Source organism: Schistocerca gregaria, chromosome 2, assembly GCF_023897955.1.
Source record: "Schistocerca gregaria isolate iqSchGreg1 chromosome 2, iqSchGreg1.2, whole genome shotgun sequence".
In the NCBI taxonomy this organism is placed as follows: Eukaryota; Metazoa; Arthropoda; class Insecta; order Orthoptera; family Acrididae; genus Schistocerca; species Schistocerca gregaria.
In genome coordinates this window covers 72,493,957-72,566,045 of record NC_064921.1, presented here as the reverse complement: position 1 = coordinate 72,566,045, position 72,089 = coordinate 72,493,957, and the positions used below count along the sequence as shown (strand labels likewise).

At 42.7% G+C, this 72,089-nt stretch overlaps 1 long non-coding RNA gene across 1 annotated transcript; it reads left to right on the top strand.

The window, feature by feature from the left end:
* Positions 1 to 33,644: 33,644 nt before the first annotated feature.
* Positions 33,645 to 63,270, top strand: LOC126336342 (uncharacterized). The gene is made up of 2 exons (XR_007564949.1): positions 33,645 to 33,841; positions 56,850 to 63,270. It is a non-coding gene; the product is annotated as an uncharacterized LOC126336342 (long non-coding RNA).
* The last annotated feature ends 8,819 nt before the right edge of the window (positions 63,271 to 72,089 follow it).

Here is a 72,089-nt window from a genome sequence, read left to right as displayed (position 1 = left end):
CTGTACCTAAACGACAAGGACAGTGGGATGGTGAGAGGCGAATTTATCAATGTCTCGCAATTCCTTCTCTCCTTTGTTGAGTTCCATGCTCATTTTTTTTTCTGTCGGGTTGGGGGAAATTACCATGACATGAAACAAGTCAACCAGACAAGTGATGGGTGTGTTTCAAAGCCGAAGCTTTGTTCTGGTATGTGAGATGAAGTTGCATATTGTGGCTTGCAGCTAATTCAGTTACTTAACTGGCACATAATTCCTTATTTGCAGGCGCTCAGTCAAAAAAAATTATTCAAATGGCTCTGAGCACTATGGGACTTAATATCTGAGGTCATCAGTCACCCAGAAAGTAGAACTACTTAAACCTAACTAACCTAAGGACATCACACACACCCATGCCCGAGGCAGGATTCGAACCTGCGACCGAAGCACTCGCGCGATTTCGGACTGAAGCGCCTAGAACAGCTCGGCCACCGCGGCCGGCGACGCTCAGTCGTCTTTTTTAAAAGATTGGAATAAAGTTCACGTTCTATAATACGTGATACTACTCGGGCGATGCAAGGGTCCCTGCACCCCCTGCACGAAATACACAGATAGGTTGTGCTTTTAGCAGAATACATTTCGAAACTTCTATTTCATCTTCAGAACTCAGCAAAGATCAGATGTATTTCAGTTGAAACAGGTCCCGGATGTGCAGTCGGTTTAGGAAACCTCCAACTATAACCATGCACTTACTAACCATCCACCAATCCAGTATGTTCTTCTTGGAACAGAAACAGAGTTTCATTAATCTACATCTGTTACTAGAGCTAGATCTACCCTAAGCAAGCAGTAGCGTATGGAAGATGACACTTCGGTGAACCACTACTGATTTTCCCCCTTCCGTATTTTGTTCGCAATTTAAGTTCGGTGAGAAAGACCATAGGTAAGTCCGCAAATGAATTAGAATTGCTCTGATTTTACCACGGGACGTTAAAACTTAGTCTTCCTTTCTGATTTTGCATCGTGGCCATTTCAGGAGGTATATGTGAGAGAATGTAGTATGCAGTCTGTCTTTCTTGGATGGAACGCTCAGGGAATTTTAACAGCAACGTTCTCGGTGGCACAAATGGCTTTCCCACAGTATCTCCCAATGGAGTTCAATGACCATCTGCGTGAGCCTCTCGCGCTTGCTAAACGAAATCGAGACGATACGTTCTTTAGCCTTCATGCATCTCTTCTCATAATCCTGTTAGGTAAGGATTCCAAACTGGCGAACAGTGCTCAACAATCGGTCGGACGATGGTTTAGTAGGCAACCTTGCAAGACCCCCCCCCCCCCCCACCCCCGACTCGACTTAGTGAGGCGCCGTGTATGAATTAATCCTACCTGTTATTTGGAGATGCTCTCGCAGCTTTATGTCTCGTTGCAGAGCCGTAGCAGCGCCGATGGATTCTGGAAGTGCAATACGTAATGTTTTACGTAATGGAGTGGGGAGAAGTATTTTTGTGCAAATATGATGCCATTATGGTGCGTTTATTTAAGAAAAACCGTAAACTGAACTTAGTGTAAGCTAGCTAATACCGGTACGAGAGCACCGTCTACTGCAAGGCTAGATCGAAAGCTGTCCTATCGACGACTGCCGACTATGACGCAAAGTCTGTTACTCGAGCATACAGTCGATATAGTTCATATAAGACCGTTCATCTTCGCTTATGCCAAAGTAATTCATTTATTTATTAGTATCAACGTTTCCTGGCAGTGTAAATCTACTGAAAGGTAGTATTTGTGACCTATAGACGTCTCCTAATGTTTGAGTGGCAAGAGGCAACTTTTGTTTTCAAATATTTCTTAATAACAATTACTCAATACACGCCAAAACAAATTTACTTTCCCTACATATATGTTCGCTGACGTCACGAGCAATTTCTGCATTGTCACTGGATCCCATTGGCTCTGAAAGCGCCAGATGGCCAACTGCCTCTGCTAGCCGGCATGGGAAACTACCGCTTGCTCCTTACTCCATATGTATTGCAGTGCTGACACAACCTCTTCACGTATGTGAAACAGCAAAACTGGAGATATAGTAAAATGCGCTCTTATCTGAAAATATGAGGTACCTTACAACCTCTTTCATAGATGAATTTCATTTCCTTTGTATTCTTGCTACAAATCACTGTAGGACGTATACTTTTCTCATGAAACTGTACGAACTGTGGTAGACAAAAACTTTCTCTCGTGACGTCACCATCACAATAAAACAACGAATAAACAAAACAGCCGGGGTGGCCGAGCGGTTCTAGGCGCTACAGTCTGGAACCGCGCGACCGCTACAGTCGCAGGTTCGAATCCTGCCTCGCGTATGGATGTGTGTGATCAGAATGAGATTTTCACTCTGCAGCAGAGTGTGCGCTGACATGAAACTTCCTGGCAGATGAAAACTGTGTGCCGGACCGAGACTCAAATCGGGAACTTTGCCTTTCGCAGGCAAGTGCTCTACCATCTGAGCTACCCAAGCACGACTCACGCCCCCTCCTCACAGCTTTACTTCTGCCAGGACCTTGTCTCCTACCTTCCAAACTTTACAGAAGCTCTCCTGCGAACCTTGCAGAACTAGCACTCCTGAAAGAAAGGATATTGCGGAGACTTGGCTTAGCCACAGCCTGGAGGATGTTTCCAGAATGAGATTTTCACTCTGCAGCGGAGTGTGCGCTGATATGAAACTTCCTGGCAGATTAAAACTGTGTGCCATACCGAGACTCGAGTTCGGGACCTATGCCTTCCGCGGGCAAGTGCTCTACCATATGAGCTACCCAAGCACGACTCACGCCCTCTCCCAAAGCTCCCGAGTTCGAGTCTCAGTCCGGCACACAGTTTTAATCTGCCAGGAAGTTTGATGTGTGTGATGTCCTTAGGTTAGTTAGGTTTAATAAGTTCTAAGTTCTAGGGGACTGATGACCTTAGAAGTTAAGTCCCATGCTGCTCAGAGCCATTTGAACCATTTTAATCAAAACAGAACACGCGCTGTCTCGCAGTCGTTACTCGAATTTGGAGTAGCCTAATAAAACTTCGGTTTGTGCGGTTTCTAATGAGGTGTCGTGTGGAGTGTATTTGTACAACATACAGTAGCCCTGTAGTAAAAATGTGAAATGTGGCGTCTGTTTTTGAGACACTGTGGACATAAAGAATCAAAGTTGTGTGCAGTTGCATACGAGCAGTTGCTTCTGATCAGATACGCAGTGTTTTACGATCCCGATCACAATCGAGAACTATCGTCCTGGAAACTGTTAGCCTGTAAATTGGTCTTAACAAACTTGCGGAGATAAAGACATAATAACGGTCACGCTAGAGAAAGCGCCCGGGGGCCGCGTTATTAACGCCGACCAGCGGGCCGCGTCGGACGGACGCCCGGTATAATACGAGTTTCGTAATCGCCCTCCGCGCCAGGGACAGGATAACGTGACGAGCAGCGCAGCCGCCTAATCTCACACATCTCCGCTACAAATCTTCCCAATTATCTCCGAGAGGCAGCGCTGCAGCTTACCGGGTCTAGATTACTATTGTGTTCCGCTGCGCTCACGATCATTGTTTAGGCCCGCCTGGCCCCTGTATAAGTCAAAGACAGCTACTCGGGGCAGTTAAGAAAGGCTCGGGTGGTTCACAAGTGACACGGTATGAGGCCTACCCGTGACACAAGTAACGCCCCTATTACACGATGCGTGTAAACCATACACCTACGCAGTACAGGCTGGTTCAGCCGGCCGCAGTGGTCTCGCGGTTCTAGGCCCGCAGTCCGGAACCGTGCGACTGCTACGGTCGCAGGTTCGAATCCTGCCTCGGGCATGGATGTGTGTGATGTCCTTAGGTTAGTTAGGTTTAAGTAGTTCTAAGTTCTAGGGGACTAATGGCCACAGCAGTTGAGTCCCATAGTGCTCAGAGCCATTTGAACCACTTTTTTACAGGCTGGTCCACTTACACCCATTACACAATCCACGCTTGATTGCCCGACGCACATGCGCAGTAGACGGTAATAACTCGCAAAACGCAAACAGGACTGACTTGACCTGTTGTAAAGTCGTTCGTTCTACCGCACGAAACACAACGGGGACCGTGTGACATATTGGAACATCATTCTATCAAATTATTTATGGGAGCTCAAGGTTCCTGCTTAATAATAATAAATTATAATTTTTAGTCTCTTATGTAGGTTACTAATGTTCTGAATTACAGACTCAACCGTTAGTTTTATATTACGACACTTGGTTACACAAATGTATATATACACTACTGGCCATTAAAACTGCTACACCAAGAAGAAATGCAGATGATAAATGGGTATTCATTGGGCAAATATATTATACTAGAACTGACATCTGATTACGTTTTCACGCAATTTGAGTGCATAGATCCCGAGAAATCAGTACCCAGAACAACCACCTCTGGCCGTAATAACGGCCTTGATACGCCTCGGCATTGAGTCAAACAGAGCTTGGATGGCTTGTACAGGCACAGCTGCCCATGCAGATTCAACACGATACCACAGTTCATCAAGAGTAGTGACTGGCGTATTGTGACGAGCCAGTTGCTAGGCCACCATTAACCAGACGTTTTCAATTGGTGAGATATCTGGAGAATGTGCTGGCCAGGGCAGCAGTCAAACATTTTCTGTATCCAGAAAGGTCTGTACAGGATCGCGCATTATCCTGCTGAAATGTAGGGTTTCGCAGGGATCGAATGAAGGGTAGAGCCACGGATCGTAAAACATTTGAAATGTAACGTCCACTGTTCAAAGTGCCGTCAATGCGAACAAGAGGTGACCGAGACGTGTAACCAATGGCACCCCATACCATCACGCCGGTTGAAGCGCCAGTATGGCGATGACGAATTCACGCTTCGAATGTGCGTTCACCGCGATGTCGCCAAACACGGATGCGACCATCATGGTGCTGTAAACAGAACCTCGATTCGTCCGAAAAAATGACGTTTTGCCATTCGTGCACCCAGGTTCGTCGTTGAGTACACCATCGTAGGCGCTCCTGTCTGTGATGCAGCGTCAAGGGTGACCGCAGCCACGGTCTCCGAGCTGATAGTCCATGCTCCTGCAAACGCCGTCAAACTGTTCGTGCAGATGGTTGTTGTCTTTCAAACGTCCCCATCTGTTCACTCAGGGATTGAGACGTGGCTGCACGATCCGTTACAACCATGCGGATAAATGCCTGTCATCTCGACTGCTAGCGATACGAGGCCGTTGGGATCCAGCACGGCGTTTCGTATTACCCAAATGAACCCACCGATTCCATATTCTGCTAACAGTCATTAGATCTCGACCAACGCGAGCAACAATGTCGCGATGCAATAAACCGCAATCGCGATAGGCTACAATCCGACCTTTATCAAAGTCGGAAACGTGATAGTACGCATTTCTCCTCTTTACACGAGGCATCACAACAACGTTTCACCAGGCAACGCCGGTCAACTGCTGTTTGTGTATGAGAAATGGGCTGGAAGCTTTCCTCATGTCAGCACGTTGTAGGTGTCGTCACCGGCGCCAACCGTGTGCGTATGCTCTGAAAAACTAATCATTTGCATATCACAACATCTTCTTGCTGTCGGTTAAATTTCGCGTCTGTAGCACGTCATCTTCGTGTGTAGCAATTTTAATGGCAGTATGCGACTTAACTTCTGAGGTCATCAGTCTCCTAGAACTTAGAACTAATTAAACCTAAGTAACCGAAGGACATCACACACATCCATGCCCGATGCAGGATTCGAACCCTCGACCGTAGCGGTCGCTCGGTTCCAGACTGTTGCGCCTAGAACCGCACAGCCACTCCGGTCGGCGCTATTTTTAATGGCCAGTAGTGCATATTTACATTTATACAGCATTTTGCACATAGGGGACCCACTTGTTTTTGGAGCTATTGCCCTGGCAGTGACAGTAAATCTTTGGATTAGGGCAGAACGACGAAGAAAACAAAAAGCCAGACATTCTTTAGTTCGACCCTGGTTGAAAAGAAGGGACGAAGGCAGGGGGATTATGCTCACTGCTTAAGAAAGAACTGAGGCCTGAAGATCCGAAAGAATTTCTGAACTTCGTGTGGATGGACACGGCCTGTTTCGAAAAGCTAATGTCTATGACAGAAGATGGGATCAGAAAGTGTGACACAGTCAAGAGAGTGGCTGACTCAAATTCTCGAAAGTAAAAATTAAATCATACGTTTATACGTTTTGTGATCATACCAGCTTCGATCACGTATAAAATACTGGTAAATGCCCTGATATGATGCAGGCTGGTTATAACATTACGTTTACTGGCGACTGGGAATCTTTTACGAGTCTGGCTTTTAGCCACAGAATAGCACGGTCCACCATTTCAGAAGTTTTTGTGGAGGTATGCACTCAAATCTGCAATGCTTTACAGGACCAATATTTAAAGGTTGACTTGCGTATTTTTCCGAGTTCTAAATATATATGTGTGCTACTCAGAGTTTTACAGTTCTTGTCTGTCGCACTGGGTCAAACTGACGGACTTTCTCGCCTATCACTGGCATGCTGAAATAAAGCAAGAGATGCAATCAAATCAAACATGAACCTACGTAAGCTAAGGCACTGCGATAAAAATCGGAAATCTCCGTGTCACTTTATATGCATATTACTCAGAATGATACGATTACTGACTGGGGAAAAATCTGCATTTATGAACTCTACGTACTGAAAATAAATGCGGAAATCCCCAACATCAAAATCTGAAATTAGCTATTAGCCACCTAACAATAACCAAATAACAAGCAGAAAGTTTTGCAGCACCCCCTTCTGCGCATTTGCAAGTTATCGCTACCTAGTGCCGCATGTGACGGCAGTTTAGAACTGTTCTCTATTCTGGCACGTGGATAATGTGTCTGCTAATTTTCGTGGTTTCGCCCATTTTACCCCTAGATGGCTGTCGCGCTGGACCAGTATCGTTCGCGGCAGATCGTCATGTAATACCCCCTTAAGAAATAGAGTTAACTTGGGAGTTTAACTTCCGTCGACATGGAGAGGGAGCATTAGCTCACTTGTGAAAGGACGTGTTCTTAGTTATGGAAGTATTCAGACATTGGCCTGATGTTATTCACGCGAAGTAGAGAGACACGCCGTCGCCGCCGTCTTTATCCCCTTCTTGCACCCCACCACCATTTTCCACCCTAGCACCTCCATCATTTTCACCTCCCCCTCGGCTGCTCCAGCCACCATCACATGGAGCTCATCCACAGCCCCCATCTCTGTCCTTCCTTCCTCCCTGTCCACCGCACTCCTGCGCCGCTTTCGGCTGTTGCTACCCCTCACCCTCCCTCACCTGTAGCTGTCGCCCGATCGCCATCTGTAGACTTCCCAGCACTCCCTGCACCACCTCCGACAGTCTCCAAGCCGGCACACATTTCCACTCGCCATGCCATGGTCTCTGCAACACCCACAACCCCATCCCCTGAGTCACCTGCCCCTCAAGGAAGACTTGTCCCATCATCTCCCCCTGCAACCCATCCCCCAGCCCCTTCTCCACCATGTAACATCCAAGAAACCTTCCAAACGCCCTAATGTTGACCCTTCCCCTGCCCTGTCCACAAAGAAAAATTCTGATCCCCGTGACCCACCCACCCCCATGGAGGCGACCCCGACCCCCACCCCTGCCATACCTGCAGCCCACATCTTTGTGCTCTCCAATCCTGATCCTAAATTCCTTGATGCCCACACCCTCACTCTGGCCATCCATAAATACTTCCCCAATACACCCGTCTCCCTTCTCATATATCGCAAGGACTCAGCCCTCATTAAATTCCCCAATGCTTACTTCCACACCAATCTCCTCTCCAGAATCCCACGTATCCAATTTGATCAAGGAGCCACCCTCACTCTCCACCACACCCCGTCCCCTCTCTGACAGCCTCAACCCCCAGACTTCCACCAACCTTCACTGCCATGATCACAAAGCTTAGCCCTGTGGTGTTGGAGGAATTCAACTCCCATCACAACATCGAAATACGCTCGGCCCATTGCATCTTTAATTATGTCAGGCCGACTTACTTAATGCAGACATTCACCAAATCCTCCTCCATTGACCCTCTCCTTACACAGGGAGCACTCATATACAGTCACCATTATAAAGTGAACCCCTCCCATTCCCCAGTGCAATCCTACCGCTGCCAATGCTGCCTGAAGTACAGTGACCATGTTACTGCTGCCTGCAAGAGCCCTCCTACCTGTCCCCACTGCAAAGCTTCCCACTTCTTAAATAACTGCCCCAACCTCACCTCTCCCCCCTCCTGCAACACAACAAACCCCATCCTACCTATTCCTCAAAGTGTAAAGCGAAACCTCCTCCTGTCACCCCTGAGCTCGCCATCTCTGTCCATCCCATTGATAACCCTATCCATCCCAACAACTCGCTCCACCTCCCCCTACTGCAGAGGACATCATCCGTTCCATCACCTATGCCACCTACTCCCACAACCACGCCCACTTCACCTTCAACCCCTTCACCACCATCGTCTAAGTCTCCCCTCCCATGGTGTGACAACATTACAGTATCCTTTACCATAATATCTGCTCCCTACCCACCCACAAACTCCTCTTCCTCCATACCCTCCATCAGCACTGTGTGGAATCCTTCATCCTAAATTAAACAGCTCCTTACACCCTTCATCACACCCATAACCCATACCCTCTGGTGCGAGGTTGGGTTGCTGTTGGCCTCTTCAAGCACCTCCCTGTTTGGCCCTAACCTCTCCTCAAAAATCCTGCCAAGCATCTCACCATCAGCCTCTTCTTCCCCACCCTTACCGTCACCTGTCCCACGATTTATGTCTACCCTTGTACCACCATCCTGTACGATTTCCTGGCCCACACTGACCACACCTTCTCCACCTACATGATTGCCACTGACCTCAGTATCCACAGCTGTGCTCCTGCCGAACTCCAGTGGTGGCATCAGTTTACTACCACCCTCCAGGGAGACCTGGTTCTCCTCCCCCAGCACACCTGACACAAATCCAACACCCACATGATCCTCGCCTCTCCCAACCTTCTCGGGTGCATCACTGCAGATGTTCTTGACCTCATTGGCAGTGACCATGCTCCCATCCTCACTACCTCTACTGGTCGCCATTCCAGCCCTGCTCCCCACCTACACATCCCTCCTAAGCTTGTCCACATTTACTCCCGTGCCAACTGGGATGCCTACCGGGATCCATACACCCCCAGGTCAAGCACCACGACCTTACCCTCCAATCTCCTGATGACAACTCCCACACTGCTGCTTTCCTGAACCAGACCTTGCCTGACGCTGTTGCCACTCATATCCCTACCAAAGCCATCCCTCCTCATCGCTCAGCCCTGCCCGCACATGCCGTCATTCTCCTTCGTGAATCAGGCTGCCTCTACCACTCTTTTCTCTGCACTTGTGACCGGGACACACTCACCCACCACTGGCAATTACGACAGATCTGCAACATGCTTACTGTGAAGAATCACTGTGCTTGGCGACAGACATATACACAACTCAACACCATGCTCCCAATAAATTCTTCCAAGTATTGGTCTGCTTCCCACCACCTTACTGGGAACTGCCCTACCTCCCAGTACCCTCCTTGATGACCATCCATTTCCTGACAACCTCAGTAAGGCCAACCAATTTACCTCCTACCTATCCAATGTTTTTCTATATCAGATGATCCCCAATTTGATTATTCCCTCTTCCCTGATGTCATCGACCGTACGGATACCTCTGTTCCTCCCCTTGCTCCTACCTTCCAGTACTTGGGCCACACACCATCATCTGAACTTGACACTCCCATCACTACACAGGACATCAGCCTCACACTCCACACTAAATGCGACTCTGCTCCAGGCCACAACACAGTTAGCTACTGCCACAGCCACCTCCCTCCTTCCTTGCAGTCCTTTCAACCCTCTACAATGTAATCCTTGCCACTGGCTTCAACCCTGACCTGTGGAAAACCTCCCATATTCTGATGTTCTCCAAATCCAACAAGCCTCCATCTGAAGCCTCTTCCTATCGCCCTATATGTCTCACCTTGGTGTTCAGCAAGCCCTTGGAATCCATCCTTACCCAGCGCATCCATCACCACCTCCACCAACACCACCTCTTCCGACACCACCTCCTCCCTAACACACAATGTGATTTTCGACCTTCCTTCTCTGCCAATGAGCAATTCCTACGCCTCACTCATCTCCTCTGCCTCCAGCTTAACTCCCATCGCTCCGCCATTTTTCTCTCCCTCGATTTCGTAAAGGATGACAACTGTGTCTGGCATCCCGGTCTCCTGTTTAAACTCCACACCTACGCCCTTCCTGTCAACTATGTCCGTATGATTGCCTCCTTCCTCTCCCGCCGCCACTCCTATGTTACCATCCATAATGCCAATTCCCACACCTTCTACCCCTCCATGGGTGTTCCCCAGGGCTCTGTCCTCTCCCCTCTACATCCTGTACACAGCAGATATGCCCCAACCCCTCACTCCAGTACACCTCCTGCAGTATGCTGATGACACTGCTTTCCTTGCCCTCGCTCCTACCCTTCAATGGTCCCAAAGCCTTCTCCAGAATCACCTTGATCTTTTTGCCACATGGTGTAACCAGTGGCTTCTGAAAATCAATCCTTCCAAGACCCAGGCAATCATCATAGGTCATACCACTTGCTCCTTCCGGCTCCTTGACTTCTCTCTTACCATCTGCACCCATCATGTCCGCCTCTCCCCCACCCTCACCTACCTTGGCCTCACCATTGACCATCACCTTACCTGGATCCCTCATCTCTGATCTATCCAGTCCAAAGCCCACAACCAAGCCCAACTTCTCAAACTCCTCTCTGGCCGAACATGGGGGTTGGACCCCTCAACCATCCTCCACACCTACAAATCCTTAATCCGTCCCATCCTCTGTTATGCCAGTCCCGCCTGGATATCCGCCCCCCCCCCCCCCCCCCGAAATTCTGCGAGTCCCTCCAGATCCTCGAGTGCCATGCACTCTGCCTTGCCTTCCATATATGCCTCCTGTTCCCCACGCGGATCCTCTACAACCTGATTCCTTTGCCCCATCTGCTCCTTTTCCGCAAAACATATCCACATCCTCTACACTCCTGCAGCCTTGATCCCCCTCATCCCCTGGTTGCCCCTTTGCCCTCCAACCCTGGCACTCTGCCACTCCTTCACTGTTGTGTCCCCCCTACCCTCCACCTCTATAGCCTTCATCTCCTTTCCAAAGGTAGCTTCTGTCTACTCCCCCTCCCGCATGATGCCTTCTTTCCCTCCATTTATCCCTCCTACCAACTCTGTTCCTCACCTCCCCCTCCTTTCCTCTGTCCTTTTCCTGGGCTCCCTCTCCCCCCTTCCATCCTGTTTTTTCGCCGCCTACCCTCTCTCTGACCCCCTTCTCTCCCCTTAGTCATTTTTTTTCTCCCCTCCACTGTCTTTCCCACTCCTTCTCGCGTCCACCCAGCCCCCATTATTTTATGTCCCCTCCCTCTGTCGGCTGTCCCCCTTTTTCCTTTCGTCTCCTCCCTTCCCTTTTCCCCCTCATCGGTCTGCCGCCCCCCCCCCCCCCCATCTGCCTCTGTGTCGTCTGTATAGCGCTGTTTTAAGTGAGTGTTCAGTGTTGTGCCTCCACTGTGTGTTGCGAACAGCCACCATACTGTCGCTTTTTTATCTTGTGTGAACAAAAACCAGGCTGTTGCCACGTTTTTAATTGGGCCTGTACATTTACTACGTGTTTTAATCACCATCACCGACTGTTTTGTTTTTATATTTTCTTTGTATCTTTTTCTCCATGTTTCAGTTTTTAAGTCACCGTTTTATCGCCTTCTTTTGTTTGTTTTTCATATCTCCTGATTTTTTAAAAACTTTTCTGCGGGCATAAGTACAACGAAGAGATGAAAAATTAGGGCTAGTACATAGACATATAGATAGCTGTTTTCGCCTCGTTCTATTAATGAGTGGAAGAAGTAAGAAAGTGACTAGTAGTGGTATGTGGTATCCTTCACCATGCCCTGTACAGTGGCTTGCGGAGTATCTGTGTAGATGTAGATGTAGAAAAGGACAAACTCACTGTGGAAACACTGACGCAAACAGTTCATTATGATTATATTAAAGAATTTTGTTCGTTGCAGAGACCTAGGCAGCTGTGGCAACTGTGGGTTGAGGCAAACTACATTGAAGTGAGGGGTGATGGGAGAAACAGAGAAAATCAGTTTGCCCAATCCGCTCTGTTCCCATATTCGAAGCCTGGATCACCCACCCTTCTATCTATGCAACTTTAAAGTACCATCTCAAAGGAATTTTAATCATCTCTTCCTCTAACTGACCACGAAATCCTCAAAGAGATCTACCCATTTTTTCAACTTTCACAAAATACCTCTCTCCTTATACGGGATCTCCCAAACCTTCTCCCTCCCTTTCCAATATCTTGGCTCGAAGTTATCAAGCCCAGCTTTCCTATCCCACATCCTTTCTCAAACTATGTGCTGTGTTGGAAGCATAGGATAGTACAAAAGACCACACTGGAGGGTCCTCTGCAAATGCCACCTCCTCTTCCACCGCCATTGTCATTATCTGTGAACCTCTGCTGTAACAGAATACTTGCCGTTGCAATGTCTGTACAGGCAAAAGGAGCCGAGCAGTGTCAGGCCATGTGGCACCAGTTACGGATCGCTCCTGGGCTGCCATGTCAGTCCGCTGACATGGCAGCGCTAGTGCGAACTAACCCCACATAGCACGGTGCATGACTCAATCTCGTGGCCTATGGACGAGATAGAGTGTTAGCCGACCAGATCAACGAAATACGCTCAAGAAGGGATATCTGTGTCTGCCAGTGCATCACCACACTTTCAGTAGATAATGCAATACCTGCAAAACACGAATTAGGTAAGGGCTTAAATTTCAGTGAAATTATATAGCTCGTCATTTACTGGGTAAGAATAAGATTATGTCGAACAAGAAGGAAGATGTGTCACAGTGTTTAAAAGAGTGCATTCAGTTATCATGGGCGGCAGCAAAAAAGGTCTTCAAACGAAAAGTGATTAAAATAGACTCTTAGGACTGCCTAGCACATCAGGTGGAATCCTTCTGTCCGTAATTGCAGCCTTGGCTGGGGTTCAGTGATTGGTTCCTTAGCTGTCGGTGTGGCAGCTATTGCCATAACAGCTGAAAATTAGGAAAATGCACAGCAGCAGCTTGACAAATGAAGTGTGCATATAAATAGAGCCAGTCATTGGGTAGATCAGTCATCTGGCGCAAGCCTTTTTAGTTGACGCCACTTTGGTGATCTTTGTGTCGGCGAGCATGAAATGATGATGAAGACAACACAACACCCAGTTCCCGAGGAGAGAAAATCTGTGACCCCGCTGGGAATCGAATCCTGCCCCCTTACACGGCATTTTGCTGCACTGACCACTCAGTTATGGAGGTGGGCAGCACTCGGCAAGGCAAAACGACAATAGATTTTGTGAAATCGGTGGCAGTTGGGTAAGGATTATATTTAAATCAGCACAAGAGTGTAACTGGATAGCGCTTAAAAAAGTACAAAAATAAAACAAAAAACAAACCAAAGAATAAGTGCTAGCTATACTGCCTGACAGACTGCATACAAACATCTTTGGGCTTAAGTTCATCGAAAAGGTCTCTGTCGCAAGGTTTCGTAACGTTTTTATGCAGTAAACACTACAAAAGACTCTACAGAAATCTAAAGAATGCGTAATTGTAAACATAGATTTTGTAGAAGGACCTAGAATTCACTGAGAGGCGAATGTTAGAAGAAGAACCAAAAATAGTGTCTGCTATATTGACTCATTTGGACACTTGCACTGTTCAGAAGATTAACGTTGATCTTTTTCCGGTAACGCATATTCTACGGTTTTCAGCATTACCAGAAGTTCAGTATACAACTCTGTGGACATCTATGTCCAGTGTTCATCCTGACAGCCACAGGGAAGAAGATATTGGATCATGGAGAAACCTGTCAGCAGACGAGCAGAAGCGATTTAATGAATGATTACCTCTCAAAAATTTTATGGGTAACTTTGAGGGTGTGAGGAGACTAAGCAGGAACTCATATTAGAATGAAATGGAATTGACAGAATTGCATATATCCAAGGATCCAATGGAAAATAAGATTGTGCTTGAAAAACTAATTTGGAAAATGCTACACGTCTACATAATTGACTTCCTAGACAAATATTTCACTGATTATGGTGTTAGGAAAGATTAGGTTAGTCTCTTGCCAGATAGTACTGGAAAATGCATTTCGTTTTTGAAGAGAGTTACCAAGAAAGTTACCTTGCATTTCCTTGACCCACTGAGATTTGTGGAGGCATTTATACAGAATCTTGCTGAAACTGTGTGTTAGAAGGATTTATATCTCACTCTAGTGGCATTTCCCGATGATGTCAAGTTTCAGCATGCAATGAAGAAGGAGGTTTTCCTGTACGAATATCTGGATTCGAAAGAGTAACTCAGTGGAACAACATTGCCCAACATAGCTCCATTCTCCAGCAAACTTTCTTGCACTACCGTACGACATGCAGAGTACGAGAATGTGATGAGTTTATGGCGGGAGTTCAACATCTGTGATTGAGGAAACTATGCAAAGTTTACATTGACACAGATGTGCACTTACTTGTGGACTTTTAGAACGGTTCTGGAAACACACCTTCTGTATCCTGCCTACTGTTATGCCGCACTGGGATTTTAGAGGGACACCACGTTAAAAAATAAATGTGTCAACATTGAGCTCATGACTGATGCTGCCATACTGCTATTTTTTGAACATGGGATTCGCAGAGGACTAAGTCAAAGTGTCTATATAAACGACAATGAAAATACCATGAATGAATATTTCCATGCATCTGCTGATTTAAGTTACATCATGTGCTTAGACGCAAACAGCTTTCACGTATTGCAGGGTGTCAATGGTTGTCTGAATAGAAAATCGCCAGATAGGGTAATTTCTCAGATGTCCCACCAGCAGATGCAGAAACAGAATACATCTCTTGTAGGGATAGGTTTAAATGTCCTATTTGTTTGCTGGACGTGTACATCCATTTACAACCTTATTCAGAGCAGTGAATTCCACAAAACGTTTCCCACCTCAAGTTGCTGAATACATGGAGGGAAAAACGAGATACATACTTCATTACTTAAATCTGCAGCAGTTCTCGAGTTGCAGATGAGAGTGGATAGAACCACCTGCACTATTTCCTTTAAGTAGAGTTCCTGTTTGAAGAAAGAATTGATTTAAATACTAAAAAGAGGGCTTTCGCAGCATGTACAATTGAAACAATTCTTTTTTTCAAATAGTGTAATTTTGGCCAAAACTATGGGAAAACTTTAGAGAACATTGTGGAATTCACTCAGTTATCTGTTGGAAAGATTTTTCACATAACAGATCGTATCACCAGGTCAAATTTTAAACGAGCCACGGTCTTCAATAAAGATTTCGTTGCTCTGGAGGCAGCTGGGGTTTCGATGGAATTCACAAAACCTGATAATATTGGCAGGTGTATAGTCATGCGTCTAAACTCCACATGTATCAGTTTTGCAAAAACTCATTTTACAGATCCGAAGTTACTTTATATGGATATAGACATCTTCATTTATGGGATGAAGGGCTGTGATCCCTATGAAGTGATAAGTTGCCACCTTGATGCATTTGACACATCTGGCTATATAGTCAATAATTCTTATGGCATAATCTCTGAAAACAATAAGAAAGATGAGGTGAATGGTTTGCAGACTGTGGAGTTTCTTGGTCTTCACTCAAAAATGTATGCAGACTGTACATACACAGGTGTCACCCAAGGTTGTGTAAGGGTATGTGTTGTACAGCTTCAGTGCCTGTTGTGATTGAAGACTTCTTGAAGTCCTTCACAGTGGTGTTGGCAGTGTTTCGCCTCCACCTCTGCGTAAGGTGTGTCTACTCAGTATTCAGTTGTGAAGACGCAAGACATGCACTGCGTTGCAACTGAGCATCAGTCTGTCATGACATATAGAGTGTGAGCAGAATGGTGGTAGTGATGGCGGTGGAGATAGCAACAGCCTGTATGTGTGGATGGGTGGTGCCTGGTGGTGTCTGGCCCCGCTCAGCTGCTAATGGCAGGGCAGCTTATGCAGCAACTTTCAGTCTCATACCATCAGAGGGTCACAGCTGGGGGCAATAGTGGGGCGGTGGAGGGGTGGCTGTGGCAGGCGCAGAGGGCCCTTTTGTGTGGTGTTTGTTTAAATAAATATACTTTTGTTCACACCCTATTCCTACTACACATTTACTGTAAACAGCTATGGAAAGAGGTCATATGTTAGAGTGCTTGCAGAAAATGGTGGATTAGAGGATGTTTACTTTATTGAAGGATATATATATATATATATATATATATATATATATATATATATATATGCTCATTATGATCTGCTTCAAAAGGATAGTTACACTGTAACTAAATGTAGTGGACTGGACACTGAGAATCTAGCAACAGGAAAGCCGTTTGAAGAATTTAAACTGATGGGATAACTACACTTATTAGTAGTTCATATGCAAAAGCAGTAAATTTAAAGTTCTGAATGGAAATTCCGAGAAAGAAAACTGGCGTTCTACGTATCGGAGCGTGGAATGTTAGATCACTTAATCGGGCAGGTAGGTTAGAAAATTTAAAAAGGGAAATGGATACTTAAGGTTAGATATAGTGGGAATTAGTGAAGTTCGGTGGCAGGAGGAACAAGACTTCTGGTAAGGGGACTACAGGGTTATAAACACAAAATCAAATAGGGGTAATGCAGGAGTAGGTTTAATAATGAATAGGAAAATAGGAATGCGGGTAAGCTACTACAAACATCATAGTGAACGCATTATTGTGGCCAAGATAGATATGAAGCCCACACCTACTACAGTAGTACAAGTTTATATGCCAACTAGCTCTGCAGATGACGAAGAAATTGAAGAAATGTATGATGAAATAAAATAAATTATTCAGATAGTGAAGGAAGACGGAAATTTAATAGTCATGGGTAACTGGAATTCGAGTGTAGGAAAAGGGAGAGAAGGAAACGTAGTAGGTCCCTATGGATTGCGGCTAATAAATGAAAGAGGAAGCCGCCTGGTAGAATTTTTCAGAGAGGACAACTTAATCATGGCTAATACTTGGTTTAAGAATCATGAAAGAAGGTTGTATTCATGGAAAAACCCTGGAGATACTAAAAGGTATCAGATAGATTATATAATGGTAAGATAGAGATTTAGGAACCAGGTTTTAAGTTGTATGTCATTTCCAGGCGCAATTGTGGACTCTAACCACAATCTATTGGTTATAACGTGTAGATTAAAACTGAAGAAACTACAAAAAGGTGGGTATTTAAGGAGATGGGAGCTCGATAAACTCAAAGAATAAGAGGTTGTACAGAGTTTCAGGGAGAGCGTAAGGGAACAATTGACAGGAATGGGGCAAAGAAATACAATAGAAGAAGAATGGGTAGCTTTGAGGGATGAAGTGTCGAAGGCAGCAGAGGATCAAGTAGGTAAAAAGACGAGGGCTGGTAGAAATCCTTGGGTAACAAAAGAAATATTGAATTTAATTGATGAAAGGAGAAAATATAAAAATGCAGTAAATGAAGCAGGCAAGAAGGAATACAAACGTCACAAAAATGAGATCGACAGGAAGTGCAAAATGGCTAAGCAGGGATGGCTAGAGGACAAATGTAAGGATGGAGAGGCTTATCTCACTAGGGGTAAGATAGATACTGCCTACAGGAAAATTAAAGAGACCTTTGGAGATAAGAGAACCACTTGTATGAACATCAAGAGCTCAGATGGAATCCCAGTTCTAAGCAAAGAAGGGAAAGCAGAAAGGTGGAAGGAGTATATAGAGGGTCTATACAAGGACGATGTACTTGAGGACAATATTATGGAAATGGAAGAGGATGTAGATGAAGATGAAATGGGAGATATGATACTGCGTGAAGAGTTTGACAGAGCACTGATAGACCTGAGTCGAAACAAGGCCCCCAGAGTAGACAACATTCCATTGGAACTACTGACGGCCTTGGGAGAGCCAGTCCTGACAAAACTCTACCATCTGGTGAGCAAGATGTATGAAACGGGCGAAATACCCTCAGACTTCAAGAAGAATATAATAATTCTAATCCCAAACAAAGCAGGTGTTGACAGATGTGAAAATTACCGAACAATCAGTTTAATAAGCCACAGCTGCAAAATACTAACACGAATTCTTTGCATACGAATGGAAAAACTAGTAGAAGCCGACCTCGGGGAAGATCAGTTTTGGATTCCGTAGAAATACTGGAACACGTGAGGCAATACTGACCTTACGACTTATCTTAGAAGAAATATTAAGGAAAAGGAAACCTACGTTTCTAGCATTTTTAGACTTAGAGAAAGCTTTTGACAATGTTGATTGGAATACTCTCTTTCAAATTCTAAAGGTGTCAGGGGTAAACTACCGGGAGCGAAAGGCTATTTACAATTTGTACAGAAACCAGATGGCAGTTATAAGAGTCGAGGGACATGAAAGGGAAGCAGTGGTTGGGAAGGGAGTAAGACAGTGTTGTAGCCTCTCCCTTATGTTATTCAATCTGTATATTGAGCAAGCAGTAAAGGAAACAAAAGAAAAATTCGGAGTAGGTATTAAAATCCATGGAGAAGAAATAGAAACTTTGAGGTTCGCCAATGACAAGTAATTCTGTCAGAGACAGCAAAGGACTTGGAAGAGCAGTTGAACGGAATGAATAGTATCTTGAAAGGAGGATATAAGATGAACATCAACAGAAGTAAAACGATAAAAATGGAATGTAGTCGAATTAAGTCGGGTGATGCTGGGGGAATTAGATTAGGAAATGAAACACTTAAAGTAGTAAAGGAGTTCTGCTATTTGGCGAGCAAAATAACTGATGATGGTAAAAGTAGAGAGGATATAAAACGTAGACCCGGCAATGGCAAGGAAAGCGTTTCTGAAGAAGAGAAATTTGTTAACATCGAGTATTGATCTAAGTGTCAGGAAGTCATTTCTGAAAGTATTTGTATGGAATGTAGCCATGTATGGAAGTGAAACGTGGATGATAAATAGTTTAGACAAGAAGAGAATAGAAGCTTTCGAAATGTGGTGCTACATTTGAATGCTGAAGATTAGATGGGTAGATCACGTAACTAATGAGGAGGTATTGAATAGAATTGGGGAGAAGAGGAGTTTGTGGCACAACTTGACTAGAAGAAGGGATCAGTTGGTAGGACATGTTCTGAGGCATCAAGGGATCACCAATTTAGTATTAGAGGGCAGTGTGGAGGGTAAAAATCGTAGAGGGAGACCAAGAGATGAATACACTAAGCAGATTCAGAAGGATGTAAGTTGCAGTAGGTACTGGGAGATGAAGAAGCTTGTGCAAAATAGAGTAGCATGGAGAGCTGCATCAAACCAGTCTCAGGACTGAAGACCACAACAACAACGACATGGAAATTCCACAAGAATTTGGGGGAGAAGAAGTGCAGCCAAGAGGACGAAGCACGCTTTAATAACGGTGTAATGAAGCAATAATAAAAGGCAAACTTCAAAGCCCTGAGTGTTGTTGCTAAAATATTTGCAAGAAGGAACAGAGATAATTGTTAAAGGGGTAAAGCAGATAAGTTACAGGAAAAAAGAGATACATATTATAATACAAGAATGTGTGTTCTTTCTATTTATTGAATTACTGGTTGAAGAGAGAAGTAGATGATTCTGATGTAGATTTAAATAAAAAATTAAAAAATATGTAGGATACTAACAAAATTCTCGAAAGACGTTTTCTGTAGGTAAATATATATGCAAAAATTAATAAAGATTTTTATGCATGAATATTTATTTTCTTATTTGTTACCCTACCAGTTAGAGCTTGGTTTCCTTAGCAATTAATGATGATTTGTATTCCCCCATCCAGCCAGATTATGTACAAAGTGTTTGCAGGAGCTTTGAAATGTCTACACATAATATTAGCTGTCAAAGTCATCCCTTATATACTCTAAAAATACACATAGGTTTGTACTGGAAGTAGAGTGCGTTACAACGTTAGTTAGCAAATCATATGTGAGTACGCTTATTTTAAATCTCACTCCATAACAACTCAGAACTTAGCGTGGGTGGATCCTCTCCCAGATCCAACCCAGGACCTAATAAGATAAGATCTGACTCCAGACTTTCCAAGGACCTAACATTAATGGATCCCTCACTGAACCCTATCCCAGCTCTAACATGGGTGATTTCACTCCTGAGCTCTATCCCTGACCCTGAGGATATCCATGACACCCATGTGCCCGCATCTATCCATCCACACACCCCCACAGCCCCACACTCCCACACACTCACCTCCACACTCACACCTACCATCCCACCACCTACCCACCCACCCATCCACCCAACCACCTACCCACCCACCCACACCAGATCCCCCCCTCCCACACACACACAGACACGCAGACACACAAAATAGGGAAACTGGGCTAGGAGTTCAGTTTCTTGAACGTTATTTTCATCTGTTCTGTGCATCTTGGATCTTTACAGTATATAAGTAGCTTTGGTAGCTGCAGTTGAGCACCATTCCGTGTTATCAACATACAAGAAAGTAAAAATGCGATTGTGTGGGTGGGTCATGACGAATAGTGAGGCACGGCTGCCCACTGGGAGGTGGGATGCTTCAGACCTGTTCAGCAGGTGGTACAGCAAGGGGTGGGTATTGGATGCAATGTGAGCACATCTGTGCATCATAGTATATGGGTACATATGACCACTAGCCACTGTCTGCAGAATATGAGCATATAAGAATTCTCCAGGTGACTCGCATTAGCTGGCTGCCATAGCGGATGTGGCAGGATTTCATAATCTGATGAACAGCATTTACTCTCCCTGGTTGATGTCAATGTTTGTAATAAAGATTTTGTAATTGTTCCCTTCCTTTCTACTATGCCAGGTGGTACACTAGGACTGTATAAGCGAACACCTGTGGTGATTGAAGGGCTTATTGGAACAAGGGAGGTATCTCTCAAAAGAATACTTTTGAGATATTTAGCATTTTATTAGATTTACTGTAACTTTATCAAAACAATAAGAATCAAATAATGTTTTTTTGAGTTACATTACATAGGTACTGTCTTAACATCCTGCAAATATGGGATGGAATATGTTGATAATTTTTTAAAAAAACATTAACTTGCCTAACGACCTATAGATGATATTGTAGAAATGACACATCTTCAAGGATAACAGAGAAATAAATAACTCAGTGACATAATTTTCATTAAACACTCAAAATACAATCATGCTAATTATTTTCTTTTATTTCATTTCCAGTGCCTGCTTCAAATTTTGGTAACAGCTGTGGTGAAAAGGAGGTACAACCTTTAGCACCAACATTATACCACACAGTTTAACAGCTTTGAAGGGCTTACCATTAGAATACTATGGAATTAACGCCCTCCCTGGAGTCTTCTAACATACGTAATTCGGAAGTCCACACTTATACAAGAAAGATTTTCATTTTTGTTGCTTGTTTGTTAATGGACTTAAACTAACAAAGACTAAAAATCCTTCCAGGAACTGGGTGTTTCTGGGTGCTTATGGGACCTATCTACCTTTTTGACAACATCCATCCCCCACCGGTGTGGATCAAAGCAATAACAGGTCCACGGCTGCACCTGTTAGAAAACTCTGAAGGTGTGTTGTTGAGTTGCAGCTTCAGTGAAATGTGTGGAAGCTGTGACTGCTGATGTTTTGTAGACTCATGTCTCGATTATTTATACCTCCTCGTGCTGAGTGTTATGGTTGAGTTGTTACCATGTATAGAACAATCTGAAATTTCTCACCAGCAGCTGCTATTTCCTTTGGATGAGCTGAAATATCTGTTAATTTGGTAATGTATGATTCCAGATACGAATTTTTCAGAGGGCCTTGAGAAATTTAACCTTGTCTTGACTGAATAATGTGGATGTAGAGTCGCAACCACTGAGTGTAATGGGGAAGATTATGTGGTTGGCAATACTCTTCTCCAATGCAGGTGGTAGAGGAGCTGAGCGGCTGTACCTCTTCCTGTCTTGAGGAAATATGCATTGGGCTTAGTTTGGAGACCACACATTGTGATAACAAAGTCAACATCTACCCCCACTACTGTGGCCTCTTGCGAACCATAGCCAGGGGTTCTGCCGTCTGCATCATCAGTGTGTCTGCATCAGCCATTTCCTGCTTGGAGGCCATTCTAGTGGTGCTCCACAGACTGCTTTTTGATCGACTTTTTCAAGCCTCAAGCCATTCATGGATTTTCTAGTTATCTGCCCATCCGAATATCGATCGAGCACAGTTTTTGCACTTTGTACACGATGGATATATGAGTCGAAAATGTGTTCAAAGGTAAGATCACTCGACCATACGAATCTGATCAACGAAAGCACTCCATCAATCACATGTACTTTAAAATCGACCCAGAGCAGTGGGAGCAAAAGGGTCTGACAAAAAATGGATTAGTTCCCGTTACCAAACTGGAACTCGCGGCTCCTAAAAGGCTTCTTCAGCTTGTATCTTGGAAATGCAAGACAGATTGCCATGGCACGTCGACAGCAGTTTTAATGTAGAAGACGAAGACAGCCTGGACGAGCTCCATGCACTACCACTCTCTGAAGCGGCTGAGGAGAGAGAAAGTATTAATTCATGCAATATTTTGCAGCGTAATGCATTTATATTATCCAGTTTTACTCTATTATAACATTACTTATGAAATTACAATTTATTCAGCTGAAGATTAGCAAGAATTCTCTGTTCAACCTGGACCTTCCATAGTCCCAGACACTTTGCCAGAACCTCCCACTGCCCAAGACCCATCATCTGGACCTTCTAGTGCCCACGAAACTTCGGCTGGGTCACCAACAGCCAGAGACGAGTAAAAAACTGCGGACTCGTCATCAGTTCAGATATTTCTTCGTACATCGATAGTTCACGATACAAGTTATATGTTTAACGGTATCTATAGTCTATCACTAAATGCCTTACTTCTTTTCAGGAAGGACCACCTACTCGAAGTGATGAGCCAATCCGGGGCTCGACATTCACTCATTTTATGATACATGTACGTTAGAACATACAGCTTTCACATTCAGCTTTCTGTCCAATGTCACGTACCTAATATGTTGTAAATATAATTTTTTGACGTTTACAGAAAATATCATTTCCCCAGTTCATAGAAAACAACCACTTTTAAGCGTATTACACTGCAAGTACAGCACTGGTGTAAGATAACCAGGGGCAGAAGGCATTTTTCGTAATTCTCAATTTACTCCCTCACCCCCTTCCGCTCTCGTATAAAGGACTGACTGTATCCCGTGGGAAATCTAATGGACTTTGACGTGGTATAGAGGTTTTTGTTGATGACATGTGTATTTTTCGAGATGTTGGGAGGGAACGTTTCTGATGTTTTCGCACAAGGGTCAGAAAGTCACATCTTAATCAGTGTGCTTTATCGCCGAAAATTTTCGTCACAAAATCAGACCTGACTAGTTCATTTTGTAGGAATGTCTGTGTACTTTAATTTCGGATGGACTGCACACCTTCGAAAAACGCTTAGCTTTCGAAATAAAAACGAAAAACTGGAAAAAAGAGCAAAAATTTAAAATTTTTTTTTTGAGTTTTCCGTTGGGAAGCCGACTTTCCACAAGACAGCAAACTTGAAATTCGAATTCAGCACCCCAAAAAAAATCTACAAAATTGCTGTGAAAAGTACGTCCGCAATTTTTTTTTTACAAAAACCACTGTTCTTAACTCCTATTGGCTGCATTAACAGATGTAATATTTTGACGATGAAGTGCCGTGCAGGCGTGTCTGATATTTTGTGGTATTTTAACTTTGAACTAGATAACGGCTAGAAAACTGAAACTCCAATAGTGTGAAATAAATGAATATTGAAGCACACAGTTAATTTCATTGAAAATGATGTTTTTTATTCTTGCTTTTTAGTATATTTATTTTCCCATGAATTTTGTTAAAAATAACCCTCCACAGTTCAAAAGAACATTGGCGTATTAATTATAACATTAGAAGAAAAATACCTCATTCATTACTCCACGTTAAGGTCGTCTTCAGCACAAAAAGAGGTGCACAATGTTGCCACAAAAGTTTTTATTATTTGAGCTATAATATGTATAGATTCCAGCAATGCAAACTCAATGTAGTAATATCAGCAATGTAGGAAAAGGCAGGTTGCTACTTACCCTAAAGAAGACACATCAAGTTGCAGACAGTCACCGTTAAAAAACACTAGTTTGACAGACACCAATGTTAAATCTGCGAGCAAACTGAAAAGTTTCTCCATTTATATCTGTATTAAAACCATTATAAATGGTCAGCATGTAGCGATATGAATGTGGAATATGAATCTAAAACGACTCATTCCACATCATACGATTAATAGTACAAATGATCCACTGAACATAAGACAAACTAACTTCGTTAAGAGGTGGAATTTTACGTTAAAGATTTCACACAGTAAGTCTAGGATATTAAAGTTATAAACTGCGTGTATAATGTCTTGCAGCGTTAACTCAGGCGCTCAAATTGCCCAGACTATATACATCCAATATTTGAAAATTAGCCTCTTCCAACGAATTTCACACATGATTTCAAACCCTTACGAATTTTTTTCAGGCTAACACCCTCAACAAAATAATGAAAGAAAGCAAGTTTATGGCTTACTGGATTTTCGCTTTTCATGTTGTAAAACTTCAACATACGGCCCGATGCTACTAACTCTATTCGCAAATCATTCTGGAGACAGTATTTTCATAGCCCACTGACAGTGATTACAAAATTGTATCATTGTTCGACACTCAGTTCCTGAGATATGACGTCATAAACATTCAAATGCGTGGAAATCTAGCTGTTTTGGACATTGACGTTCGTCTGTTTAAAGAATGGTCAGGGGTTACTGGGGGGTTACTGTGCGAACAATCGTAAACCTAACACTTTGAACAAGTCCTAGAACTTATGATATCCTTCATTTTGTTTTTAACATCATAATGGACATATGAATGGCAAACGTCCAATGGTGAAACGGACTGCTTAGTTCTAATCGTTCAGGACGAATACGCACCGCTTCATGATATGCCCGACACTATTATTAATGTCGACTATTACATGGATGTTTTGTGTGACTGTGGTTCACTGTGGAATAGAGCAGAGCAGGTTATAACGAGAGTTATGTCTGACTTGAGCCAATTAGTAAAGTTCTGGTATTGTTCGACAAACTTCTTCAACCAGCCCAGTGACGCAATTACAACATATTGAGTTGGCTGACGAAATGCATGTGGTGTACATCTTATGCTATCTACATATGGCATGTGTCGCAGGTACATGTTGTTCCAGTATTATTTTTTACTCGGCTATGGGTGTACGGGAAGAACAACAGTCGGTCGAATTGTGCCGTCTCGATCATTGCGTGACATGTGCGAAAGAGAAAACAAAATATTTATTCACTCGTCTTGGAGCTTGTGCCCTCGAAGTTTCAACAGCGAGCCATTACGTGATACACGACGTCTGCCCCGTAGTATTAGCCACCGGAAATTGTTGAACACCTCTTTAACATTCTCACACAAACTAAGCAAGCACGACTTATGTCTAGATGTCTTCCTTTACTACAGGCGAATACTCTGTATGTGACCTTTGTCGTGGATAACCTCTATTTTCTTCCTGTAGTCTTTTGTCGAATCACAGGTTGGTAAATGTCTTCGCCAGAACATCATTATTACAGATAGGTAATTCCAGACGTTTAAAGGCTGTGAGTGATTGCTTAGTGATGGTGTAGTCAAACAATACAGTATCATTTCGCCTGCCTATAAGCACGGCATTAAATTTTTGAAATGGTGTTCACATTGTAGCCCTTATACACTTAAGACCCAAAGGAACTGGTACACCTGCCTAATATCTTGCAGTACCCCGCGGGCACGCAGAAGTGGCACAACTCCGAGTGGCATGGACTCGACTAATGTCTGGAGTAGTGCTGGAGGGAATTGACGCCATGGCTCCTGCAGGGCTGGCCATAAATCCGTAAGACTACGAGAGTGTGGAAATGTCAGTAATATTCATGTTTTGGAAATTTGGTGACGAGTGGAAGTGTTTAAACTCAAAGGAGTGTTCCTCGAACCACTCTGTAGCAATTCTGGACGTGTGGGGTGTCGCATTGTCCTGTTGGAATTGCCCTTGTCCGTCGGAATGCATAAAAGAAATGAATGGATGCAAGCGATCAGACAGAATGCTCACGTATCTGTCACCTGTCAGAGTCGTACCTAGACGTATCAGAGGTCGCATATCACTCAATCCAGCTGCACACACACCACACCATCACAGAGCCTTCACGAGCTTGAACAGTCCCCTGCTGACATGTAGGGTCCATGGATTCATGAGGCTGTCTCTATACCCGTACACGTCCATTCCGTCAGTACAATTTGAAACGAGACTCGTCCGTCCAGCATGTTTCCAGACATCAACAGTCCAATGTTGGTGTTGACGGGCCCAGGAGAGGCGTAAAGCTTTATGTCGTGCTGTCGTCAAGGGTACACGAGTGGGCATTCGGCTCCGAAAGCCCATATCGATGATGTTTTGTTGATGCTTTGTTGAATGGTTCGCGCGCTGACATTTGTTGATGGCCCGGCATCGAAATCTGCAGAATTTGCGGAAGAATTGCACTTCTGTCACGTTGAACGATTCTCTTCAGTCGTCGTTGGTCCCGTTCATGCAGGATCTTTTTCCGGCCGCAGCGACGTCGGACATTTGATATTTTACCGGATTCCTGATATTCATTATACACTCGTGAAATGGTCGTACGGGAAAATCTCCACTTCATCGCTATCTCGGAGATGCTGTGTCCCACCGCTCGTGCTTCGACTATAACACCACGTTCGAACTCAGTTACATCTTGATAACCTGCCATTGCAGCAGCAGTAACCGATCTAACAACTGTGTCAGACACTTGTCTTACATAGGCGTTTGTCGACAGCAGCGTCGTATTCTGACTGATTACATATATCTGTATTTGAATACGGATGCCTGCATCTTTCTTTTGCGGTTCTGAGTTCTGGCCTTTTTTTTATTTGGTGTCTAGACACCTTGGTATTTGAAGCGTCATCGAGCCCGAAGCTGACGTCGCAGGGCGTCAAACTTTTACACAATTGCAGAGGAAGGTTGTAGACTCCTTTGAACCAAATTTCATAACTCTGCGTCGGAATGGAAGATAATTAGAGGCTTTCCAAAAAATTATCCTTTAATTCTGCTGCGCAGTGCGACATATTGTATTACAAAATATTTAGCAAATTACTGTCGCGCAGAAAGAGAAAAAATGAACGCTAATACAACAGTGACAAGTTGTAGGAAGGCAGAGGTACACTGAAGCGCTAAAGAAACTGGTATAGGCATGCTTATTCAAATACGGAGATATGTAAACAGGCAGAATACAGGGCTGCGGTCGGCAACGCGTATATAAAACGACAAGTGTCTGGTGCAGTTGTTAGATCGGTTACTGTTGCTACAATGACAGCCTATCAAGATTTAAGTGACTCTGAGCGTGGTGTTATAGCCCGCGTACGAGCGATGGGACAAAGCATCTCCGAGGTAGCGATGAAGTGGGGATTTTCCAATACGATCATTTCACAAGTGTGCCGTGAGTACCAGGAATCCAGTTAAACATCAAATTTCCGACGTCGCTGCGGCCGGAAAAAGATCCTGCAAGAACGGGACCAACGACGACTGAAGAGAATCGTTCAGCGTGACAGAAGTGCAACCCTTCCGCAAATTGCTGCAGATTTCAATGCTGGGCCATCAACAAGTGTCAGCGTGCAAAACATTCAACATCTTCGATATTCGTGATATCCTCGGGAGTTATAAGTAGGGGGAAGCAATATATTCGATACCTCGTCCAGAAACGCACCCTCTCGAAAGCTGGACAGCAAGCTACACCGCGATGCAGAGCGCCTCTCTTGCACAGTCCGCCACTTGAATTTGCTAAACATCTCCATAATGCTATCACGCTTACCAAATAACCCTGTGACGAAACGTGCCACTCTTCTTAGGATCTTCTCTTTCTCCTCTCTCTCAACCCGACCTGGTACGGATCCCACACTGATGAGCAATACTCAAGTATAGGTCGAACAAGTGTTTTGTAAGCCACCTCCTTTGTTGATGGACTCCTTTTTCTAAGGGCTCTTCCAATGAATCCCAACCTGGCACCCGCCTTACCAACAATTAATTTTATATGACCATTCCACTTCAAATCGTTCCGTGCTCATACTCCCAGATATTTTACAGAAGTAAGTGCTACCAGTGTTTGTTCCGCTATCATATAATCATACAATAAAGGATCCTTCTTTCTATGTATTCGCAATACATTACATTTGTGTATGTTAAGGGTCAGTTGCCACTCACTGCTCCAAGTGCCTATCCTCTGCAGATCTTCCTGCATTGCGCTGCAGTTTTCTAATGCTGCAACTTCTCTGTATACTACAGCATCATCCGCGAAAAGCCCATGGAACTTCCGACACTATCTACTATGTCATTTATATATATTGTGAAAAGCAATGGTCCCATGACACTCCCCCGTGGCACGCCAGAGGTTACTTTAGCGCCTGTAGATGTCTCTCCATTGACAACAACATGCTGTGTTCTTTTTGCTAAAAACTCTTCAATCCAGCCACACAGCTAGTCTGAAATTCCGTAGGCTCTGACTTTGTTTATCAGGCGACAGTGCGGAATTGTATCGAACGACATCCGGAAGTCAAGGAAAATGGCATCTACCTGGGAGACTGTATCTAATATTTTCTGGGTCTCTTGAACAAATAAAGCGAGTTGGGTCTCACACGATCGCAGTTTCCGAAATCCATGTTAATTCCTACAGAGTAGATTCTGGGTTTCCAGAAATGAGATGATACGCGAGCAAAAAACATGTTCTAAAATTCCACAACAGATAGATGTCAGAAATATAGGCCTATACTTTTGCGCATCTGCTCGACGACCCTTCATGAAAACTGGAACTAACTGTGCTCTTTTCCAATCATTTGGAACCTTCCGTTCCTCTAGAGACTTGCGGTACACGGCTGTTAGAAGGGGTGCAAGTTCTTTCGCGTACTCTATGTAGAATCGAATTGGTATCCCGTGAGGTCCAGTGGAATTTCCTCTGTTGAGTGATTTAAGTTGCTTTTCTATTCCTTGGACACTTATTTCGATGTCAGCCATTTTTTCGGGTATGGAGACGACCTCATGAATCCATGGACCCTGCATATCAACAAGGGACTGTTCAAGCTGGTGAAGGCTCTGTACTGATGTGGGGCGTGTGCAGATGGAATGACATGGGGCCCCTGATACGTCTACATACGACTCTGACAGGTGACACGTACGTAAGCATACTGTCTGACACGTTCATCCATTCATGTCCATTGTGCACTTCGACGGACTTGGGTAATTCCAGCAGGACAATGCGACACCCCACACGTTCAGAATTGCTACACAGTGGCTCCAGGAACTCTCTTCTGAGTTCAAACATTTTCGATGGCCACCAAACTCCCCAGATACGAATATTATTGAACATATCTGGGATGCCTTGCAACGTCCTGTTCAAAAGAAATCTGCACCCCCTCGTACTCTTTCGAATTTCTGGTCAGCCCTTCAGACATTAGTTGAGTTCATGCCACGTCGTGCTGCGGAACTTCTGCGCGCTCCCGGAGACCCTACACGATAGTCGGCAGGTGTGCCAGTTTCTTTGGTTCTTCAGCGTAAATTACGAGCTCTTGGAGCAATGAACACGAGGGACGAACTGGAAGGTGGAGAGAAGAGGAATGTGGCGAAATACAGTTAGTGACGATAGAGGAAAAGTAAGTGATGTGGCTGACTGAGAAATGGAAAGAGAAATAAATAAATGGGAGAATATAGGAGCATTTGGTTCACTGTTTCACAGATTGAAAACTGACTATATGCCTCAGTTTCTGGGGAAACATCACGAAGGTAATAAAAGGAAGTGCCACAAATTCTTATAAAAGCAGTGGGAATTTAACTGTCCACAGAGTGCAGGATAGTTTGTTCCAGAGGCGGACAAAGCAGTAGAAAAAGAGTTTTGGTGCTATGTATGTGAGACCTTTTGTGTCGATTATGATGAGATGGCAGACATTTCACTTCTGATGCAACGTAATGGAGTGCTTGTTCACTGAGGAGCCGATCAGGTAAACATAGCGTGTAGGAGACAGGTAACATGTCAGACCACAACAGAGCTAACTGGACGTATGAGGCAATGGCACGGTGAAAAAGACGGATGTTACAGATGTAAGACTCACACGCACTCGTGGTTAGTTCTAGCCGTCTACAGCAGATGTCGTCAAATGAAATGAGACAATTTCAGAGACGTTACTGCTCTCATCCAGATGTGATTTTATATATATAGACTGGTGGTGAGTGAAAACTCGTTCCAAGACCGGGAATCGAGCCCGGGTCTCCTGCTTACAAGGCGCATGCGTTAGCCACTAAGCCACGTAGGCACAGCAATTCACACAACTGCACGAAATACCCTGGCCTTGGTACGAATTTTCACTAGCCGCTTTTTTGCTTAGCACACAATAGTGACTTGAAAGGCGGCATCTAGAGCTGCACATACGTCGATCATATTTTTAATTGGTATGCTACATAAACCAGTTTTTTTGTAAGTCCACCATTAACTAAGCACAGTAAGTGAGCGATAAGTTGGCCAACGCTTCGTGTCGACTGTCCGTTGTTTCAGTTTGCTATCACCCTGGAAGACCTCAAAGTTCTGACGTTATAATTCCCTGACGAGGTGTTGTTTTTGTGAGAGGATGATTAACTGATTAATAACAGTAATTGTACTTACATTGCCGGCCGGCCGTGTGGCCGAGCGGTTCTAGGCGCTTTAGTGTGGAACCGCGCTTCCGCTACGGTCGCAGGTTCGAATCCTGCCTCGGGCATGGATGTGTGTGATGTCCTTAGGTTAGTTCGGTTTAACTAGTTCTAAGTTCTAGGGGACTAATGACCTCAGAAGTTGAGTCCAATAGTGATCTGTATTGAATCTAATTTCTCGAATTTTCTCCCCGTAGTCATTACGTAGATCGGGGAAAGCAATATGCTGTACGACTCTTTCCGGAAAGCTCTCTCTCGAAATTTCGATAGCAAATCTCGCCGTGAAGCACTAACACCCTTGCGTCGTCAGTACTGGAGGAAAAACACAAAAACATTCTCCCTCTCACATCCTCTATCTTAGCAGTGGCCAGGCCCCTGCCCACTGGGTCAGATATAAGCAGACAACTTTCTTAGCTCACTGCCGAATTCAGCCATGTCAGTTAACCGTTGTTTGGCACAGTAGAATCTAGTACACCTCAAACCCACTTTTCGTTGATTTTAAGCATGTAAACCTGAGAAAATCGGGTCTTTGGCGCCATCTGTTATTAAGTTCGATTGTACGACTGCCAATAAAGTCAATGGCATCACACTGGAAGCGTCAGTCCGTCTAAGGTAGCCGTCCACCCCAGTTTGTTAAGTGAGGTACACGGTGTGAAATTTAAGTGCATTTTGCTTCAAGTGTATTTTGGCATCAGAGTGAAAAACAGAATGATTGTACTATGCTTTATCACGTCTACTTTGTTTTTTTTACGAAAGATATTTTATTCGAATAGTTACATGGCGTATAATCTCCGAACTCGACGTATGCTGTGTTCTGTTATCTAGGAACTCTTCAGTCCAATCACACAATTGGTCTGATAGTCCATATGCTCTCATATGCTTTTACTTTGTTCATTAAACGACTATGGAGAACTGTATCGAACGCCTTGCGGAAGTCAAGAAACACGGCAGCTACCTGGGAACCCGTGTCTATGGCGAAACGAGTCTCGTAGACAAATAGCGCGAGCTGGGTTTCACACGATCGTCTTTTTCGAAACCTTCGGAATTAACACTCACATTTTTCTTGAAGATAATATCGCAATAGCGGAGCTTCGATAGAAGAAGTGATTGGATAAATTTACGTTTCACATCTTGTGGAAGTATGCTCCGAAACTTTTTGAGATAATAGAGGCGAGCGGAAATCTTCCGGTATGCGGCAGCAGTTGCTTTCTGCCCATTTTAAATGTTCATCCAATGGTTAGAGTTTCGTCGCTCTGAAGAGGGCCACTGCCACTCGGTCGAGAGATCGATTTTTGTTTTGCAGATTCTGTCTAGATTTACATAATGAGGTGACGTTAACGCCAAAAACGATGTTATCCGTATCTCCTTAGGCACTGCGTGAGACGGTGTTAGTGTCCTTGCGGCATGGACTCCCTTCAGCCAGGCGTACGTTAAAATGACTTCATCAAATCGGCCCATCACTTGTAACGCTATGAAAGCCTTAAAAATGACAGTTCTCATTCGGAAACAACTGGCAAATCATTCGCAATAATTATTCGGAGAATAATAACTGTGAAACTTCCTGGCAGATTAAAACTGTGTGCCGGACCGAGACTCGAACTCGGGACCTTTTCCTTTCGCGGGCAAGTGCTCTAAAGCTGTGAGGACGGGGCGTGAGTCGTGCTTGGGTAGCTCAGTTGGTAGAGCACTTGCCAGCGAAAGGCAAGCGTCCCGAGATCGAGTCTCGGTCCGGCACACAGTTTTAATCTGCCAGGAAGTTTCATATCAGCGCACACTCCGCTGTAGAGTGAAAATTTTATTCTAATAATAACTGTGTTAGATACCAGTGGTGAAACACCAGATTTAACAGTTCGAAGCTTCCAGTATTTTGATAAGCAACTCTGTTACGCCATGTTACGGCAATCAAGACTGGCTGGTCAGCTTATGGGCGGCGACAGAAGTCGTTCGTGTTTGCTTCACATTTACGCCGTAGAAGATAACTAATGTGTACCGCTGGAGACCCTGAAAGAGCGAGTCGCTGCGTTACTATTTCTTACTACGCACGTTTGCAGGTGTCCCGTAACACAGGCGTCCGGCACACAGTTTTAATCTGCCAGGAAGTTTCATATCAGCGCACACTCCGCTGTAGAGTGAAAATTTCATTCTAATAATAACTGAGGTCAGTGGTGAAACACCAGATTTAACAGTGCGAAGCTTCCAGTATTTTGATAAGCAACTCTGTTACGCCATGTTACGGCAATCAAGACTGGCTGGTCAGCTTATGGGCGGCGACGGAAGTCGTTCATGTTTGCTTCACATTTACGCCGTAGAAGATAACTGATGTGTACCACTGGAGACCTTGAAAGAGCGAGTCGTTGCGTTGCTATTTCTTACTACGCACGTTTGCAGGCGTCCCGTAACAAGTGACCCAGTAATACTCCTGTCACATCTCCCTTGCGCCCGGTAGGACTTCAACAAAGGGCCGTTACATATGTAAACACTAAACAGGACTCCCACGCCACCGACAACGACGTCAGTAGCGCTAGTGACAATAAAAACCTTATTTACGACGTAACGAATAGGCCCGGTCTGCGTGTCCGCTGGAGGGAAGGAGGGGGGAGCCAGTTCTGGGACGACAACGAAAAAAGAACAGCGCAGCACGGCTCGGTGGGAGGGGGGGGTGGTGGTGGGATGGAGGTGGCAGGGGTGTGGGGAGTGGGAGGCTGGATCCACGCAGCGGAGCCCCAGCATAAACAAACGAAGGGCCCCAGCCGCCAGCGCCGCGTGCCGGCCTTGGGCCTCCTGCAGCGCGGGTCACGTAGGCAAGCCTCCAGCGGCGGCGGAGGGGGTGGGGGCGGCCGCCGGCCAATATTACTGGCCTCTACGCGCGACTAGTTCGGCAGTCGTCCGCCGAGCGTCGCTGCGCCGCGCCAACGGCCACAACAGGTACGTAGCTCCTGCAGACATGCTGCTGGTACAGCGGTCGTCGACCGGCGTTCGTTGCAAGAGCTGTCGCGTACCAGTTTCACGTCTGACAGCACGCACTATCAAACTACTGCTACGGTTACAGAGAAATATTGAAAAAGAAATTCATTTCGTTTCTCTACAGGCAAAGCAGTTCGCGATTCCGTTAGTGTTGCTGGAATCGGCTGCGCACTAACAGCTGGCGTTACCGTTCCGCCAGATCAGAAACAACTAACTCCGATTTTAAGAAATGCGACAGATAACTTTGAAATAATAATAAAGAACAGTGCAATCAGCATTATGCCGTTATATCTACATTTTCGGTACAAAACATTAACTCGAACCGTAAAGCAAATTGTCACTGTTATAATGGTACGATTCTTGCAAATTTTGATAATTCTTAAACACGAGCTTCTTCTCACACATGGAAGAATATTCCTTTGTTCGAGAAGTGCAAATTGATACTCCATGATACTGTGTATTTTACTTACACATACTGTGTCGTAATTCTGATATCACGTGTATCATACGTTAATAAGAACATGTTATTGTGTATACGGTGAACACAGAGTGCGGAAACTTAAAAGTATGTAATCGTGGTGGTAACCATAACTCTGTCACGCTCGAGTGTTGCGTTGTGTTCTGTTCTCTGTGAGTGGTGATCAATGCAAGAGTTAGCGTTTACTTTAGTCGCCCTGTTGGACCATAGCCATATCATATAATTGTGAAGATTTAGTCTGAGCTCCTGAGGAACAAATTTTCTGAGGAATGTCGAAACTGGCTGTTTTATTTAAAGATTGTACTGGGAATGGCTCCACGTCGAAATAGTTGTTTCAACTTGCTGTACTTATCTAAATGTTATTTACGTTTTGTAAACACGAACTGCTAATATTACTGCCAATAAAAAGTTGAATCCTCGAACACACGCAATATGTGTTATCCCACAACGTTAGGTGATCGAAAAATAAATATGATATATACAGGATGCTTCTAAACTCCTGTTGCATGATTTTATAGTGAAAATTGTAACATAACGTACTCCGCTAGGTGAAAGAGTGACTCTTTAAAACTTCCTACATACGCAACCAACTAATAGGCCCACGCAATTATATAGAACGGCTACATAAAGGATTTTCAGTTAGCAAAATATATTTATATTTTATTTTCCATTACAGATCGATTTCAGCATTTAGTTGTTGCCAAGCGACTGTATAACTAACAACGAACTGAGAAGGACTTAGTTAAAAAATACAATACCCATACAACTAAGCTGCGTCTGCTGTCATAAGTAACTAAAAAACAGTGAAGCACTTTATGAATTAGAGCAATATTACTCCTGCCCGTCGAAACTGAAATCAAAAACTGAACAAGTGTGTCCACAGTCTAGTATAATACAGATACTAGTATATGAACACAATATGTAGTACACTTGGAATACAAACAAAGAGATAATCGCTACGTATATCTATTGTGTTCTAGGTAATATGTACAAATATGCAAACAGTTTATGAATCTATTTTTTGCGCCTACCTTAATCTGAGGATTCTCTGATTGAAGTAACTAGGGCTGGTACTTCACTGTATTGATATTATGACGCTACAGACAAGTTGGTTGTGTTTGTGCTATATTTTTGTGAAATATGAGTTCGTTGTCGCGTTATATGCGCTCATTTGACAATGGCGCAAAAGCCGAAAGCGGATATGCAGAATAAAACAAAGAAACATTATTTTAATTCAGTAATCCTTACGGAAATGAATACGTATTTTTTGGAAATTATTGAAGCTATGATGTCCGAGTGTAAGAAATCAAAAATGCAGTAACAGTGGCAGTTACTTGTGACGAACGAAGCGTGCGGTATCCTTTTATCTCATTGTAAGTGCACAGTCGAATCCTCTTCCACTAATATTGCTCCACGATTATCAACAGCGGTTTGCACTGAGCACTGTTACCACATTAGTCAGTTGAATACAAAAATAATGTAGTAATTATAATTACTAAATCGCACTTTATCGCAAGATAATGCGATATATTACTTCACATGGTTACTCATAAGGCGTGGTATTACCGTATACTCATATACACAAACACACACGCACACACAAAAGATTGTTTTTTGTGTAGGACAATGTTATACATGGATAACGCTGTCCCAGAAAGAATTGAAAAGACACGATAAGTATGAATAATAACGTCTCCAGTCTCAAAATTTTCGTGTTTTATTGAGTCACACAATGAGTTTGGGTCTCTACGGCTCGTTTTGATACATTACTGACTTAGCTGCTGAGCGAGATGACGCGAAAGATCCAGGAAGATCGTATTACACTTTAATCTCGGCAAACTTTGATTTATTATTTTCATTAAAAAAGGCAATACACCTTGAGTGATGTTATGTGTAATTACAGAATGCATAAATCATCGCTTTGTGACATTCGTTAAAAATGTTCTTCGTGGATCTTCCGGTAAATTTTTCACTGTTTCTCATCATATTTTCCGTTGTTTGATTAGCGAATTTCGAAGCTTAGCATCTGCGCTCAAGAGCTGCAGTAAATGGACTATTAAAACGATTTGCACCACATCTGCAAAATATGGATAAAAGTAAATTGAAAAATAGTTCCATCCTCAGTTTAGAAGAAAGTTTTCGAGAGATTTACCTTGATTGTGGGGCAAATGACGGAACAGGTAATCCCCTCCCATCTGTTTTTAATTGTGTGGCCCTCTGCCCCGTTGTGAGAACACTTTGTAATTAGGTGTAAAGAACCGATGCTCTATCATGGTCCGGATCTCCATACCATGAGTAGTTAATGTGATAAAATTGGGAACTTCAGGTTTCTAGAGATGAGTTCCTATGTAAAACAATATAAAGTTATATCTGCTGTGCCCAAACCTTCAAATTCCGCAAATACTAAGTGCACTCGACAGTTACGGTTGCTGTAGCTCACACGTGATATACGTTAGGGAGTTTCTATGGATCCCAATCCTTCGTTTGAACGATTAGCACATCCCTATATCTGATAGTTAAATTACGAACAGTACTGTGCGCATACGAGTGTTTGCATACAACATTGACTAAACCGTTTTCTTTCTGTTTACCTACGTCGATAGGGCTGTTACTCGATTTGTGTGATTCACCTTTGGGATACCTGGATGTGTGCCATTGGCAACTAATGACTGCCGGACCTGGAGGTTTAGTGGAAAAGCGCGTGCGTGGAAATCGACCGGACGCCGGATCGCATACCGCTCGGACGACGGAAATTTTCAGTCTGTCATTGATCTACCACCCGTTTCTCAATAATGTAGGGAGTTGCCAGAACCGACACGTACAGCTCAGGTTCCACATCAGACTGTAGGTTCCCTTTCCCTGACTGGATAACGGATAGATTGTGGACGCGCACGTTGCCGAAGTGGCGTCCCGTTGGAAGACGTTGATACACACGAAATTGTCATTATTAAGTGATTAGCACGAAAGCGTCAAATTTTACACACTTCGTGGTAATTTATCACTTGAGAACGGTACACAATTTGAATTCGCTTTTGTGAAATATACAGCACGAAACGGGACATGTCTATTCTGTAACAGGAAATAAGAGCTGTGCTAAAGTACATATCGAATGGTTACGGGTTCGATCCCCTGTGACTTATCGCTCCTTTCTCCTCTTCCAATGATGTGTTACGTGAAAAATGAGTGCAGCGATTTCTCTTCCGCGTTTCTGCTGTATCCTACCACGTAATCATACGGTGAGGCAAAACGTCCGTGTACGAAAAACTGGACAATCTTGCAGAGAGCTACTCTATTTAAAACCAAAAACTAGTAACCGATAAATTATATACATTTATTGCTAAAGCTGTATCATCTGTAGATGAAATTACAGCGCTGTAAAGAGATCTTTGTTCTATCTTGTTACTACCGGAGGTTCGTCTGTAAGAGTAAATAAAAGGCTCTTCGCTCGCCATTTTATCTTGCCTCCTGCCATAATCTGTTGTACCTCTCTTTTTTGCACCTTGCATACGAAGATAGATGGACGAATGAAGAGATGTTTGATTTTTCTAAATTACTACGACAAACTGGTTATAAAGTCTTAGCCGCCAATTTGCATCACGTCAGACTGCCATGTTAGATCGTGCAAGAGCAACCTGCGACATCGATACGGAATTAATCTCAATACAGACGGTGTATTTACTCATCAGCAGTATTCTTAATATTGTTAATCGTCCTGGCCGGTGGTAGACTTTTTGCGATTAGAAAAGACAGTTAAGTGGCAAAGTTAAGTATTCCTGGCTGTATTTCTGACACTTTGCAGTATCCGTCTTATATGCAACAACTGTGAGCTTTTAAGAGATTCTCGCTGGTATATCCAGCAGCATTGTCTCGGTAGAGAAACTTAAATGTTCACTTACTTTGTTAAGTGTACGCTATCGTGTGTTACAATTAGAATCTGTGTCAGTTACGCAGACTGTGAATTGTAATGCATTTCGTTGGCAATAAAAAATGCTTGGAATGTTCTTCGACAAAAGATCTAAATCGACGAGAGAGGTCTCATTTCTGATGTACGATGAAGTCTAGGTTTCATGTCTGACGTAATGATGAAGTCTAAAACCAATTTTTGCCTCCCCAGCCATTCAGCTAGGTTCTGTTCTGTTTTCTTTTTTACCATTATTGGTTTTCATTATCATCTCAGTGTAAAGTCTCAAATCGAATCCTTACGCCGTATTTATTTTAGCCGCCCAGGTTGGACGCATCCTTTCGGGGAGTTTTCTTCGCCTACCAGGGAAAATACGTTTCCGTTTTTCCACCAGACACACGCAATACGAAGACATATGTAAAACAAACCGGGGAGTACGAAGCCCATTGGAAGTTTCTGATAGATTAGAACTGGCTGCCGAACTGGATTTAGAACTGGGACTTCACGTTTGCGGGCAACCGTCTTACCAAACCGAACACTACTTACACAAATCATTCACAGATGGCACGCACATCGCTTCTGTTGTTACCGGTGAAGCAGTGAGACGATTGTAGAACGTGCAGCGCTACGGTCATCGAAAGCGTCGGCTCGAGCGAAAGCAGAGATGTGGAAGGGGGAAGCAAAGCGCATCCGTCACACACGAGCTACTCACAAACACCACTGATACGATTAAGTTCTCCGTGAGAGGAAACCCTTCATCTATTTACGAATTGAGGTTAGGCTGAGAAATAATGATGATATGCAAGGACTGCGGACAGGCTACCGGAGTTTAAATTTACGCAGATGCCACACGTCAGGTAAATTACCGCGGAAGATAGGATTTGTGACACAATAAACACCTGGTGTTGACATTTTAAGACAGCAGCTACCGAGTCCACTGTTGACAGTGTACCAAAATAAATGGGCAGTTTGTGTCCGTTCACAAAAACAGCCGCTGGAAATCAGATTCCAGCAGCCCTGACGCTTGTGTCAATATTTCCTCGTGCCACTGTTGACGGGGAAAATCCAACACAGATATTTCCTCTCGCTGTGGAAAGAAAGACAGCCAGTCGGTAGATGGCAAACATAACTGGAGGCTCGGAAGAAATTGTCTTCATGCTCTGAGCATTACATTACACAGACATCGATAACATTACACGGGCTGTGATTCTATTTGTTTCACATTTTTCCCCTCCATGCTCTAAAGATTATTTGTTGAATGCATACTAGCAGTTGCTTTTCCGGTTGATGCGATTTACTAGTTAACACTAGTTTTTAAAAAGAGACGATACTCGCAGTTCCCATAATTATGAAAGAACAGCTGCTAATCGCAGCTGTTACAAGTACCATAACATATTACAGCTGCCGTGAGAAGAAAAGGGCTACACCGGTGTATTGTATACAGTTGAGTTAACTATGGATACTGTGAAAATAGATCAGAATATGGAAGTTCATCTCTTTTTTATAAATGAAAAAGGCTATAATCCAGGCTGTAAACAATTTATTCGCCTGGTTGTTTATTTATTTATTCGTAATTTTATGCATGCATTTATTATGACACACAAATAACAAGAGCTCTTGTTGTACATACGTAGGATTCCGCAGCCGGCATCAGTTGACGGGGTTGTTATTCTGGATACAAAGCCGTGACATGTAATTAAAACATCTATCACTAGATCAATGAAAGCGTCGCCGAAACGATAATTTTATTCATAGAGTCATAGTTATTTTACAATACCCAGAAAAAATATTGTGTTTAGTTTGAAATTTTAACATCTAAAAAATATTAATGGTAGGAAGGGTGAAAACAATGGTAGCTACAACAGAAAGAAACCGGAGCTAACTCTTAGTTGTGAAGAGAAGAATTATTCAGGTGATATTTGCTTGCGTATTTGGGTGAATGCTAGGTTTCAGCCCTCACACCTGTAGAAAAAAAAACCGTTCTAGGTGGCTGGTTGATTAACACTTTGGAGTCACATTCAGGAGAACGACGGTTCGAATCCCTCCCCTCAATCAACCCCGATAAGGATTGCCATAGTTTTACTTAAATCTATGCCAGATGTCGGAATGGTTCCTTTGAAATGGACAAGAACCTAATATTCTTCCCCTGCAGAAAACTTGTCGAATCTCTTAACAAGTGTGCCACAAGGTTCGGCAACAGTTTCTGTTTTCTCAGTATGCCTTTTTGCATCTTGGAGTGGCTCCATTTATTGCGCATGGGGAGGACAAGGACGAAAGGAAGGAAGCAAGCTTAAGAACGGAAAAGTCCTTAGCCGATTTGAACCGATGTCCACCGTGATGCGAATCGATTGTGCTAACCATTGCGCCACCTCGTTCGGTGTTAAGAGGGGCAAATTAAGCCCGGCGCTATTGTATAATATTTAGTGGTGGTGTAACAGACACACTTTACGTATAAAGTGTACGAACAGCACGCTACGGAAAAGTAAGACTTGACATAGGTAAACAACATATAATTTCGGTTGAAATAACACAATTACCTGTAAGCAGTCACTCATATTTTCGTTTCCACTACACATTTTGTAGAATTAATCCTGCAAAATATTTTTGCGAGTAAATCGTCGACATGTGATCCAGGCTGTTTTTCCTTACACCGCGCATTACGCGCTTCACATAAAGTGAACAACGGAACACGTAATAGAAACATGAAAAAAAAGACTGCTTGCAGTTATCTGTTTAATGAAGTAGATATTCATAACTGTTCCGGTCAAGCTGACCAAAAAATGTTGGCGTTCAAGTTACATTTCACATGAAGGAAAAAAAAGTTTATTTTTACAGCAGTTCAAGTGGTTCAAACGGCTCTGAGCACTATGGGACTTAACTTCTGAGGTCATCAGTCCTAGAACTTAGAACTACTTAAACCTACCTAACCTAAGGACATCACACACATCCATGCCCGAGGCAGGATTCGAACCTGCGACCGTAGCGGTGCGCACGGTTCCAGACTGAAGCGCCTAGAACCGTTCGATGACAGCGGCCGACTTTTACAGTAGTTAGATCACTAACTTGAATCACATAAGATTAGCATCTTCAGCTTTGAATGGATGATAGGTGGAAATCTTTTGCGGAAAGTAATCGGCCTGGAGTTACACAATACAGAAATGCTAACACGTCACCGGCCGAGGTGGCCGAGCGGTTCTAGGCGCTATAGTCTGGAACCGCGCGACCGCTGCGGTCGCAGGTTCGAGTTCTGCCTCGGGCATGGATGTGTGTGATGTCCTTAGGTTAGGTAGGTTTATGTAGTTCTAAGTTCGAGGGGACTGATGACCTCGGAAGTTAAGTCCCATAGTGGTTAAAATGGTTCAAATGGCTCTGAGCACTATGGGATTTAACTTCTGAGGTCATCAGTCCCCTAGAACTTAAAACTACTTAAACCTACCTAACCTAAGGACATCACACACATCCATGCCCGAGGCAGGATTTGAACCTGCGACCGTAGCAGTCGCACGGTTCCCGACTGCGCGCCTTTCCGCGAGACCACCGCGGCCGGCTAAGTCCCATAGTGCTCAGAGCCATTTTGAACCATTTTTTGCTAACACGTCAGCTTCAGAGCCTTGAAAACCGTTTCTATTGGAACGGAATAAAATATGTTGCGTACTAACAGACTCGGTCATCAAGGGTTTGGTGATGGTGTATCAGAATTTCGTTATTTTGTGGTTCCAGGCTGACTACTTTTACCGGAAGATTTTGTTTGGTCAGCCACTAAGACCTAAAGGTGCTCATTAATATGGTCTAAACAAGTCATTAATGATATATGTCATGCAACTGAGACTGTAAACATTCTTTTTTCTTCAAATATGTGCAGTTGCTGTGTATCTTGCGGAGAAATGTCGTCCATTATCAGAAAATAAATAAATATCCTCCAAATCGTAGTATATACCGATCAAATTTTTATTTGTGCTTCTGACTCCGTATTGCTTTTAATGACTACCTCAAAGGCCTCGCGGTCGAAGAATGACCTGATATCCAAACGAACGCGAGAAGAAATTCTCTTACTGCAGACTATGCAAATACTGCCGCTTGCAATGTAGCGCAAAGCTGAGAAATAAATGCCCACATTTTAGCATACGTGCCGGCTGTCATGTGCCTTTCAGCCTTTAGACTGGTAACGTTGTCGCAGGTAACGCCCATGAGGGGCTTGATTCACGTGGGGCATACAATTAACCAGCTGCATGCCGTGTCGTGCTGTCACGCGAGCTGTGCAATGCTATGTTTCGTGCAGGGCAGATACGGTCGAGAAAACTGCACGCGAACGTTTTGTCTCAATAGCATGCACTTCCTGGGTCGGTTGTTGTCAGTGCTAGGAACTTTCGGAAGGTAAATACATTCGTAGCCATCTACACCCTTGTGCTGCATTAGTAACTAACAGTGTGTGTGTGTGTGTGTGTGTGTGTGTGTGTGTGTGTGGGTGTGGGTGTGCGAGAGAGAGAGAGAGAGAGAGAGAGAGAGAGAGAGAGGCAGGGAAGAGTCCTGTAGTTTGCAGCAAGCGACTGATTTTCTTTTTCTTCTTTTTTTCCAGCAATTATTAATCAGACAACGGCCACATAGACAGCGGAAACATGTAGGCCTACCGCGTATTAAATATGTTCTTGTTTGTTGCGTATTAGTTACCCAGACAAAATTTCATAATTATGGTTTTGGAAAGGGTCCAAAACTGTAAGGGGATCTCAGACATTTTGAAGACTCTTCAGATTCTTTCCCATTGTAAAACTATTACATAGCCCATTATCGTTTTGAGCAGTGGTTTGTCGTCTGTACCAAAGCACACAGAAATTCGTCGATTTACGGACGTATTTTCAAAACTAGGGCAACTAGTTCGATATATCGATAAATTCGATAATAAATAAAGCATCACTTACTCACAGTATAATTTCGCTCGCACTTACCATGAAGGTATATTTAAGGAAAATTGTTTCTAAAATCTCGTTAATTACTTTTAAGGCTTATAGCGGCGAATGAGTTAGTATGATATTGAATGAGAAATTTTATGCGACAACGTTCAGTTTCCGCTGTTGAAGAACGAATATTCAAATCCAGGTGTTCGGGTGTCTCGAATGTACTAATGTAGAGCGTAATTATCATTCAACTGTGACTACGGTAGCTAACAAATTAATGTAGACAAATTAATGAACACAGACGAAATGTCGGGTTTTGGAACACACTATTATTTGTATGTTCCGGAAATATACTGATCAAAATGATAGTTCAAAACGTCTTATTTTAGAGCTCAGGCACAATTTAAATTGCGCGTTCGCTTCTTTTTACTCTATTTTTGTAATCGGAATCCGAAAATTATGCAGTGCTTCATCTGCCTCATACATTTCTATCAATTTCCTTGTAGATGCGACGCACCACGTAAATTTTGAAGCCATGTTGACAAACATTAGTTGTGCGACAGCTTCAGCTATGATAGCGCTTTAAGCGGTTACATTCTTCTTGCAGTAACCAGAAGACGAACGCTTGCCTCGATCAAATCTAAGCCGAAGCGCTATTTTTGATCAAAGAAAATTTGGCCAAGGCCTAACTTCGACAGAGTTCCTCATTACGCTATCAAATTTTGTTTCACAAAGAAACTTTGTTAAAGAAAAATAGTGTAATACCGGCCTTAGCCCTGTGTGATTCGTAACGTTATGCCTGAGGCAGCCATAGCGAACTCATTACCGGTTCAGTCCGTTTTTGATTATTTTCGTTAGTGTTTTGTGTGTTTAGGTGTACTATTTTGTTGTTTCTTTTTTTCATTCTGTTTTGTGTAACACTCATTTGCTCTTCCATGTGTCGCACAGTTTTCACAATCAAGGGAAGTCCGATAACATATTTTTTGTTTTTGTGCTTTGCGACATAAGAGCGAACGACATAAGAGCGAATTTTTTTTCTGTGCACCAATTTTATTTTGCTAATTGTTTTATGCTGGATAACGTGAGAACCCCGCAGTTGCAATGAAATGTAACAATAAGAAATGTGCACTACCATCAGTGATTTCGTGGACGAAACGCTATTTACATGTAACTTGGTTTCAGAGCTATGTGATTTTTAAACGTTTGCTTACATTAAGTGTCCAATTTTTAATGTGTCTTCCGATTAAATAGTTCCTTTGATTCCATTAGGAATCATTATGCACAACGACCGTAGACTATAAGGAAGGATAGGAACACGATTAGTCGCAATCCCAGCAGCTTTTATTATTCTTTCATATCCAGATTTCAGCTGTAAATAACCATCTTTAGAGCTAAAATACAAGGAAATTAAAGAATCAGAATTTGATTTACACGACACAGTAAGTAAAACACCATGTTATCCAATAGCAACGATCCATTTTAGTCAACACACCGTTTGAGTGCGTTACAATCCAACAAACTCGCGGCATTTCATGTCAACAATGACCTTCCTCGTGTACAGGCAGAAGGAAGCTGATGTTTGCAAGTACAGCAACCTCAGCTGCGTTATATAGTGTAAGTAATAATGCCCTCTGTGCTACAAAATTAACAGATTTTCATTCTAATATATTACTTTAAAACCCTTTTCTATAAATAAAATCAGCAAGTATATTTGCATATAATTTTAAATAATCAAGAAATGCCGACTTAACAATGCGTTTGTTCATATATTAGTGGTGAAATGATCCACTAAAACTAATTCAAAACATCGTTAATAGGTTCATAGAACTGTCATAAACAGAACTGTTACAAGACGTTAGAAATAGAATTTTAAAAAAGTAAAAAAAAAAATGGAGAGCGTCTTGATAAAATACAGTTACATATCAGTTTGAAATGTATTACCACGAGTTTATTGGATTGCAACTTACTCATTTGGTATGTTGACTAGAATGGAGCGTTGCATAACATGGTCTTTTACTTACTATTTAATTTAAGTCAGTTGTGATTCTGTAGTTTCCTTGTATTTTAGCACAAATGATGGCTATTTATAGCTGAAATCTGGATACGCAAAAGTAATAAAACTAATGTGTTGCGAGTGATTGCTGAGTTCCTGTCCTTGCGATTACGTAGTGTTTTTTAATATAAAATAACACTGATCAAATATTTCATTGAGTCCACCATGTTGATCTGCGTGGGAGATTACGTTTAGACTGGTATTACACCGTCAGTTTTTCTTTGTCGAAGATATTTGATCAAATATTCATCATATTTCTTTGACAGCGATCTTTGACATCGTGCAGAAGGAGTAATCACACAGTCTAATTACACTTTCATCAAATATTTCGCCAAAGTCATATGGGACCACGGACTTTGCCTCCATGTTTATATTTTTAAACGTCAAACAGCTCCAACCGGTTACATTTCTCAGTGCAGTTAACAAAAGACGAACGATTTCTTTGATAAAATATAAGGCGAGAAGCTAGATCTGATCAGAGAAAATTTGATTAAAGTTTAACTTTGACAAAGTTCGTTATTACACTATCAAATTTTATTGGACAAAGAAACTTAGTATAAGAAAATTTGATTGTGACGAAGGAACTATGACGAAATATTTTATGATAGTGTAATATCTTTGACATTCTTAGTCAAAGAAATTTTGATAGTGTAATACTAGATTTGCAAACATTTAAATTTCATGTAAAATGTATTTCACCATTTGAAGATTAGGTTAGACTCATAACTAACTATCGCATTTGACTAAATGGTGGTTGCCTGCTGCGGTTTTGTCATAATTATACTTCCTTTACTAAGCGCTGTAGGGATAGGGGTTTTGTACAAGAAACCACTGTCTCCATTTGCTGTTTCGACTGCGTTGATGTCGGCGGTCCTCGCCTGTAATCCGGAGAGCCGTTTACTGTTGACAGATAGGCGGTCCCGCATACACCGTCGCTCCGGCCTCATTCACTTTGTCCGTGCTTGGGGCGGGAGACGGGCTCCGCCCAGCGTCTCATCGCGCCAGCGCTCATTTAGCTGAGAGGCTTTGATGCACGACACGCCGCGCCTTGCATTAATATTCCGCGCGAGATGGGATACGCTGCAGTGGGCGGGGGCAAAAAACAGCAGAGACAGAGACATACAGGTCGAGAGAGGAAGGGCCGCGCCAGAGGGCAGCACCGGCAACGTAACTCGCTCGAGGGCCAATAGATGGCAGCAGTCGTGCTAGCTGCCGTCGGGAGACAAAGGCAGGCGCGAGCCGGTGTTATACGGTCGACACTCGATAATTGCAAGTGCAACGTTCCACATAAATAGTCCAATAAATGAGCGTAATTGCAACGAAAGTCTGACTGATCAAGGTGGAACGAAGAAATAGTCGTGAGGGCACCAGACACAAGAAAAAGTTAAAAAAACCTAAGATTGTTTTGTACGTCAGTGACTTCCAGCGTGGTAGGAACGAAGTAATCTAATGCCGTCTTTTCTTCTAAATCAGATGGGCGATCCTAAGCTTGTACTTCTCCGATGTCATTATCTACTCGGCTATGATATTCATTGTTTAGCAAAGGAAGGAGCGTCGCAAAGAATTGTGTGTCTGAACAGTTACAGAAATAATTATTGATGAAACAGTCGAATTATGAAATGATAGGTAGCCAGTGACTTCGAGTAATGAAGTATTTGTGGACGGTATGTCATGACAGTCGTTTCGATTTGTCGTCTGTACCAAAGCACACAGAAATTCGTCGATTTGCGGACTTATTTTCAAAACTAGGGCAACTAGTTAGATCCATCGATAAATTCGATGTTGTTGTTGTGTGTGGTCTTTAGTCCAGAGACTGGTTTGATGCGGCTCGCCATGCTTCTCTATCCTGTGCAAGCTTCTTCATCTCCCAGTACCTACTGCAACCTACATCCTTCTGAATCTGTTTAGTGTATTCATCTCTTGGTCTCCCTCTACGATTTTTACCCTTCACGCTGCCCTCCAATACTAAATTGGTGGTCGTGCCGTAGCGTTCTAGCTTCCCACGCCCGGTTTCGATTCCCGGCGGGGTCAGGGATTTTCTCTGCCTCGTGATGGCTGGGTGTTGTGTGATGTCCTTAGGTTAGTAAGGTTTAAGTCGTTCTAAGTTCTAGGGGACTGATGACCATAGATGTTAAGTCCCATAGTGCTCAGAGCCATTTGAACTAAATTGGTGATCCCTTGATGCCTCAGAATATGCCCTACCAACTGATCCCTTCTTCTAGTCAAGTTGTGCCACAAATTTCTCTTCTCCACTTTCTATTCAATACCTCCTCATTAGTTATGTAATGTACCCATTTCCTAGTCGATGTATTATTCGAATTAACAAGAATCAGGTCTATATTATCTACTGTTTTCTATTATCGCGAAATATGGGAGAAAGTGTCAAGGAAAGCATAGAGGATTTGGGCTGGACATAATTAAAAGAAAGGCGTTTTTCGTTGCGACCGAATATTCTCACTAAATTTTAATCACCAACTTTTTCTTCCGAATGCGAAAATATTTTGTTGACACCGACCTACATGGGGAGAAACGATGACCACGATAAAATAACGGAAATCAAAGCTTGTACAGAAATATATAGGTGTGAGTTCTTTACGCGCGCTATACGAGATTGGAATATTAGAGATTGTGAAGGTGGTTCGATGAACCCTCTGCCAGGTACTTAAATGTGATTGGCAGAGTATCCATGTAGATGTAAAAGTACAGCAGTGGTACTCAGTGGCACTACCACCCAGTAGTGGGCGTTCGAGCTTTCATGGTGGGTGGCAGGTGGTAAGAATTTTAAAAACATTTTCATTTGGTTTTGGTATGTTATTACTATACGCTTGAACTTGCTATCTCTGCTTCATAAATGTTATAAGGTTACATTCCAACTTTATAAATCACTCCTGCTGTGCAACAAGTGCGCGGCATAGGTACAAAAGTGGGCGGAAGTTAAAAACAGTTGACTACCCGTGATCTACAGCATTACTTCGATTCTGTCTCACTGGCATGGCACTGGGCACCTTTTATTATATTATTTGCCTTAATCCAAAAGCGAACTGAAAATTAACTTAGAAATTAGTGTAACGAGGTACAATATTAATTATTTCCACAATGCGTTTCGGCTGGTTACACCTCCATTAGATGGATTTATGTGGATTAATAGGACGCGTATGTATTGTATCGGTATGTATGTATGCCTTGAACACTGGCAGACAGTGGCACAGGTTATCCAAAAGCAAGGGCGTTTATGCGATAGTTTCTAAGGGGGGAGGGGGGGTCTAGACCTGGTGTATGGAGTACTTTCTTTTAATATTTTGGAAGACGAATGACGACTTATAAGTAGCCATAAAAAGGTTCAGTTTCTGACCCTGTTAACAACCTTCGTAATACTGCCTTTTAAATCATTTTCTGTTAGATGTACAGTTCTCAGTACGTATTCAACATAGAAATTGAAAAGAAACGGAGAACATATGCATGTCTGTGCGACTCTTTAAGGACCCCGAAAGTTTTTGTATATTGTTGCTGTATTTTTTGCTGTTGCCCCTTGGTTTTTGTACAATTTCTTATTAGACATATAAGGAGTTGTGTTAACGCCATGAATCCCAGTAGTTCCAACATTTTTGAGTCGATTTAACGTAGTCAGATCTTTTGTGTAGTGTATGAGCCACATAAAAAAGTTTTGTAGGCATTCTCTGGCATTTTCCATGATCCATCTTCATGTTTGCTACTTGGTCCCAGGTGTTGCTACCTGTTCTACAATCTACTATATCCCTCAACAGCTCTCTGTCTACGTACGGTTTCAGTCGGTTTTAGATTATTTTTTAAGAGAATTTTGTTAACTTTCCAGTTAGGTGACTGAAAAAACTCGTTTGGGATCTCCCAGCCAAAACTTCTTTACGATATTTTCATTACAGTTGGGGCCACTGTCGCACGGCGTTTATAAAATGCCATTTCAACCGGACGTCTTTAAGGGATAATTCTATCGGCGGCGAAGCAGAACGACAAGGACAGCGAAGGAAATCGGCATTGGCTTTGATTAAGGAATCGTCCTTGCGCTGACTACAAGTCAGTCCTTGAATGCTTATATCTGCATAGGAATTCGAATCTGATCCTTCTCAGTTACAATTCAGTGCCTTAAGCAACACTTTACTGGCACAGTAATTGCGCAAGAAGCCTTTGGCGAAGAACAAAGCAGTTCGTAGTTACAAGAAAACGCAACATGTTGTATTTCGAATAAGCGGTCACATATCTCATGCGTCACAGGGAGACGTGCTTCACAACGACGCATCACAATGGGTCGAAATTGGACATGCTCATGTTTACAAACACTGAACAGCGAACCTTTCCATTTTCACTTGTATTTGTTTTCAGTCCACTGTTCTTCTCCCAAAAGAGAGAGAAAAAAAAGGAACGTTAATTAAAGTGACTGCGGCCAGTCGCCGCTCCTCTGCTTCGCTTCCGGATTTCCTGAAATTCGCTCTTTGTAGTCGCGCCAGAGGCAGCGATGCGCTGTCAGCCGCGGATCACAGGCGAGCCCTGATTGAACAACCTGTGACACTGTCGACCCGCCCAATATCGACCTATCGTCTCGCAGATAGGCGGGCGCCGACCCTGCCCTCTCGCGGCTATTTCCGGCGCCTCTCAAAAGGCTCGTCAGCAGAGCGTCCTTCACTGCCATTACCAGCTGTGTGCATCAATGCTTTATTGATCGCCTCGTTTCCCGATACTTTTTTTTGTGCTTTTTTTGTCAGTACACAATAACATTTAAAAAAGTTCAAATCTGATACCAGTAGTCCGTTATCTGCGACAGCTCAAATCTAATTTGAGTCCCGGCGTATTAGTTTCTGAGTCTACTAGCAAGCTATAAATGTTGTGAAGGTCACCGAATAACGTGTCAAATGCATCTGTGGCGGTCGTAGATATATCAAGGAGGATGCCGTCCCAGTTGCTGTAACGGTAGTAATCATTATTCCTGTCTCTCGGATGGGCTACAAATGTGCAAAGTAACTGGCTTTTACGCATACACAACACTGTCACCTGTCAAATCCAAGATTCAAGTATACGAGGAAGAAATCCTTGTGTCTGAAATAACCTGAATTTATGCGTTGTTACTTTGGGCGCAAAACCTATCTTTGGACACGAGAACTTTTGAATTTTACTTGCATATCGGAAAGAGCAGACTTTGTTCAGGATCCACAGCTGTACGAAATAATTCGAAATTTATTCGATGAGTGGTAATTCTTTCACATAAGCTGTTTCAAGTATAGATGTACAGCTTGTTCGTGACATGAAAATGTGTGCCAGACTGGACTCGAACCCGGATCACCCGCTTAACACGAGCGGTCGTTTTTTACCCGAGCGGTTCTAGGCGCTTCAATCCGGAATAGCGCTGCTGCTGCGGGCGCTGGTTCGAATCCTGCCTCGGGCATGGATGTGTGTGATGTCCTTAGGTTAGTTAGGTTTAAGTAGTTCTATGTCTAGGGGACTGATGGCCACAGACGTTAAGTCCCAAAGTGCTTAGAGCCTTTTGAACGATTCCAGCGATCGGTTTGACGACTTCAGCTAACCGTGCACGCTCCCCGAACCACCCCAAACCTCCATATGCCACAGTGTCACACCATTATGCGATAGTACACTATATTCATCGGGCTGTACGGTGCAGATACCGACATTTGGACGAAAATATGTAGCGGATAGGGGTAACGAAGCACCAGAGATAGAAGTCACAAAGCACACACAACTAAAACTTAACAACAAAGAGGAGAGAAAGTGTTGATGCTGGTCGTTATGTTCATTCGTCTTCCACTTTATAATTCAAGCTCACAGGAGGAGATACCCTCGCTCCGTTGCCAATTTCCTGCATTTGTGCATGGAAGTCCTGTTCGCTAAGAAGGAAGGTAGAGGTTTTATTGTCACGTTGATGACGAGGTCAGTAGGGGCAGAGCTGAAGCTCGGATTCGGGAAGGATGCGGAATGAAATTCTCCATGTCCTTTTGAGTCGAACTGTCCCATTTGCCTTGAGCATTTGGGAAAACCACGCAAAACTTAAATCTCGACGAAAATTGTCATATTACCGCTTAGTTATACTACCAGTATCAGTAGTCTGATAATCATCAGTTTCATAAAAGTATTCAGAGCATCATATTAGATGTAACAAAAAATCGTTATCGACAGGTGCTAAAACCATGAATGATACACTGTCATCGTAATATAGATTGACGATGTAATTCATATTATGATATGATGACAGTTTATTATTCTTGTTTTATTACGTGAAGATGACGATTATATTTATGAACCGGATGATGGCCAGACGACTGAAAATCGTTGTACAAATAAAGTATTTTATCAGAAGCTGAAGGTCGTGATATGATATTTTTCAAATAATATGAGCTATGGTACACCATCTCCTGCAAATATGTTTAAATCTGGATATCTCGATAGGGATTCGAACAACCGTCTTCCGGAATGCGAGTTCAGTTCCATTTCGTATCACTACACATTGTCGCACCCAGGTATTGGTGTGAGTTGACCGTGAAATCACATCTCTGTGATATGTAAGGGGTCACAGTATATTCCTAGATTCTTCAATTAAAACTGGTTCTTGAAACATTCTAAGTAGGATTTCTCGCAATAGTTTGGGTCTATCCTCTAGTTTCTGCAAGTCAGTTTCTTTAGCATCCCAAGCCATTCTCTGAGACAACCAAACCCGTGACCATTCGTGCTGCTCTTGTTTTTACACGTTCAGTATCCCCTGTTAGTTCTATTTGGTAGGGATTCCACACACTTCAGCAATATTCTGTTTTCTAAGCAATCTCCTTTACACACATTGCATTTTCATAGTATTACATCAATGAACTGAAGTCTACCACCTGCTTCACTTACGATTAATCTTACGTGGATGTTCAATTTCGTAAAAAGCAAGGAAGACTGGGTTTAACGTCCCGTCGACATGGAGGTTATTAGAGACGGAGCACAAGCTCGAATTGTGTCAAGGATGGGGAAGGAAATGGGCTGTCCCCTTTCATAGGAACCATCAGCGTTTTATGGAAACAACGGAAAACCGAAATCTGGATCGCCGGGCGCTGGTTTGAACCGTCGTCCTCCAGAATGCGAGTCCAATTCCATTTCGTATCACTACACATTGATACACCCAGGTATTTGTGTGACTAGACCGATTCCAGATGCCACTCATTGCTACTGTAGTCTTTGGACAAAATGTTTTTTGCTAATTTTTGTGGCTCTTTTAACTCTTACCAAGATCCGGCTGAATATCTGTACACCTATTTTCAGACAGTACTACACTCCTGGAAATTGAAATAAGAACACCGTGAATTCATTGTCCCAGGAAGGGGAAACTTTATTGACACATTCCTGGGGTCAGATACATCACATGATCACACTGACAGAACCACAGGCACATAGACACAGGCAACAGAGCATGCACAATGTCGGCACTAGTACAGTGTATATCCACCTTTAGCAGCAATGCAGGCTGCTATTCTCCCATGGAGACGATCGTAGAGATGCTGGATGTATTCCTGTGGAACGGCTTGTCATGCCATTTCCATCTGGCCCCTCAGTTGGACCAGCTTTCGTGCTGGACGTACAGACCGCGTGAGACGACGCTTCATCCAGTCCCAAACATGCTCTATGGGGGACAGATCCGGAGATCTTGCTGGCCAGTGTAGTTGACTTACACCTTCTAGAGCACGTTGGGTGGCACGGGATACATGCGGACGTGCGTTGTCCTGTTGGAACAGCAAGTTCCCTTGACGGTCTAGGAATGGTAGAACGATGGGTTCGATGACGGTTTGGATGTACCGTGCACTATTCAGTGTCCCCTCGACGATCACCAGAGGTGTACGGCCAGTGTAGGAGATCGCTCCCCACACCATGATGCTGGGTGTTGGCCATGTGTGCCTCGGTCGTATGCAGTCCTGATTGTGGCGCTCACCTGCACGGTGCCAAACACGCATACGACCGTCATTGGCACCAAGGCAGAAGCGACTCTCATCGCTGAAGACGACACATCTCCATTCGTCCCTCCATTCACGCCTGTCGCGACATCACTGGAGGTGGGCTGCACGATGTTGGGGCGTGAGCGGAAGACGGCCTAACGGTGTGCGGGACCGTAGCCCAGCTTCATGGAGACGGTTGCGAATGGTCCTCGCCGATACCCCAGGAGCAACAGTGTCCCTAATTTGCTGGGAAGTGGCGGTGCGGTCCCCTACGGCACAGCGTAGGATCCTACGGTCTTGGCGTGTATCCGTGCGTCGCTGCGGTCCGGTCCCAGGTCGACTGGCAGGTGCACCTTCCGCCGACCACTGGCGACAACATCGATGTACTGTGGAGACCTCACGCCCCACGTGTTGAGCAATTCGGCGGTACGTCCACCCGGCCTCCCGCATGCCCACTATACGCCCTCGCTCAAAGTCCGTCAACTGCACATACGGTTCACGTCCACGCTGTCGCGGCATGCTACCAGTGTTAAAGACTGCGATGGCGCTCCGTATGCCACGGCAAACTGGCTGACACTGACGGCGGCGGTGCACAAATGCTGCGCAGCTAGCGCCATTCGACGGCCAACACCGCGGTTCCTGGTGTGTCCGCTGTGCCGTGCGTGTGATCATTGCTTGTACAGCCCTCTCGCAGTGTCCGGAGCAAGTATGGTGGGTCTGACACACCGGTGTCAATGTGTTCGTTTTTCCATTTCCAGGAGTGTATTTTGACATGAGCCACACTTGCATGGAAGCAGCGTGACGGACGCAGGACCGGTTTTGTTGCTGTCGGATGCGTAGCATGGTTCAGTCGTCTACGTGAAACGATCTTCCGGCAGCATACCGTGCTGTTGTCTTCAGGTGATGTCTGTAGAATGAGCATCTTCCCTACATCAATGAAACATGAAGAAACGGAAATGTTAAGACAGACCTAGTGTATCTGGGACCGTGTTCTACAGACGCCTATTGAAATACGAGTGGTTGTTAGCCTGATCAACAGAGACAGTGACTTCACTTTCACTAGGGGATCGCGCCTGCTCGTCATCACCGATATATGATGTATGGAGGCCATCAATGTCGACGTATCTTTCCATACAGTGATTGCCGCAGCAGAAAGAAAGCAGAACATTAACCTGAGGGTCGCGGGCTGGAGTCTCTGTGCGGAAAGTTTTACTTACTCTGCAATATTAATGTTTCCATAAAATGCATGAAATGGAGAGCCGAAGGAGAATTTGAAATTGAAAATGAAGTTCTACATGCGGGAAAACAACTTTTCCCGTTAATTGACTCCTAAGGGGAGGGGGATGGACGGACAAGCAAACCCGCTATTATAAGACGAGATTTTTTAAGATGAGGGAATGCGATCGTGCAATATTGAAAGTAATCCCCCCAAATACGCTCCGCTAGGCAACCCTGCGGTATCTGTTTTTGTCGACATATAAAGAATTTGATCAGAAAGTTTCAAAAATGCTCATATCTCATGGAGAGAGAGAGAGAGAAATAACTCGCATCCCGAGAGGACTGCATCTTGACACAGTCCATTGTATATCATCAGCTATCCTCACCAATATTTGGCGAAACGGTGCCTAATGATAAGTTGGCAACCACACTGTGCGATTAGAGAAAATCTTTTGTAAATATTAACGAATATGTTTGTCTATAGAAACTGTGAAACAACCATGTAATTGTAAAAACGCAGCGTTTGTAACGTGTGTAAGATGTATGTCACCCTAGCATGTGTATGTCATCAACTGTAAAACACACTGAAGCGCCAAAGAAAATGGTATAGGCATGCGTATTCAAATACAGAGATACAGTCTGTAAACAGGCAGAAGACCTCGGTGCTGTCGGCAACGCCTGTATAAGACAATAAGTGTCAGACGCAGTTGTTACATCGGTTACTGCTACTACAATGACAGGTTATCAAGTTTTAAGTGAGTGTGAACGCAGTGTTATAGTCGGCGCACAAGCGAAGGGACTGAGCATCTCCGAGGTAGCGATGAAGTGGGGATTTTTCCCGTACAACCATTTCACGAGCGACTGTGCATCTCAGGAATCCGGTAAAACATCAAATCTCCGACATTGCAGAGGCCAGGAAAAGATCCTACAGGAACAGACCAACGACGATTAAAGAGAATCGTTCAACGTGACAGAAGTACAATCCTTTTGCAAATTGCTGCAGATTTCAGTGCTGGACCATCAACAAATCTCAGCGTGCAAACCATTCATCAAAACATCATCGATATGGGATTTCGGAGCCACAGGTACACTCGTGTACCTTTGACGACTGCATTACCAAAGCGTCACGCCTCTCCTGGGCCTGTCAACACTGACATTCGCTTGCTGATGACTGGAAATATGTTGCTGCCTGGACAAGTCCCGTTGCAAACTGTATCGAGTGGGTGGACATGTGCGAGTATGGAGACAACCTCATGAATCTATGGACCCTGCATGTCAGGGAGGGATTGTTCAAGCTGGCGGAGGCTCTGTAATGGTGTGGGGCGTGTGCAGTTGGAGGGATATGGGACCCCTGATGTAGACTAGATACGACTCTGACAACTGACTCATATGTAAGCATCCTATCTGATCACCTGCATCCATTCATGTCCGTTGTACATTCCGAAGGACTTGGGCAATTCCAGCAGAACCATGCGACACCCCACACATACAGAATTACTGCAGAGTGCTACAGAGTGGCCCAGTAACATTCCACTGAGTTTAAATACTTCCGCTGGCCACCAAACTCCGCAGACATGAACATTATTGAGCATATCTGGGATGCCTTGCAATGTGCTGTTCTGAAGAGATATCCAACCCCTTGTACTCTTACACATTTATGGCCAACCTTGGAGGATTCATGCTGTCAGTTACCTCCTGCACTACTTCAGGTATTAGTCGAGTCCATGCCACGTCGTGTTGCGGCACTTCTGCGTGCTCGCACGGGCCCTACAATGTTAGGCAGGTGTACCAGTTTCTTTGAGTCTTCCCTGTTTATTGTAAATGGAAGATATACTGTGTATAACGTAAGACTGAAGTAAAATATTATTTTTATAGAATCTGCTCTGTCTTGTCCGATACCCTAATTTTTGAATAATAGTTTATGTTGAGGCAATGTTTAATCACATCTTGTGAAAGCTCTTGTCAGGTGAGCTGTTGCATACTAAATTTTTTTGTCCATTCTAATTACTCTCATGTGACTCGGTGGCTACAAATGTGGTAGTCTGCGATGCAATCCTCGGTCTGTGCAAGGCTTTTCCAATTTTCCATCCATCGCTTCTTCCACATCTGGCAATGTTTTGTGTATGTGAAATGCACCGTGGTTCGTAGTGGCGTTAAACTGCTGATTTGTCAATAACTGAGCAGAGTAAGTCATTTGGAAGTTTGGAAGAAGGCAGTGGTGTGCTACCTCGAATAGGACATACACAGTAAAGAATAGGACCATGTATAGTAAAGAATTTTGATGTTCAATCTTTGGGTTGATATCAGCTCTACCATTATGGTCACACTCTTTGTTCGCCCATCTTTACCTGTGTATCCTAACCCTAACAAGTTTTTGAGCTTCGCAAACTGCGATCAGTTAACGAGATTTATGAGTAGTGAAGCTCAGCACATTGATGATGATTCTGTTGCTGGTAATAAAGTAGTTTTCTTCTTTTGCAGGATGGCTGTTGGCAAAAGAATGGTGTGCGTTCCGGCCAGGTGACGACTCGCCTCCCCATAGCAGCCAGAGCTATTTTCCCACAATTGCATCTTGGTACCAACATCAGGCAACTTCCCCATAATCGCACAGTGGTATCGTCAACAAGCTGCTTCTCCGTACTCGCAACATGGTATCAACAACAGGCTGCTTCCCTATGATGACGCCATGGTATCAACAAGTAGCTGCTTCTCCGTATTCGCAACATGGTATCAACAACAGGCTGCTTCTCTGTAGACACGATTTTTCAGTGTGACAAGACTTCTTCTCCAATTATCAGCAACCGCCCTAGGCTATGGCGTTGCACAGTTTCTTGTGCTGGACTGGACTCAATGTGTCAACTGTGCTGCAAAATGACCTCATTCTCCGAATTTGGCAAGAGACATGGACTCATTAACTAACACGCAAATGAGCAATACAGAGCGTGAGTGAGGGTAGACTCTTGACAATAAGGACAACACAAAATTCTACGTGCCATATTTACCACTTTCTTGTCTTCTAACACATTAACTGGGAACAATATGGGAGAAATCCACTGATCAGTCAGAGATTACTGAACCACAAGAAGAAGGCACAGTATTTAACGCTGATATGAAGTGTTACAAACAACTTCACAACATTAAATGTGGCATAAGAGCTCCGCGTCTTAAGCAATGAAAGACTGAGAGGCTGACGTACATTAAAAAATTAAAAAAAAAAGCTCGACAGAAGAACGCAGTGCCATATTGACCTTATTCTTGCCTCTTCATAGCCCTGTATATAGTACCTGAGAACAGTAAAGACACAAATTCTACTGTTCATTCGCCAACCATAGGTCAGAGTCTAGAAGCGACAAATTTTCGCCCTACTGCAGGTGTTGTAGTGTCCAGTATCAATACCTGCAGTTGACGTATAATTATATACAGTCACATAATGAGAAATGCATGAGAATACCAATAAGACAATTTGGCTGTGTGTGGAATATGAATGCGATCTCTACCCCACTTGAAAGTGGCTTCGCTGTACAGTGCACATTGGCCCAGAAGAAGAAGAAGAAGAAAAATAGAGATCTCTTTGAGCTGGCCCAATAACAACAATAAGAGACAGACGTGGCAGAAAGTTTACCTTTACTGAGGAATCCATGTAGCTACAGGAAAGAGTCAGGGACTGTTCGTGTATTCATGCACGTTCCTCAGCCTGTGCTGAGTTCAACCCCTTGTCCATTGAACAAATCCATCATAACAAGTCTCCATTCGTGACGCGGAAAGCAAGATATGGACGAAGTAATGGGTGTAGACAAGGCTGAAGTAGATCTGCACGTTGGTTCAGTCTTGAGAGTGTTAATTACATCTGTAATATCATTTTAATCCTACTGAAATGACTTCTTTAAATGCTACACTGTGCCTGATAAAGAAAACCGAGTGAATTCGCTTTTAATTTAAAATACGTCAACGTAGGTACTACCTCAGCATATGGCGTAAAGAGAAATTTGTTCAGAAGCTAAACAGGGCCGGCAAGGAGAGGACTTTTAAAGAAGAGTGTCTCTTGTATCACGCTACACCCAAACACACTGGTATTGCCATTGCTCTAATTTGTGTGAGTCACCTGTCAAGAGTAATGACTAGAATATTGCATTTTAATTGAATTCTTATGCTCTATATCAGCCAAAGGGAACGTCATTGCTGATAATATTGTGCCTTTCAAAGAATCTTAAAAACATGAGGTCACCCACATCCTCTGTTCCTGAGACTGTTCAATATGCCACTCTTGCCACACCCATCTTATTAGATGTAAGTGACTTCTTGAATTCAGGTGATAAAACTATGAAGAGGCTACAACATGACAAGAAAATTAGTTCAGTATCCACTAATATGCAACATCAAGAGGCTATCAAGAGAGAGGCTATTGTAATAAGAGGCTACTTCACTACCCACCAACAGTCCAGGTGACATCATGATTGTGTGCATCAACCAGTAATTGTGACCAACCTTGTTTCTGTTTGTGATGCAGAAATGTTTCTTCAAGATTCGTGAGTGCCAGGGGAACAGAAGTTTTAATGTACAGAACATTAACTGTGTGGAATAATTTCTTTGCTTCGTGACGCGATATGTTCAAGGTGCCAAACTCATCATTTTCTCGTAGCAGTAGCTTTAAGTTCGCTTATTGTTCTTGATTCACATAACCGCCTGCAAAACGAAGAGGCTATTCTGAGGCAAGATAGTTCACTAAGTGGTATAAACTGTACTCTATATGTGAGTCTTAGAATGTGTTCACTGGAACATTTCTCAACTCAGTGTGGATTCTGTAATGGTTTACTGAGGCTCAATAATAAAAGCAACATCTTAAGCAATGTAGGCAAAACATCGATGTAGGAGAAAAATGTAGTGTTTTCAAAATAGATGTAACTGGAAATATCTAATTGTACTATCAGAAGTGAAATTTTACCACACTCTTGTAAAAATGAGTTGTCTGTACAACATAGTCTAAAGTGGGCGCAAAAAAAAGTGAATTTTTCATTCTGAGCATGTGTAACAATGGAAAAGAAACGTAATAGTAGAACTGCTCGTCACTTTAAGTACCTGTAACTCAGAAAGAGAAGATCAGTAGAAGGCTATCTGATAGGACATTCACGTACAATTGGCAAAATCTCAACTCTTCATATGTTTTCTGTGGCATGGCTTCTGTCATCAGTACAAAGGAAAACTCTCAAACAAACAAAAAAAAAAGCTTATTGAATTTTACAGAAGCATAAGAATTTAATTTACTCGCTCACTTTGCAGGACCACACGTTAAGCACAGCACTCATTTATCTCACCTTATTAACTACCGCATATGATACAGACTGAGAACGACTTAGGAACAAGTCCATGTTTTTTTAATAGTGATAATAATGTTCTGTGAGTCTAGTGCCGATAGCTTTAAAGACTGTAATAACACACCAACAGTACAAAGATAGAATCTGTTTAAATTAAGACGTATTTTTCATCATCCCATCGTATACTTGTACAGCTACCCTAGATTAATTTTAAAGTAATATTTGTGATCGATCACGCTCTAATAATATGTAACTAAATAATTTTAGCTTGTATAAACAAAGGTTCTCTACAGTCATAAAACGACAGAGTAGCACTGGAATGAGCTGCGAGCAAATATTTCAGTACCCAGACGTTTTTATAATCTTTCTTCTTTTCCCTTGCTCCATGTCCTGTAGGCCCATTTTCTATGATGTGTGATGCCACTAAGTTATACAACTGAAATTTATTGCTTTCTGCTCCCTTCACCTCTGTGCCAGCTGTTACAGCTGCAGATGTAACAACTGTTTCAGTGGTGAGGTGGACATAATTTTTCCCCAGTCGGATTCTTTTTGGGTTTTCAATTCAGTCTGGACAGTGACGACTTTACTATAGATTCTTCTCATCATAATACTGGCAGTGCATCACCGGAGTAGCTTTTGAAAGAAGCAGGAAGTATGGAGCAGACATCTAGCATAACATCGCTCTTCTTGGGAATAACAGCGAATGATTTCTGAGAGTGCAGTGAGGAAATGTTATGCGGATCTGCACCTACATTACTCCAATTTGAGGCACTTTCCTGTTTCTACTTATGATATAAAATAACTGCAAAGACAATGGAAGGAATTTCTTCTATGAATGTCAGACTGTATACCATTGCAATTTACATTGTGTACAAGTCATTCAATTCATAAAACAATATTGTGACATACTCAGCTAATTGTGATTAATCCCCACGTATATCAGTCATTTCTTGTTTCATTTCATCAGAGCTCTCTGTGTGTAAGTAATGTATTTTTATTTACAAATGAAGTCTATCTAAACAGATACTCCAACAGACCTTAACTTTATAATTATTGAGCAAACAAGTTGAAAATCACGGAATCATTCAAGCAGAAATTTTCACTTTACGTTTTCCTTTTCATCTACAAAGCTAAATCGATCTTGGCTAAAGAATGGAATCAGTTCATCACATGCTTATGGGTTAAACAGAAAATGTGTTCTTTGTGAGCAATTTTCTATCTACCCTTCCCTTGTTTCTGAGTTTATTTCAGAAGATTTCCTAGAGAGATGGTTAGTGCTTCACATGTTTTCATTTATAATGTACAGTAAACCTTATGACGTATTACTTTCACCTATCACAAAATAAACTGCAATTTTCTCAGTATTTTGATAACATCATCAAACAACACAGTAAATTGTATGTTTTTTCCATAACGTGTGGAGAAATCTTGCAGTTTAACTGTACTTTCATTAAATTTTGGACTTATCTCGATTAAAAAAGCTTTATCAGTGGTAGTATGCTAATTGTTGATGACCAATGTAAAAATGAGTGGCTTGAGTAGTGGTTCACCTTGTCAGTTTCTCGGTTCGATATGCACTGCAGTATCATGATGAATTCTCAAATGAGTACTATAAAGAATTGTATGTAGTTGTGATAAATGTGTCATATTAGTAGTTGTTTGGAATATGAAGTGATACATCAAAAGTTCTTTCTTTGAACAACATTTTAAATACTTTGCTTCCTTGCAAGGATCAATAAATTATTAGGACTTCTATTATAAGCTTGAAGCACATTGTAGAAAATGTGGGTACTCTTCTCAGAATGGTTCTCGTGGTTCATCCTCAGCGAACATCCAGAAGAGGTGAGGTATGTAGAAATATTTTCAGTGCATTTCCTAAACTGTTTGTGTAATTATCTTTTTAAGATTTCTACTTTTTGATTTAATTGTTCCGCGACCTGACAGAATCAGAAAAAATGAGAAGACTGAGCCTGTCACAGTCCATTTGTTTTTTTCAAGGCTGGAAAATCTTTCTTCACACTTCACCGATTTCTGCACTGGCTACTGTTGAAATTCTCTTCCACATTATATGATGAATTAGCATATTTATTTTCAATATACTACTGTGTAATGTTGCTATCTTTACATTCATCGTTTGCATACAAACATAATCATCTTTCTTTGTTTTTATGGTGGCCAGCAGTGATTACATGATGTGTAAACGAGAACGAAGACTGATTAACACCGAAAGTGCAAAATTAGATCATTTCCTTTGGTACAAAATGGTTTGTATAATAGTAGCATTGTAGTGCTGTTGATTTTCGTGCAAGTAAGAATAATATTTGTACAGTCACAAGCTCCATTTATTTACAAGCAGGTCATACGAGATATTGGCTATGATTGTGATATAATAAATTTTGATGTTTTTGTGGTTTTTAAATGTTTAGTTAAGTTTAATTTGAAGCATATCTGAGAATGATGTTATGAAGTATGTAGTGTATAGAATGTTGTAATGGATAAACTGAATTTAGCTGCATAGGTGCTTTAAGTAAGAGAATGTCATCATATATTCATCATTTACGATATCACTTACTAACTTTTGTTAATCTACTTTGAGTTGCAAATTCCTCAGGTCGAGTGGACTATAGAATAAGCAATCTTGTACCTGTTATAATGAAATAGAAACAGCATCATTTCGTCATACAAGTGTCATGAAGTGATACATTGATTTCTTTGTGTAACATTTCGCTACTGCTTTTCATCATTGCTTGCATTGTGTTTTCCAATACTGACATACTAGATTAAAAAATAACTTTATGTGTATTGTAGACTTAAGAACCTGTAAAAAATGCCAATGGCTCGATATTTGGCTTTATCTCGTAAACGAATGTAATTTTTTTTAAAATGGGCAAGTGAGTTAGTACACCTGATTAATGTGCCCTGATCTCATTATTAGTAGGAAGTTTTGGTTTCGTTTTCAGAATGAATGAGGAAAGAATCGAAGATTGCTTGTGAGAGTGGTACTACCGTGTCTTTCAAAGTAAATTTAAGAGTCGAATATATTTTTGTAACTAATAACGGAACATTAAGTTTCTGAATGGTGTCTTCCAGAATAATTTGGCCCAATGATACTCGAATTACTGTTCACTTACATAGTAAACAAAATCTGTATTTGGACAGCAGATTTTGTCGAAAAAAGTGACAGTATAGTGATGTAGCTACTCTGTGCATTCACGTTATGTGTACAGCTCCATACATCAGATAAGTCCTTAGGTTTTATATTCATGTGCAGTCGTATCAGTATGCATTAAACAGATAACGGCAGTACCTTTATCGGCGAAATTTACATTTAGAATCTGAAGAGTAGAACAATGAATAAAGCTCTATGTTTGTGTTAATGAATTGTTGTTTCTTAGACTAACATAATGTCTAATATTCATCTGCAAAGTCCATCAATGACAGTATCAAGGAGAAGCAGCCTGTTCCAATACCTGCGAAGTACAATGTTGATAAAACATAATAAAACCATAATGATGTCTTTTTAACAGTAATGGATCTTTTATGTAAATTTTCTGCTGTACATTTTCAGAAATAAAGATACTTATTTGGGATATCTGTAATTTTAATAGATGATGGTTTCCTGCTGTAGTGTTTAGTGCAGAGAATATTAAAATGTATTGTAGGACAGAGTTCTCTGAAGATGCTTTAGGTCATAGATAGTGTGGAAAATTGCATTTGTTATGCTGATGTTGGACGTTTGACAATGTACTGGTGTGTGTATGGAGCCAGTGCCAAGCGTCACATTTTAATATGCAACTCACACAAAAAATTTATGCTGTACTACACATAGAAGATAATAGCTTGTGAAAGAATTATAGAGAAGTACCTTAGCTTGATGCTGAATGATTTTTACATTAGTAGTTGCCCTGTAGTATTATAGAATATGGTACACAAATCATACAAGTTGCGCTTTTATGTAGATGACACAGAAAAGTGCTCTAGAAAATTATGAGTATCGTTAGTGTTATCACAGTGAAAAAGAGAAGCTCAAAATCATCAGCAGCAATGTAATTTCTATCCCCTGTGGGTTTAAAACACTGAAGATTACCAAATGTTATAGCCAACCAACTAAAAATACATACAAACAATTGTCTTTGGCAAATTATTGATGATGTCAGGTAAGCAGAAGTGACTTCCAGAAAACGCCTGTTAAAGACTACAAGGGACAGACCAGCCACTTATTTCTATAAAGTGGGCAATTTCTTGTAAATAACTTTTTGAGACAAGTTATACGAATAACGCACATTTTCTTGTTATTTACTAGAGTAAGTAATACATGCTAGTGGTCTGATAACTACCAGTCATTCTTTTGACAGTGTGTATTTCTTTAAACTTATCGTAAGAGCTAGATATAAGCTGCTTCTGATATACACATGGGAACTACCACCAAAACTACATTACAGCTTATTTTACTGAAGAAAACTAAAGTAAATAATGGAAGAGAAGAAATAACAATAAAGAGTGATAGAGAGGAAACAGATAGGAGAGTGAAAGACAGGAATCTGTCGCTAAGTCATGAATATGTGGGAGTGGTGACAAGCACTATGACATAGGGTAGGGTACTGTACATCCAGTTTCCGTTTCACGCTAGCTTTAGGAGCCACACAGATCCAAAGGTAGTTGTTGGTGTTCTGGAGTATTTAGAATTTCACTTCCGAAATGGTAAGTGAGACAATGAAGTCAGATGTCCCATTCAGACTCGACTTTAGATCTGAAGGCAACCTTGTTGGCAAGCTGACCGTCTATGAAACTTTTTGCATCCACTCCAGTCCCTCCTTCACAAATATCACGTCCTTATGCCCTGAGCAAATGATAGTTTAGGATGTCTGTGAGAACGATGTTCCTTCAGTGAAGAAGCCAAATTTCAGCTCTTTATACACTGCTTTGTAGATACATACGCCCTGAAAGTGCATATGGTCTCAATGGCTCATAATCTGGACTAAGATGTTCAGTTGTACCTGCAGTGGTGCACCTACACGATCACAGCCTGGGGTGCTCTTTTTTTGTAGATTCTATATATGTAGAGGATAGACTATGTCCTGCTCAACAGTTTACAAGACCACTAATTGGCTGAACATGACCTGTTGGGGAAGATACGATGTGTCCACCTTCCAGTGACAGATGAAACCCATCTCTTTTGCTACAGATCCATAACATAATCTCTGTGGGAGATGTGATAACCTTTTTGAGTCCAAAGTATTTTATTTGCTACTGTATGTAGCCAGTTTTACATTATTCTGCCCCTGTCAGCTCTTTCTGTGATACACAAATCGAGAGGCAGGACATCAAACACTGCTTTCAAAGCATCAGTTGATATTGTGCCTAGTCAGTTAACGTTGTGCCAAAAGCACCTCAGCAACACATTAGAACTGACTGCTGCACCCACACCACCGATATTTCTCAGTCACTAGCCTCAGTCTATGTGCACTGTATGCCTATTTTACAGCTCACTATGGCCACTAGTATCACCTCATGACAGAGATGGAAACAGTTTGGAGGCAGATATTATTTTTGTTGTGCAATTACCAAGTAACTGTACCCTGAGATACAGATCATACTTATGCAGATTAAAGGCTGTTACTTAATCAGGCTTTTAACATGACTTCTGAATGGTCTCAAGAAGTTCAGTACTCTGCACTACTGCTGAACTGTGTCTAAAAGAACTACCTCATTTTTTCTAGTTGTACTCTGGTGTTACTTTGGGCTAATATCAGATCATCAAAATATGCCACTACAACTAAAGCTTCAGGATTTTCTTGTAGGCTATTCAAAAAGGGGTTTGTGAGTAATGTCCTAAATTATGGGCTCAAAGACTGAGAACTGAGGACAGACTTCAGTGATTATTTTTGTCATATTTCTCTTGGGATCAAACACAGCAACCTTGCTATGCATACCGTAGTTGGTATTTTGCCCAAATGTTTTTGAAGAACATTTAGCAGGCAGATGGGTCTATAATAATATTTTGCCTGGGTAGGTTCTTTATTCTCCTCATCCTTGAGGGTTATGGGCCTTGCTGATATTGATGTGTTTGGGAATTTTCTTTGGGCAAAGCAGTCATTAAGCAGCACACTTAAAGTGGCTGCAATAACTGTAGCTAAGTTAATGTCATCGCGATCTGATTTCATAATAGTTTTCAATGTGCTGAGGATCTCTAGAACCTCTTTATGATCAATTGGATTAACAACACGAAAGTGTCTGACCTTTGAGTCAGCTGTTTCCTCATCATCTCATGATTGTCAGTGTCCTCTGCTTGCCTGTCATTTGCTGGTACTGTCAACAGTAGGAAGTACTGTCAACTAGTAGTAGTTGACCATTATTTCTTAACACTGATAGAACGAAGGTTATCGTGATATTTTGGGTAACCTTTTTATATGGTGTGCTCCATGGATTAATCTACAGTCAGTCTAGAAACAAAGAAAAGAAAAATTGAGGCATTTACAGAATTCACTAAGAAACCTAAGATGTGTCGTTGAAGTTTTGGTGTTCAGCTGGATGTTAACAGCTCTAAAAGTACTGAACACCTACAAAAGTAGAAAGATAAATAAAGAGCATCACTGAAAAGGGAACGAACTGCAGGTGTTTTGTGGAACACCTATGTTTGGTCAAGTGCAATGTGAATTTGTGATGATGATTTTTGCTATTATTGTTTGATGGTGGTATGTCAACTTTCCCACATGTAATGATCATAGTATCGACTTCCAACGTTCATATTTCAGTTTATATTAGTATTTTGCTAAAAATACGGATGAGTGCTGTTTCCCACAATTCTTGATGTAGACTAAGATGGTTTGAACTGGCCATCCTATTGATGTATAACAGAAAGCGGAAAGTGAAAGTACCACTTCCAAATGTCTTGTAGCCTTTGAGGCAACATCTTAAAGTATTGGGATATGTGGGGGAAAGGATTACTTGGAGTCAGCCAGACCCGAAAGCCTGTTTTTCAATACAATGTTCATCTCCAGGGCTTCTGAAACAAGATTTCGACAGTAGCCATTTTGTCTTCTGCACTTTTTATTCATCGTTTTACGGTGGCTTTGCCTTTCGTTTATCATTCCTTTATCTAATTTAAAAACTGATTTCGATTAACGTCTCTTATGGTGTCAGATATAAATCCTGTCGCTGAGTAACGTATCTGGACACTCTGATTAAGTTCAGTTTCGTTTTTATCTCTTATAGCACGAACAAAACTTCTGACTCTGTATTTTTCTTGCAGCTCTCTAGGCTTGTCTAACCCAATACACACCTCTTAAATTCAGAATAACAACATGAACCTGCTTACAGTTTTCAAACCTTGATCCTTCTCTAATGTTTACACTCCTCACGGCCTCTTATTAACAAATTAATGTTCTTTATGCCTCAGGATATGTTCTACCATTCTGTTTCTTCTTCCACTGGTATTGTGCTACGCTCTTCAATGTTATGACCCGAAGAAACTACTTTCGTACAGCATGAATGTGTGTTCTTTTATTGCTTTGGAAGAAGGCTCATCAAACTAAAATCCATGAAATATTATTCCACTTTGTTACATCAATAAAAAACATTTACTTAATTTTTGGCACACTTCTTTGACATATGAGTACTACTAATTAACGACTGTTATGGACTACCAAAACATTGCATGATTCAGTACTAAACGAACTGTTGAGATGGAGTGTTCAACATTTTCTAAAATGCAAGTTCATCAGAAACTACACTGTGATATTGACTCCTTTGGATGTGATAAACTGCATGCTTGACAGTATATTGACCTCAGTGTGAGGGTGCTGCTATACTGAGAGAGAGGGTGTGTCTTCTAGAGTGACTCCCATTAGTTGTTGCAAATTGCAAAGAGCCCTCACTAATGTCTGGCACTGATTCACATTACTCTGGTGTGACACTACGATCTCTGCTCAGTACCACAGTACATTTCTTCCTCCTTGTTTGGACTCAGTACTCATCATTAAATATCCACTGAACTCTTCTAATCAGCTCTCTTCTATAACACCATAATTCAAATGTTTCTGTTCTCTGCTTGACAGTTTTGTTTAATGCTCACGATACACTTCCATCAAATGTCCTACGCAAGATAAATACTATCAGAAAAGTCTTTAATGTATATTAGATAATTAAGCTTTTCTTACTGTCACCACTCTGCATTTTAGTTCCTCCTTTCGTGTATTATCATCGCATTGCTGCCCTAATAACAAAAACTGTTTACTAGTGTTAGTGCCTCAGTTTCTAACCTGCTAATGGCCTTTCTGCAATGGTAACACCAGTTCCCGTCAGATCACTGAAGTTCGGAGCTGTTGGGCTGGGTTGGCGTTTCGATGGGTAAACATCTAGTCTGCCGAGTGCTGTTGGCAAGCACTCAGCCCTTGTGAGACAAACTGAGGAGCTACTTGATTGAGAAGTAGCGGCTCCGGTCTCTTAAACTGACATATGGGCGGGAGAGCAGTTTGCTCACCACATGCCCCTCCATATCCGCATCCAGTGACACCTGTGAGCTGAGGATGACATGGCGGCCGGTCGGTGCCGTTGGGCCTTCCAAGGTCTGTTCAGACAGAGTTTAGTTAGTTTCTAGCCTAATTCCATCAACATCACCTGATGTAGTTCAACCACATTCCACTACCCTTGGTATACTTTTATAGGTAAATGAAAATGGCAGAGTCCAATTGATGGTACATGACTGGAACTACTGTATAATATTGTGCACTGGAACCACCCACCAGTGCCTCTCATGGCTGCAGTGAATCAAACTATTTTTAGCCTATGTATCTCAAATAGTGAAGTGTTAGTCTATTTTCAAACACTATAGAATTACATTTTAAACATAAAACCAAGATATCCTGTTTCATAACACTACTAACTATTCATCTACTAAGAGGTCATGTGTAATTCACGCTCTATCTTGCGCAGCCAGAGTCTAAATGACCTGAGATCAGCAAGGAGACTTTATTCAGGCCATGCATGATCCATGCAGCTCTCTTTGTTATAGATTTTCACAGCAGCGACCTCTCTGTGGTAATAACTGCACGAATGATAGATGGTTGTCATAATTTATTTATTTTATGTGGCATTTGATTATGCTGGTTATATGGTCTTCTAAATATTGCAAGGTTTCCTAAGATTATCTTTTATGCTTATGCTACAGCTGTGATCAAATACATACATCACCTTACACACCCCCATATATCTTTCTCTTACAAATACACTGATGGAAAAAATCGCAACATAAAAAAATAAGTAATATAGAGTAATGAAATTTCGTGAATACATTTGCCTAGGTAACGTACATATTTAAGTGATTAACACTGCATGATCACACGTTAATGTAAGCGAGAGATAAGCCAGAATGGAAATGCAAGCATGCAGACTTGCATGCATTGTGCTGCACAGGTATCAAATGTCAATTTGTGGGACAGAAATTACGCCTGTTGCACTTGGTTGGTCAACATGAGGACAGTTAGTGCTGTTTGTGGGTGGTACTGAAGTTGTCGTCTGATGATGCCCCGTACGTGCTCAGTCGGACACAGGTCTGGTGATCGAGTAGGCCAAGGCAACATGCCGAAACTCTGTAAAGCGCATTGGGTTACAACAGCAGTATGTGGTCGTGCATTATCCTCTTGGAAAATACCCCCCCCCCCCCCGCAGAATGCTTATCACGAATGGCAGAAAAACTGGTTGAATCACCAGACTGTTATGCATTCAGGGTGCGTGGGATAACGACGAGAGTGCTCCTGCTGTCATTCAAAATAGCACCCCAGACCAAAACTCCAGAAGTTGGTCTAGTGTGCCTAGCTCGCAGACACATACAGGTGAAGGTTCTCAACTGTCCTCCTTCTAACCACCACACGGCCATCACTGGAACCAAGACAGAACCAGCTTTCATCAGAAAACACAACAGATCTCCACCCTGCCCTTCAATATGCTCTCGCTTGACACCACTGGAGTTTCGAGTCAGTGGAATGCACGCTACAGGGCGTCTGGCTCGGAGCTGTCCTGGAAGTAACCGATTTGTAACTGTTCGTCACTGTGGGCCAACTGCTGCTGTTGCACATGCAGTACGATGCGACAGAGCCATACACCCAATACGTTGGTCTTCCCTCTCGGTATTATTGCGTGGCCATCCAGAGCCCGGTCTTTTTGTGACCAAACATCTTCGTGACCGCCCATGCACAGTGGCTACATTCTTACCAAGTATTTATGCAGTATCGCAGAAGGAACACCAAGCTTCTCGTAGCCGTATTACGTGACCTCGTTCAAACTCAGTGAGGGGTTGATAAGGGCGCCTTTGTCGCCTTAACGGTATTTTTGACCAACATCACCTCACCACATTCCATACCAAAGGTAACTAACACTCACGACCGTGTATTTAAAGCAAATCTGTTTTCCGTACTCATGGTGGTGCTATTAACGCCACTTTTACGTCTCTGGCGTGAAATTTGAGTAGACACCATCTTTCGCATGTAGAAAGACGCATCCAACTTTCGTTTATGTCACACAAATCCTTCTTGGTGTTCCGATTCTTTTCCGTCGGGGTGGTCGACGGCAGTTGTTAGCTGTCGGGAAAATTTTAATAAAAGAGTCAGCGGATGATGATGATGATGATATGGTTGAAGGGTACTAAAATTTAATGGGGCGAGTGTGGATAAATGTCGCAAAATTATTAAAAGGTGAAGTACAAATAAAAACATAAAGTAATTCCGAGAAATTCACACACACACACTCACACACACCCATACACATACATACATACATACAGACAGACACAAACATACACACAAGGAAACAAACAAATGGTTTAAATCTCCAAGTGCTGTCGTATCACACCCACAACATGAGAATTTAGTCAGCCATGTTATACGTATTCCGTTTCTTTTAATTGCAGTAAACCACAAGCAGGTGGTCAGATAGTTGAGCGCTGAGAAATCTGACATTCCAGTCGCCTGGTGACGAATTGTTGGAGCGTGTTAACAATTGAATGCAATTTCTACGAAGTAAAATGTTACAAACCTTTCTGTCATAATTTTGCAAGTTAGATACGAACACTCGCCAGTACTAAGTTAGTGTTGTTCTGTTAGCTGCATAATACACGAAAAAGCTTTGCAGTCAACACACTGTCAACTCCTAGCTAAACTCTTGTAATGTTTCTATCACGTCTCCGTCGGCGTCGGGTAGGCCCAATTAGATTACAAAATTGCAGAGGAAGTCTGTTTACATACACTTAATTAGAGCACAGATCTCGAAATTATACAGAGTATTGCATAAAAGTTTGCAAATATATCTTTTTTGTAATTGCAGTTATAATTTGACTGTCGTGCATTACTTAAAATGTCTAGCAGAAAGAAACAATAAATTATGTAACTCACACACAATGAGTCTGCAACTTCCTAACGTGGCCAGTTTGCTAATAAATAGTTCTGCAACAACGCCACGCCAGCCAGTGTGGCCGAGCGGTTCTAGGCGCTTCAGTCTGGAACCGCGCGACCGCTGTGGTCGCAGGTTCGGTACGAATCCTGCCTCGGGCATGGTGCTCAGAGCAATCTGAACCATCTGAACACCGCCACCACAAAACACGAAGAAGGCAATAAGGGTTTCAAGGGAGTTAAAGAAGTGAATTAAAATAGTGTTGCACTGATATCTGCATTGAAACATTATGTAGGCTATTTTGCACTGATCAATACATAAAAATGATTCGTCGTAAATTTTAGCAGACTGTTTACAGTTTAATAGAGACTTCAATTAAAGGTTTTGCATAGTTCTAGTTTGGAGAGCCGGATGTCCAAAACTATCAAGAGGAGTTTGGATAGTAGAATGGTAGTTTTTATACACTGAAGAGCCAAAAATCTGGTTAACCTGTCTAATATGGTGTAGGGCCCCCTCGAGCACGCAGAAATGCCGCAAGACGACATGGCGTGGACTCCACCAATATCTGAAGGAGTGCAGGAGAGAACTGACACCATGAATCCTGCAGGGCTATCCATAAATTAGTAAGAATACGAGATGGTGGAGATCTCTTCTGAACAGCACGTCGCAAGGCATTCCAGATACGCTCAATAATGTTCAAGTCTGGCGAGTTTGGTAGCCAGCGGAAGAATTTAAACTCGGAAGAGTGTTCCTAGAGTCAGTCTCTAGCAATTATGGACCATTGGTGTGTCGCATTGTCCTGCTGGAATTGCCCCCAGTCCGTCGGAATGCAAAATGGACATGAGTGGATGCAGCTGACCAGGCAGGATGCTTACATACGTGTCACCCTTCAGAGTCGCTCCTTGATTTATCAGGGGCCCCACACTGCTCCAACTGCACACTCCCCACACCACTACAGAGCCTCCACCAGCTTGAACAGTCCCCTGCTGTCATGCAGGGCCATGGAATCATGAGGTTGTCTCCA